Source organism: Macaca fascicularis, chromosome 4 (genome assembly GCF_037993035.2).
Source record: "Macaca fascicularis isolate 582-1 chromosome 4, T2T-MFA8v1.1".
NCBI lineage: Eukaryota > Metazoa > Chordata > Mammalia > Primates > Cercopithecidae > Macaca > Macaca fascicularis.
Window position 1 is genome coordinate 80,873,624 of NC_088378.1, and position 72,089 is coordinate 80,945,712.

The following is a 72,089-nucleotide window of genomic DNA, read 5'->3' on the forward strand; positions in this document are numbered from 1 at the left end:
ACAGAGGAAAGGATAATCTCTTCAATATGTGCTGCTGGGAAAATTGGATATCCACATGCAGAAGAAAAAATGCTAGGCTCCTACCTCTCCCCATATACAGATATCAACTCAAAATATATTGAAGACTTAAATGTAAAAGTTGAAACTGTGAAACTAGCAGAAGAAAACGTAGGGGAGATGCTTCATGACATTGAGCTCAGCAAGAATTTTCTAAATAAGATCTCAAAAACATAGGGAACGAAAACAAAAATAGAGAAATGGGATGATATCAAACTAAAAAGGTTTTGCACAGCAAAGGAAAGCAAAGAGTAAAGAGTCAACCTACAGAATGGGATAAAATATTTGAAAGCTGACAAGAAGTTATTATCTAGAATTTATAAGGAAATTAAATAACTGAACAGGAAAAATAAAACAACCTGAATAAAAGGTGAGCCAAATATTTTAATAGATATTACTCGAAGAAAACATACAAACGGTTGAGAAGTATGTGAAAAAAAAATGTTCAGCATCACTAGTCATTAGAGAAATGCAAATCAAAACCACAAAGAGATACCACCTCACTCCAGCTGGAATGTCTATTATCAAAAAAGCAAAAGAAAATAAGTGTGGGTGAAATGTAGAGAAAAGGGAACCTTTACACACTGTTTATGGGAATGTAAATTAGTGCAGCCTTCATATAAAACATTATAGAGGTTCCTCAAAAAACTGAAAATAGAACTACCATATGATCCAGCAATCTCACTACTGGGTATATGTCCAAAGGAAATAAAATGAGTACATTGAAGAGATATCTACACTCGCATGTTTATTACAGCACTATTCACATTAGCCCAGATGTGGGATCAATCAAAGCATTCCTCAATGGATTAATAGATTTCTTAAAAATTGTCTTATATACACAATGGCATGGATGAACCTTAAGACATTATGTTAAGTGAAATAAGCCTGGCATAAAAAGATAAATACTGCTTGATCTCATTTATATATGAAATCCAAAAAAAAAAGTTGATATCAGAAGTAGAGAGTAGAACAGTGGCTACCAGAGACTGGGGAGGAACTAAGAGAGGGTAGCCTGGGGAGAAGTTGGTCAAAGGGTGCAAAGCTACAATTAGCTGGAAGGAATAACCTCTCGTGTTCTGTTGCACAGTAGGGTATCTATGGTTAACAGTAAGGTATGGTATTTCATGTATTACAAAATAACTAGAAGATTTTTTTAAATGCTTTTACCACAAAATGATAAACACATGTGGTAATAGGCTACACTGATTTGATGATACAACATACTCATGTATGGAAACATCAAATTGTACCCAATAAATGTATATAAATATAATGTATCAATTTTTTAAAGTATGGTAACTAAAAATCCTTACTCGACTTTTATCAGATTTCTAGGGCTATATCTGTCAGTCTTTATACCCTGTAACATGTGCCCCACAAATAGCATTTATCTAAGATATTTAACCATAAACTGCATTCCCGTTCCTTATCATCCATATCTGATGCTATTCCTTTTTGCATTTCACCAGACCCTGCTAAATTACTGTTCTTGGCCTCTAATTTACCCTGAAGACAAGAATTTATAAACAAATTAAGTATTATAAGTGAGAAATGTAGAGTATTGTGTAAAGTCAATGTTCTCTATGCCAAAGATGATACAAGAAAATGACTTGTATCGGCCTAGCATCCTAGGAGGTATGTTCCTGGTGGATAGTGAGAGAGAACGAGAGAGAGAGATTATCTTTATATCTCACGCCAGCCATTTTTCATAACTAAGTAAAGATCAGCTAAATTGAATTGAATAAATAATCTAAACTTCAATCAGTTATTTTTAACTGTTTCTCTTTTTTTCATATTGCACTGCTTTTTCTCCTTGCAAAAAATACAACTCATATATTACTAAAATATTATTATTACGTTGATGTTCAGAAATACAAAGGATGGTAAGTAAATGCCAAAGGAAATATCTGCCTGCATATCATGTAAATGACAAAAAACTAAAAATGGTAAGAAAATGTCAAAAGTATAGCAAGTGAAGTTTAATTGAGCTCAGCTCAGAATTGTCTCAACTATTTATTTGAAAACCAAAAGACTATGTTCCAAATTGGTGCAAAAAAAGGAGTCCAAACTAGATATGTGGAAAGACATTTCTTTTTCAGTTCAACTCTTTCGTTGCAATTTATGTGATTTATGCACTGTTTTTCTCATGAGAAAATAAGGAACTTGAAACAAGTCTCATAGAACGAGAATGTCCATAAAATATGCCTGTTATTTAGATGGGGTGTTTAGTAAAGAAAGCTAACAGAAAATCAAGTTTGAAAAAGAAACTTTTAAAAGTATCTTTCAGTATAAGTGTTTGCTTTCACTAATGAAAACATTTGTAAATGAGGTCACTTTGTGTCTTTCTATTGAGCATTTAAATATTTCTAGTAAACTTAACATTTCATAGGTTTGTTATCTCTGGTAAGGCAAAGCAAGCTTAGGATCTGTGAAATAAGCAGGCAGATGCCTCATTAAAACGCCACCCTTCTACCAGATACCTGGGCTGGCTAAGCTACATTTGAAAGTACTGTGAAAAGCATTAATTACTCTTGATCTTTCACCATCCTTGATTATTTAATTTATTTACTCATCTGATAGTTTGCTACACCCTCAGGGTATTTCATTCCCATCTTAATTCTATATCATTTTATTTTTAAAAATTAGACAACAACTACACTATCATCATTATGGAAACAATAAATAAAGGAATGTTAACTTTACTCATCACTTACTTTTAATAATTTTTCAGATTATTTGTTTTTATATTTGTATAAAATACCTTTTTTGACATTATAAAACAAGGATGTTCGGCTTGGCCTCTTAGACAATGTAGATAGCACCATGTTCTAAAATTTTAAGTTTTTTTCCCTCTTAATAAACTATGATTTGTGATATATACATATATCACAAATTCTATATATTTGCATATATGTATAAAACTTGCCTGCTATTTAGATAGACATACTGTTTTTAAATAACATGTTTGTGTGTGTGTGTGTGTATATGTATACACACAGATATATATATATCATATATATAGGGTGTATAATGAAGCAAGCTAACAGAAAATCAAGTTTGAAAAGAAACTTTTAAAAGTGTCTTTTAGTAAGAGTATTTCCTTTTACTAATGAAAACATTTGTGAATGAGGTCACTTTGTAAATATATGTATATTCACTAATTGCCTTAGGAAGTATTTTCTATGCTAGGTCCTTTGTTTGGAAATTGCATCGGCTACCACTTGCAGGATTACATCCAGTACATCTTAGCCAATGGCACAGCTTGCTTCTAAGCAAGCAATGAAAAGCAACTGTTAACACGCAGGGCACTATAATTTGTACAACATGAACGCCACCCAGTCTACAATTTATTTCATCAGGAACTAAAGAGTGATGCCTCAAATTAGACTGGATAGTGGCTCATAAAATACGAAGCATGAGAGCAGTGGCTAACAAATTCATAGCATCTCATTATTAACTCATTGGCTAATTATTAGCAGATCTTATTTTGGTCCTAGTCCTCATGCAAGGAATATAGTTTCAAACTGTAGAAAAAACAGGAAATGCATAATAGTGAAAGAAGTAATGCATAGAACAACAACAAAAAAAATGTAATGAATAGTACTAGAATAAGGAGGAGGAATCCTACAAAAGAAAGAATGAATGACCAATTCATTAGAGCACACTCCTATCGGGAGGTTATCTGTGTCTCTGCCAACATTATTATCTTTTTTTCTCCCTCAGTGTATCCATTCATTAAGTATTCATTAACAGAGTTAATCTAAACATGCCTCTCTTTTAACAATTTACAAAAGGCTCAATAACAGGCATAGGAAAGATGACAGGCAAAGAATTTAAAAGAAGCCATATCTATAGAAATCAATTTTATATATTTTTAAAAATTTCTATGGTTACATGTTATTTATTGTTCATAAAAAATAAAAGAACAGCATAGAAATTGTCACTGAACATTTACAGTTCAATATATGTGATATAATGATTGTATATGTTAGCTTGGCTAAGCCAAGATATCCAGATCAAACACCAGTCTAAATGTTTCTGTGACAATTTTTTTTTTTTTTTGGCATTAACTTACTATTGAAATAAGTAGGCTTTGAGTAAACATATTACCCTCCATAAGGTGGATGGGCCTCATATACTCAGTTGAGGATGTTAGGAGAAAATCACTTAAGTCCTCTAAAAAAAAGAGAATTCTTCCCGCAGATGTTTTCAGACTCAAGCTACAGCATCAACTCTTCCCTGGATCTCTGGTCTGCTCTAACCTAGAGATTTTAGACTTGTCAGCCTCCACAATCATATGAGCCAATTTCTTAAAATAAATCTCAGCCAGACTGGTGGATCACAAGGTCAGGAGATCGAGACCATCCTGGCTAACACGGTGAAACCCCCGTCTCTACTAAAAATACAAAAAATTAGCCGGGCATGGTGGCGGGTGCCTGTAGTCCCAGCTACTCAGGAGGCTGAGGCAGGAGAATGGCATGAACCCGGGAGGCAGAGCTGGCAGTGAGCCCAGATCGTGCCACCGCATTCCAGACTGGGCAACAGAGTGAGACTCTGTCTCAAAAAAAAAAAATAAATAAATAAATAAAATAAGTAAAATAAATAAATAAATCTCATATGTATAGAGATATAGACATACATAAAATCTCTCTCTATTTACATGTGTGTGTGTATTATTGATTCTCTTTCTCTGAAAGATCCCTAATACAATATATTATATGTTTATCAATAATTTTTATTGGTATCTATAATTGGTATTACATTAGCATTTAATAATCCACAGAGTGTCAATCATAAACATGTTTGGGAAATATCAAGGTATGGGATAGCTATATTTGATTTAATCCCCCATGTAATTAACTGAGGGACATTGTCGTTGCCTCTGGGTGGCTCCAGGGTTTCCCATCAGGAACACAACAAATTCCCCATTATTCAGGCTAAGCAGGAGAACTTTCATGTTCCTCGCAGTAAGGAAACCTGGGTACAATAAAAATCAATATCAACCACAATATAATTAGTGACAAGTCCCAGTATTCACATTTGCTATTAGTTTCAGAGAGTTACATACTGAAAACCAAGCTTGACATGTATATGGACTCCATCTCTCTGAGGTTACATTTTGATAATCATGGTCACATTGAAAAATGAGGTGCAGAATTTTTAAGTTCTGAAGAATATCTTCTCTTCAACTTGAGTGAATCCCTCCCTCCCTATTACAGAGATTGCCTTTTGTTGCTCTAATTCTCACTATCCTAAAACTCACAGCACTGTCTTCAACAGAGCCCTCATTTCTTCAGAGGAAATAAAGCGTTTAGTCTTCAAGAAACAAGGAAAGAAAAGATCCAAAATGGATAGCATCAAAAATTATTTCACATGCTAGAATGAGATTACCTTTCCCCAATGAAATCTTAGAAGGAGTTGCTAAAAAAAAGTCTTCTATCTCCTGTGTTAATACACAGAGTGTAGGTTATACTGTTATGATAAATCCCAAAATAAATCTTAATGGCATTTTAACAACAAAGGATTCTTTCTTGTTTATGCTGTGTGTCCATCACAGAATGCACTGGGAACTCTGCTCCAGATCTCCTAGTTCCAAGTCTCAGGCTGAGAAAGTATGCAAAGAGAACATTCCATCAGGATTGAAGGGAGACAGGAAGATGGTGAATCCTTCACTAGCTTTTGCAGCATTTGTCTGGAAAAGACACACATATTTCCAGTCACATTTCATTGGCCAAAGCATTGGCCACAACTAACTTCAAAGGATTGAAGAGGTCCAGTCTCACCATGTGCCTAAAAATGTATTAATCAGAGATATTTGACAAACAACTTCAGTGATGACCACACTTTCCCTGCAGAGATGTACAGTTCAAGAAAGTGACTGTAAGCATTGTATTTGGAGAACATTGCTGAGGGGGACCTAGACCAGTGTTCCCCAAAGTCTATGGCAGCAGGGACTGGTTTTGTGGAAGAAAGTTTTTCCACAGACCTTCGAGGAGAAGGGGATGGTTTGAGAGTGAAACTTTTCCACCTCAGATCACCAGACATTAATTAGATTCTCACATTAATTAGATTCTCCATTGCCTGTGACCCACCTCCTGCTGTGGAGCCCATTTCCTAACAGGACAAAGACCTGTTACCCATCTTCTGCCCAGCGGTTGGAGACCCCATATCTAGACTACAGGATCATTAATCAGTCAATACAAATGAAGCATCTACTAGGCAATAAGCAACATATTAAGTTGCTAACACACATTTTCTCCTTTATTTTTCAAATTGTCCTATAAAGTATTATTATTTTTACAATTTTGTGGAATGAAAGCTACCACTTTAATACTTAAGTTATTTGATCAGAATCATACTTTAAGTGAGTTATAGAGCCAGAATTCTAACTCAAGATTGTCTGATTCCAGAGCCAAAGTACTTAAATCCATCTGCTATTCTTTAACACTGTCAGTGTTCATAGTGAGAGCTTGAGGATTAGAGATGTCAAGAAAAACTACAACCAAAGAGTCAGGGAAGATAAATGAGGAATAATCAAAATGTAAAAGCACATGGAGACCTAGATAAATGGGATAAAGTGGGAGCAATTTTAATTGATCTGTGTGTAACTTGAGCTCAGTGTAGCTTGAACTACATTGAGGACCATCCAAATAGTACCAATAAGAGTAAAATGTAGGCTGGGTGCAGTACCTTATGCCAGCACTTTGGGAGGGCCACGTGGGCAGATCACCTAAAATCAGCAGTCGAGACCTGACTGACCAACATGGTAAAACCCTGTCTCTACTAAAAATACAAAATTAGCCAGGCATGGTGGAACATGCCTGTAATCCTAGCTACTTGGGAGGCTAAGGCAGAAGAATCACTTGAACCCAGGAGGTGGAGGTTGCAGTGAGCCAAGATTGCACCATTGCACTCCAGCCTGGGCAACAAGAGTAAAACTCCATCAAAAAAATAAGTAAATAAAAAATAAAGTGCTGATTATATATGGGAATTATTACTAATTGAGTATCTCTAACATGTCACTTAATCTCTTTGTTTCTCAGTTTTCCTGTATCTCAATTGCAGCAATAATAATATCTAACTTAAAGATTAGTAAATGGCCTAAATTAGGTAAAGAGCTTCAAAACAGTTAAAGCACAACATTTTCAATATATGTCAGGTATTTTTATTTTATATATATCAGACTCTAATTTTATTTCATACCCGTAAGAACCTATGAGTTAAGTACTATTATTATTGCCATGTTACAGTTGGGTAAACATGGGCTAAAAAAGGTAACATAATGGTAGAACCACAAGTTAAATCTAGTTCTCTAACATGAGGACCTATAATCTATACCTCAAAAGACATTTTCTATAAGAACAGAGAAAGACAGATCTCCATTAGAGGTAGTTAATTACTTTCTTTATGTTTATGATATAAACCATTAATTTATACTGTTTTCTACAGCATCACATGAGTACACATGTGTGGCCAACTTGTGGGAATAGCTGGATTTTAAACACTGGTCACTGAAGTGAGTACGCTCAACTGTATTTGAAGTCAGTGCACTCAGCTGTATTATAAGCCAATGCTTACTTTTGAAGAAAAACAACACATAAAGATAGCATGAGTTGAATATTTCCCATCTCTTTCTACCACCTTCGAGAGGCATGCACATTTTCTTTCTGTCTCTGGTTGAGAACAGCTGGTTTTTAAAGATTGACTACTTAAGCTATACTACATGGCATGGTAACTATTTCATGAGAATTTTCTTACCACCCATATTATCCTTTAATCATTTGTTTGTGTTAATATCATGATGCATTCATTCAACAAATACATATGGACTGCCTACTCTCTCACTTACCCTGTTATTAGTACTGAGGGAATAGCAGTTAACAAGATGTCTCATGGACCCTACATTCTGAAGGGGCAAGGACACATGTGAAATTAATTATTCACCTAACTTATATGTACAAAAAATCATTTGAGCTTATTTTCAAATGAAAAGGAAGAAACTTCCTGTAAAATGTGGGGGGAAAAGTTATAGACAGAAGCACAGTTAGTGCAAAGACCCTTAGGTGGAAGCACAATTGGTGCATTTAAAGAAAGAAACTGGGGCAAGTTCTCATGATATGTTGCTGGTAAGAGGAGAGTGACAGAGGGAGCAAACCAGGAGCCAAATCATTATGGTTTGAAAGAAAAGAAATTTACATTTTCTTTCATTTGTGGGATAAGTTATATTGACAAAATATACTGGAATTTACAGGTGCATGCTGAGAATAGGATGGCAGTTTGCTTGCCAAATCCATGTCACTTTGCTCTGGCTCTACCCTTTGGAATTACTGTCTAGTTGGCCTTTTCACAGCAGGCATGTGCTTTTGTCAGGGTATGGAGATTTGGGGTCCTTGTTTTTTATGCCCTTTCATTCTCCATTTTCTGAATAAAGTGGGGCTACTCCAGACAGATTTTTACTTAGCACCTCAATATATTTTCATTAGGATAACAATTTATCGTTCTTTCAATATACTCATCAGTTACTTTAAAATACTCTCACATGCAACATTATTTTTCTTTGGTAGAAGATTAAGATGAATGATCTGAATAAATATGCTTACACTTATGGGAATTTCTTGAGGGAACATGAACTAGTTCGTATATACAAAAGACCACTATAAAATTAACACTTAATCACATATTGCTTATCGAAGCCATCTACTGCCTTAAAAATTTTTATTTAAAAATCATAAAGAAGCTTTCAGTCACCAAAGAAGTCACAGAATTTTCTCCTGTGACTCAAGGTACCTTTTAGTGATGAAACAAACATAGCCTGTGCTTTCTCCCCCTCCTAAGAAAGGCAGCTACAGCTCCTTCTCTTTGATCTGACATATTTTTCAAGCTTGGAAAAAATCAGGTGAGACGGAAAAAAATGTATTCAGGCAAGTAAAATATTGTTTATCATACAAATACATTTAACATCTTAGAAGAAAATAGACATTGTTAGAATATGATAGCAATTCTGAAGATGGGTTATGTTCTGAAAAGACTTCAATGGAAAATGTTGATGGTGTTTATTAAAAGTTATTTATTGATTTTTTCATTGAAAATTCTACTATTATAATGAATTTCCTGTGCATGAACTAAGCCTGATCTGTCTGCCGTATATCAGAAGCCAGCGAATGCTACTGAGGGATTTTAAGGGATTACTTAACACACCCTGGCAACAATCCAAAGTTAACCTGTTCCTGTAAAGAAATATCACATTTAGGGAAGTAAATAGATGCTACTATGTAAAGAGAAGAAAGGTGAAAGAAAATATAATAAATATAACTTCTACAAACACCAGAATTTAAGGGATCAGCTTGGAAAATAAAAGTTTTTTAAAATTTGGTAAATTGGCCAGGCGCGGTGGCTCAAGCCTGTAATCCCAGCACCTTGGCAGGCCGAGACTGGAGGATCACAAGGTCAGGAGATCGAGACCATCCTGGCTAACATGGTGAAACCCCATCTCTACTAAAAATACAAAAACTTAGCCAGGCATGGTGGCAGGTGCCTGTAGTCCCAGCTACTGGGGAGGTTGAGGCAGGAGAATGGCGTGAACCCAGGAGGTGGAGGTTGCAGTGAGCTGAGATGGACCACTGAACTCCAGCCTGGGTAACAGAGTGACACTCCATCTCAAAAAAAAAAAAAAAAAAAAAAAAAAGAAAAGAAAAAGAAAAAAGAAAAAGTAAATCATGTAACCCATAATAACATTTCAGTATTTTAATTCAGCATACTTTAGTTGATATTGTATGGGTTTCAACTAACAGGCACCAATTTGGGATAGTTCAACTGTCAGAGGCGTTTGAGCTAGAGTAGCTCCATCTTGAATAGGGACTGGGTAAAATAAGGCTGAGACCTACTGGGCTGCATGCCCAAAGTGTTAGGCGTTTTTAGTCACAGGATGAGAGAGGAGGTCAGCATAAGATACAGGTCATAAAGACCTTCTTGATAAAACAGCATGTGACAAAGAAGTCAGCCAAATCCCACCAAAACCAAGATAGCGATCAAAGTGACCTCTGGTCATCCTCAGCGCTCATTATACACTAATTATAAAGCATTAGCATGCTAAAAGACACTCCCACCAGCACCATGCCAATTTACAAATTCCATAGCAGTGTCAGGAAGTTACCCTATATGGTCTGAAAAGGGGAGGAACCCTCAGTTCTGGGAATTGCTCACCCCTTTCCCAGAAAACTCGTAATAACCCATCCTTTGTTTAGCATATAATCAACAAGTAACTATAAGCATAATCAGTTGAGCCACAGATGTTACTGCTCTGCCTATGTAGTAGCCATTATTTTGTTTCTTCGCTTTCTTAATAAACTTGCTTTCACTTTATGGACTCTACCCAAATTATTTCTTGCAGAAGGTCAAAGAACCCTTTCTTGGGGTCTGGATCAGAACCGCTTTCTACACAACCAGTAAAGGAATTTGATAGAAGGATGCTGGGGCAATCAAAGCTAAGAGCAAAGGATAGTCTTGGTGAATAAGAACTAGGAACTGGAAAATCAACAAGGACTAGAGAGTAATTTCTATTGATCCTACATGACTCTGCTTTGCACCTCTGATTCATTCTTTCTTCTGAAGATTAACTTTACTTTCTCTACATCTTCATGCAAATCTATATTATTATATTTATAGCATTATCATGAAATCTAAACACCAATCCCAAAGTCTTTTGAGAGAGCAGCTGTTTGCCTAGACGAGATCATTTATAGATCTCTATTTCAATAATTTATCGCTAAGAGTTTATAATTACATCATACAAACATTGGCAGAACACTAATATCTGTAGTGAAAAGTATTTTCTCATTGATAAAGAAATTGTAAAATCAACCTTACTGTCCTATATGCAGAACAAGATATTATGTGCTCAAATCTATTATTAGAGTTCATATGTATCTATCACAATCAGGCAGTAATAACCTCTTTGAAGTAGGTTTATTGCAAACAAATCAAGATGAGAATGTATGCCCTTCAAAAAAAAACTATTCTCAAGTGTTTTATATTTTAATAAAAAATCCTGAGCTAATAAAAATTTGGACATGCTGATTTGTCTCCTTTCTCAGTTTTGCTGTCATGCCTCAACCAGTACCAGGCCCCCTGTCCCCATGGCCTGATCTGCTTGAAAGCGGGAAGCTGCACTCTGCCTTGTTACCTCAGAGGACAGCTTGAGCATTGATAATTCTCATTATTGGTTAAGAGCCCATCACTTTCTTTTGTTCTTCATTTTCTGAGACCCTTTTGAACAGACAGGTAAGCCTGTGGTGTTAACATTTCCAGACCTATGCGTGAATGTGTATTATGATGCTAATTGCCCAGGTATTTCAATATTTGGAGGATAGCCACTAAAGAAATTTAGAATTACAAAGGCCACTTTATACTTTTTAATAAGCAAGTGTGCTCATTTGAGAGAAATGTTTGAACAAAAAGGAAAGGAATCATCATGAGGAGATTGTCTTTTCTGTCTTTAAAATAAAGAGATCACTTAAGAAGGAGGTTACTTTACTAAATAAAATGTAACAAATCTTTGTGTGTGTGTGTATTGTATGTGTGTGTGCCTGTGTGCATATATGTGAAAATAGATTTCCTGCATCTAACCATCCTATTAAGAAGGGGTAACATTTTAGAAGAATTAATCTGAAGCTGGCTCCTCTTACTTCTTTGCCCACTTGTTTCTATTTCCTTCCCTACCTCTTTTTCCATTCTCTTAAAAAGTTTTGCACAGCAGTCTAACAAAAATATTTTTGTGAGCAGACAGAAGAGAAGCCTCCAGCAATCATATCCCCAACAGGAACACCAATTAAACAACTATCCACACAAGGAAATATCTCCATAAGAACCAAAAATCAGGTGGGCAATCAGATTCCTGGTTTAGAGGCACTGAAGAGGGTAGGAAAGACTGTCTTGAATTGCTGGCGTCACCCTTGCTGCATCCCCAGGCAGCAGCAGCCTCATGGCACAAAGTGCGAATCATTTTACTTAGGGGAAGGAAAGTGCAGTGATTGTGGGACTTTGCTCTGGAACTCCATGCTGCCAGTCATAATGGAAAGTAACATGGGGCAGAATTCAACCAGTGCCCACAGAGGGAGCATTTAGATCGGCCCTAGCCAGAGGTAAATTGTCCAATTCGGCGGTCAGAACTTGAGTTCCGGCTAGCCATGTCACTGCAGGCCAAAGCACTCTAGGATCCTAAATAAATTTAAAAGGCGGTCTAGGCCACAAGGACTGCAATTCTTGGGCAAGTCCTGGTGCTGTACTGGGCTCGGAGCCAGTGGAGTTGGGATTCACATGACCTAGTAAGACGCCAGCTTGGGGCAGCCAAAGGAGTGCTTGTATCAACCCTCCTCCATTCCAGGCAGCACAGTTCTCAGTCTTGGGAGAGACTGATTCCTTCCGCTTAAGAAGAGGAGAAGGGAGAGTAAAGAGGACTTTGTCTTGCACCTTGAATACCAGCTCAGTCACAGTAGGACAGGGTACTAGACAGAGTTGTGGGGGCCCATCCCAGGGCCTAAACCCTGGATGACATTTCTGGACACATCCTGGGCCATAAGGGAACCTACTGCCTTGAAAGGAAGTACCTAGTTCTGACAGGATTTATCACCTGCTGACAAAAGAGCCCTTGGGCCTTGAATAAACCAGACAGTACTTTCTGTGGGCCTTGCCTGAGATCCAGTGCAGTGCTGGCTTCAGATGTGACCCAACACATTCCCAGCTATAATGGACGTGCGGAAAGACTCTTGCTTGAGAAAACGAGAGGGAAGGATAAAGGGGACGTTGCCTTATAGCTTGGGTACCAGCTCTGCTGCACTTAAGATAAGAGCACCAAGGGGCCTCTTGAGGTTTCTAATTCCAGGCCTTGGTCTGGGATGGTGACATTTCTGGATTCTGTGGGTCAGAGGAGAACCCACTGCCCTGAAGGGAGAGACCCAGGCCTAGTGGCATGTAGCACAAACTGATTGAAGAGCCCTTAGGCCTTGAATGAACAGTTACAGTAAGGCAGTGCTCACCACAGGCCTGGGGCAGTGGTGACCATGGGGAGAAACTCCTTCTTGAGGAAAGGAGAGAGAAAAGTGGGAGGAACTTTGCCTTGAGGCTTGAGTGTCAACTCAGCTGCAGTGGAATAGAGCAACAAGTAGATTTCTAAGGTTCCTGACTCCAGGCCCAGGGCTCACAGTTGTTTCTGGACCCGCTCTGGAGCAGGAGAAAGGGGAGCTCGCCGTCCTGAAAGGAAGAACAAGCCTGGCTGAATTCACAATCTCATGAGTGAAGAAAAAAAATGCAAAAGATCAACAAAACAAAAAGCTGGCTTTTGACAAACTTTTAGCCAGACTAAGAAAAAATGAGAGAAAACCTGAAGAAATAAATTCAGAGATGAAAAAGGAGATATTACAACTGATAGCACAAAAATTCAAAGGTTCATTAGGGACTACTATGAGCAACTCTATGGCAATACACTGGAAAACCCATAAAAAATGGATAAATTCCTAGACACGTAAAACCTACCAAGATTGAACCATAAAGAATCCAAAACCTGAACTGATCCAAAACAACTAATGAGGTTGAAGTCACAATAAAAAGTTTTCCAGCAAAGAAAAGTCTGGAACCCAATGACTTCACTGCAGAGTTCTGCCAAACATTTAAGAAGAATTAATACCTTTACTATGCAAACTATTCAGTAAAATAGAGAAGGAGGGAATACTTTTAACTTCATTCTATGAGGCTGGTGTTATCTTGATACCAAAATCAGACAATGACACATCAAAAAAAGAAAACCATTGGCTAATATCTCTGAAGAACACTGAAGTAAAATTCCTCAATTCAGCAAACTGAATTCAACAACACATTAAAAAGATATTCATCATGACCAAATGGAATTTATCACAGGAATGAAAAGAAGGTTCAAAATACACAAATCAATGTGATATAAACAGAATGAAAGAGAAAAAATGGAATCATTTAAGTTGATGCTGAAAAAGCATATGTTAAAATTCAATGTCCCTTTATGAGAAAAACTCAAAAAACTTGGGATAGAAGGAACATACCTTAACATAGTTAAAGTCATATATGACAGAAAAACAGCTAGCATTATAGTGAATGGAGAAAGACTGAAAGCCTTTTCTCTAAGATCTGGAGCAAAACAAGAGTATCCACTTTTACCACTCTTAGTCAGCATAGTGCTAAATATCTTAGCTAGAGCAATCAGACAAGAGAAAAAAATAAAGGATATCCAAGTTGGGAAGGAATAAGTCAAATTATGCTTGTTTGCAGATAATATGATCTTATATTTGGAAAAAACTAAAAACTCCATCAATAAACTACTAAAACCGAAAAACAAATTTAGTAAGTTGCAGGATGCAAAACAAATATACAAAAAATCAATAGGATTTCTATATGCCAACAGCGAAAAATCTGTAAAATAAACCAATAAAGTAATCCCATTTACATTATCTACAAATGAAATTAAATACTTAGGAATAAACTTAACCAAAGAAGTGAGAAAACCCTACAATGAAAACTATAAAACACTAATGCAAGAAATTGAGAACACAAAAAAGTGAAATGATATTTCATGTTCAGGGATTGGAAAAATCAATATTGTTAAAATATGCACATGACCCCAAGTAATCTACAGATTCAGTGTAATCTCCATCAAAACACCAATAACATTCTTCCCAGGAATGTAAAAAAAATTCTAAAATGTATATGAAACCAAAAAAGACCCAGAATAGCCAAAACTATCCTGAGCAAAAAAACAAAACTGAAGGAGTCACATTACCTGACTTCAGATTATACTGCAGAGCTATAGTAAACAAAACAGCATGATATTAGGCATAAAACTAGACCCATTAGCCAATGGAACAGGATAGAGAACCTGGAAAAAGATTGATACTACAGTGAATGCATTTTTGACAAAGATGCCAAGAACGTACATTGGGGAAAGGACAGTGTCTTCAGCAAATGGTTTGAGAAGATAGATATCCATATGCAGAAGAATGAATCCAGACCCCTATCTCTCACCATATACAGAAATTAAATCAAAGTAGACTAAAGTCTTAAATCTAAAACCTCAAAATATGAAAGTACTAGAAGAAAATATTGGGGAAACTCTCCAAGACATTGCTCTGGACAACGATTTGTAAGCAATATCTCATAAGCATAGGCAACCAAAGCAAAAGTGAAACATGGGATTACATCACTTTAAAAATCTTCTGCATAGCAAAGGAAACAGTCAACAAAGTCTAGAGACATCCTACAGAAGGGGAGAAAAATATTTGCAAACTATCCATTTGACAAAGGATTAATAACAGTATGTAAAGAGCTCAAGTCAATAGGAAAAAAGCTAATAATCTGATTTTAAAATGACAAAACATCTGACTAGACATTTCCAAAATAAGACGTACAAATGGCAAACAGACATGTGAAAAGGTTCTCAATATAATTGATCACCAGATAAATGTAAATCAAAACTACAATGATATATTATCTCACTCCAGTTAAAATAGCTTTTATCTGAAATACAGGCAATAAGGAATGCTGGCAAGGATGTGTAGAAAGGAGAACCCTCATATGCTGTTGTTGGGAATGTAAATTAGTACAACCACTATGTAGAACGGTATGGATATTCCTCAATAAGCTAAAAACAGAACTACCGTATTGACCAGAGATACCACTCTAGATATAAACCTATAAGAAAGGAAGTCAGTATGTGGAAAAGATATCTACACTCCCATGTATGTTGCAGCATTATCACAATAGCTGATATTTGGAAGCAATCTAAGTGACCACCAAGAGATGAATGGACAGAAAAAATGTGGTATGTATAAACAATGGAGTACTATGTAGCCATGAAAAAGAATGGGAGCCTATCATTTGCAAAAACATAGGTCAAACTGGAGGACATTATGTTAAGCAAAGCAAGCCAGGCAGAGAAAGACAAACTTTACATGTTATCACTCATTTGTGAAAGGTAAAATTTAAAACAATTGAACTCATGGGGAGAGAGAGAAGAATTATGGTTACCAGAGGCTGAGGTGGGGAGTGAGGTCAGCAGGAATTAATGAGTACAAAATATATAGCTGGAATGAGTAAGGTCTAGTATTTGATGGAACAACAGCATGATTACAGTCAACAATAATTTATTGTACCTTTTAAAGTAACTGAAAAAGTATAATTGCAATGTTTGTAACACAAAGAAATAAGTGGTTGAGGTGATGGATTTACCCTCATTTACCCCAATGTGATGATGACACACTATATGCCTGCATCAAAATATCTCATATACCCCATAAATATTTACACCTGTTAGGTATGTATCCATAAAAATTAAAAAAATTAAAAATGTTAAAAATCCTGTCACTCTTTGTGCAATCTAGGAATATATAGTCCAGGTAAATAGTAAACTATTAAAAAAAGAAAAAAATTAAACTGCATTTCTTTCGCTTCAAAATGTTGCTTAATAATGTTAAATTTGCACTTGTGACTTAAAGAAAAGAATAAGATGATTTAAATACTTTCAAAATCTTAACATTTGGGTTACTAACAAATAAATACATTTTGTTATTAGAATTATGTTTTACACACCTGAAAAATAGACAAGTTGTCAAAATAAGCTAATATTTTCTTAAAGTCTAATCTTTTTTTAGATGTTATATAAAATTAATCTCCATATAATCTAGTTTATCTGGGACTAATACCAAACTTCACATAATTTGAAATTTATAAATTACTGTAACAGTTTCATGTGTCAAATAAGTTATCTTTTTTTCCGAATTTTGCTTAAAATGTCAAAAATATATAATTGTGTTTAAATAAAATTGTAATAGTGGATGTCTTTTTTTTTTTTTTTTTTTCCCCAGATGGAGTCTCGCTGTGTCGCCCAGGCTGGAGTACGGTGGTGTGACGCTCACAGCAAGCTCCGCCTCCCGGGTTCTCACCATTCTCCTGCCTCAGCCTCCCAGGTAGCTGGGACTATAGGTGCCCGCCACCACGCCTGGCTAATTTTTTGTATTTTTTAGTAGAGACAAGGTTTCACTGTGTTAGCCAGGATGGTCTCGATCTCCTGACCTCGTGATCCATTCACCTCGGCCTGCCAAAGTGCTGGGATTACAGGCGTGAGCCACCGCGCCAGGCCAATAATAGTGAATGTCTTTAAAAAAAAGTTTAATCTCATTTCTTATCATGTCAAATATTATAATGGCTTCATGTATAGTCGTAAATCATAATTTTTATATCCTTAGTTAAATGTAACAACTTCCACTAATATTAAATTGTATTAATTAATAAATAGTTGTTGTATAATCAAATAAATTTAAAGTAAGAAAAATATTTACAATATTAATTACTAAACTTAGTTTTAGTTTTATCCTTATTCTTATTCATTGCAGAAGAGTAAAAGATTATCAGGATCTTCAAATGCCTTTGGGTGATGTTATATCTGCATTTATGTATTTGGAAAGATAATACAAAAAAATTGCTCTTGAAGAAAAGAGGTAAGACATAAATTTCCTACTTTCTAGATTTGCCTTACTCTGAAGGAACAAATTATTGGTTATTTTGATTAAAGATGTTAGATTCTAAAAGTGCTTGAAAATACTAAGTATACAAATTACAGGCACAGGCCAGGCACGGTGGCTCATGCCTGTAATCCCAGCACTTTGGAAGGCTGAGGCGGGCAGATCACGAGGTCAGGAATTCGAGATCAGCTTGGCCAACATCGTGAAACCTCGTCTCTTCTAAAAATACAAAAATTAGCTATGCATGGTGGCATGCATCTGTAATCCCAGCTACTGGGGAGCCTGAGGCAGGAGAATCACTTGAACTCAGGAGGTGGAGGTTGCAGTGAGCTGAGATTGTGCAACTGTGCTCCAGCCTGGGCGATGGAGCAAGACTACGTCTAAAAAAAAAAAAAAAAAGAGAGAGAGAGAGAGAAAAATAAACTACAGGCACAAAAATATCCACAAGATAGAGTGCTTAATTTGTCGTTTTCTTAAGGAACCCGTCATATTTTAATAAGATTAAATAATGAATAAAAAATATACATTATTTTAGATAATATGCTGATAATGTCAATTATATTTTAAAGTTGAAGTCATTGTTTAATTTTACCATGTATCTAAATAACTATGTATTTGTATATGTCTAAACTCATGTATATAAATTTATATAGAGATTGCAATTGTGAATATGAATATAAATAATAAAAATGACTGAAAACAATAAAAGATATTAAATATTATAACAACTTTGACTCAGTGTAATAGCTTTACTAAAAAGAGAAAAGGTTTGTAGATCCCTCCCTGAAAAATATTATTAGATAAATACATAAAAGGAAAATTGGAATCTTTTTCTATGAAATTATCAAGTCATTATCTGCCATTTAGAGATGCTTCATTTTCATTACCAAAGTATTTTGTTAATTCTCAGTACTTCTATAATATTCTTGAACTGAATTATTTTACACTTCATCTTAGCCAAAAGGCTGAGAAGCAATGAATAGTACTATTTATAAGTGTTCTGATTTTGAAGAATATAAATTGGTAAAAATCATTGTTTCTTATTGATGGCCCTTATTTCTTACTTTGAATAAATATGGCTTATCTCTGTGTTTTGTCTTCCTTGTCAAGTGTTTCTTTTTATATGTTTCTCAAATTCAGTCACCAAGTTTAGAATAATAAATATCTGTAGATTTCTAGAAATGTCTACCAGATACCAAAATGATTGCTTCCTTTCTTGTATGAAAGAAAGATGATAAAAGTAATCAGGTTTGTTTGGCATTTCAATTCTTATAGTTCACCATGAATAAGCAAGATATATTAATATAAATAAATTATAATGATTGGATCATTTTTAGATCAAAAGCATATTAATGTTTAGGCACAAAGATTGGCAAAATATTTGTATGTGAATGGACTTATGTCTCTAAATTGTATATAGTAGTCATTCAGAGACAATTATCAACCCTTGTATGTCTTATGCCATAAATCAAATGGTCCTAGACAACTGTCAATATCCTCACTATATTCTTACTACTAGAGCAATCCTCTATTAACCTGTTTATAAACTAATTGTGTGTTATCCCTCAGAAGAGGTCTCCAATCTCTTTGACTTTGATAATGGTGGCTAATAATTTCTTACCAAGGACAATATCATTCTATCCCCATGGCTTAGATAAATTATCTGCAATCTTAAGCCAGCATTCATAGGGCAATTTTATTCAAAATTCCTGAGTTTGTTTCTGGCATATGTCACATCTGCCAGGCTAATAACTCAGCAAAGCAGTAAAATGAAGAACAAAGGTCTATCTGGATATTGAAAGGGAGATTTATTCATATGAAAATGTGTTACTTACCATTGTGTATTTTCTGGATGGCTTATTTTCATCTTCTAGACTTTGTATTTCTAGACTTTGTATTTCCAACATGGTGTATACCAAATTACCTATTCAGTGACTAAGGTACCCATTTTATAGGGACTGTGCTCAAAGTGTTTTGTAAGACATTGTCTATCATTAAGAAACACTGCATTCCTAATTACCTTCTTACAGGCTTTATCTCCAAGTACAGCCAAATTGGGGTTGGAGCTTCAATATAAGAATTTGGTGGAGGGCACAATTTGATTTATGAATGGTCAAATGCTTTAATGATTTAAGGCAGTATACTTATGTTTATAGCAAGTCCAAGTGGCTTTTCTCAAGGATAAACTCCTGGAACCCCTGAATGACCTTTATCCTGTAGAACTAGCTCTACCAAAATGATACCAAGATAAGACTGGTTTTAAATTTTGTTGAAATGGCCCTTAGGTACTATTAACTACAGGTGTGGTCATTAAATCACAAGGATTAGATATCTAGACTCATATTTCCAAACTCAAAATAAATCATAGCATTCCCCTAACCTACAGTCTTTATGACTCAGAGATAAATAATTGAGAATCTCTCAAGATACTACAGAGAAAAAAGCATCATGAAGAAGACAGGTTTCTCAAGAACCTTGGATATAGCAGCAAACCTCCATATATAAACAGCTTCCCCAAAAGATCCCTGGACAAAGATCCCCATATGCCAAGAATCACTGACTGTCAGACAGTTTTTTATCTCATTCTCCTTATTTTCATAGTGGTTATTTTCCCCTTCTGTTAGTTTAAGATTTTAAACTATTAATTATCAAAATGGGAAACTTAAAGATGAAATGAAGATGAAACCTTTGTTATAACAGTATGTGACTTGTGATTCAAAATTATAATAAATAATAATAATGAGAAGGAAGAGGAAGGAGAGGGAGAAGAGGAAGAGAAGAAAACATGGCCATTGTGCCACTGTCTAAATTACTTATTTCCGATAATTCAGATGGAGCTTGGGAGTAAAACCTTCTTAAAACTCCAAAAAATAGTTACATAAGAAGGATCTATTTATAATCCTACTTCGTGTGTTTCTTGGTATCCCATGCTATGCTATATCTGGCCCAAAGTTTTAAATGTTTTACACAACTGATAACTTGGATTGATGATAAAATCACCATAGAAAACCAGAAATCACATGAAAAACTAGTGATTGTGCTCAAGACTCTAATAGCTTCTAAGATTACAGAAAGCTATTGTTCTTCAGGCTCAGAAACCAAATGGTTGAAATAATCTAGATTCTGAAATTTAGTTTAAGCATATTGGCCCTGAGGCCCATGCTAGCCCAAAGAAAGAAACATGAAAGATTCTAACCGCCTAAAATAATTATTCTACTGTGACCTTATCATCTAACTGTTTCTTCCCAGACCTCTTGTTAAACCCAAATTATCTGAGCAATGGTGCTAAACTGACTCCCGTCCTGCTGCCCAACATCCTGTCCTGTAATTAATCCAACCTAAGCTGTCTTTTAGAGAAGTCTACTTCTTGGCAAATGTTTTGAACAAATAAAGTTAAAAATCGTTAATAAACAATAAAGATTTGTATTTTATAAATTATTTTTTCTGCTTTTCTGCTTTATACTTCAAGGCTAACAGCAAGACATGATTTGTTTACTTAAAACTTGCAAAAGTCTTGTTTAGAGTATCTGCACTTACTTGGGTTATTGAAACACAAGACCAAATGGAGAAGGGGATAAAAATGGTTTTTCAGATGATTACTAAAATTTTCGTGATGAGGATTTGAGACTGTAAGTATCATTTCATCTGTTACCATAAATTATATCTATACATGCTAAAGAGATAGGTCCACTGTCTTGCCTCATTCAGCTAATTTTTACTGAAGACATTGTGTAAGCAAGCGCTGACGTAAGCTCTTGGGATTCAACAGTGAACAAAGCAGGCAAACATCATTGCCCTCCTGAGACTTACAATCTATCAGAGGAAGACAGATAAAACACACGTAACAAAAAATACGTGCTGGGCAACATTATAGAGCCAGATGCCAGGAAAGTACCAATATAATGATTGCTGTCATGGAGTTTCATTCAATTTAATGGATTCATAAGAAGTTTTATTTTATTCTTTATATATTTTTATTTTTAAACTATTTTTGAAAATAATTTTAGATTTACAGGAGGTTGCAACGGTAGTACAGAGAGGATTTCTCCCGATTTACTCAGATGATTAAAATTTACAAAATTTCAGTGCAATATCAAAATCAGAAATTAGACATTGATACAATGTATGGACATGTCATTTTATCACATGTGTAGATTAGTGTAAACACCTCTGAAATCAACAGGCAACAAATTACTTCACCACATAGATCTTCCTCTGCTATCCCTTTATATTCATATACATTCCCTCCCCCTGCATGGTCCCTGAACCCTGGCAACTACAAATCTGTCTTCTATCTCTATAATTTTATTATTTCAAGAATGATATGTAAATTGAAGCATGCAGTTTTTGACTGTTTAAATTTCCTCTTTTCATTTAGCGTGATGCCCTTGATATCCATCCAAGTTGTGTTAGGTATCAGTAGCTTTTTAATTACTGCGTAATATCCAATGGTATGGATGGTCTGCATTTGGTTTACCCATTCACCCACTGAGGAAGATTTTAGTTGTTTCAAGGTCTTAGCTATTACAAATAAAGCTGCTATGAACATTCATGTAGAGACTTTTATGTGTACACAGTTTTCATATCTCCTGGATAAATACAATGCTTGAGTCCCATGGCAGTTCTATGTTAATTTTCATAAAAAATTGCCAAACTGTTTTTGACAGTGGCTGTACTATTTTACATTTCTACCAGAAAGTTTGAGAACTTCAGTTCCTCTGAATCCTCACTAGCATTTGATTCTATCACTATTTTTTTTTTCGCTGTTGTAATTTTAGCTCTTCTAATAGGTATATGGTGATATCTCCTCATGGCTTAACTTGGATTTCCCTAACTACTAATGATGGTGAACATTTTTTCATGTACTTATTTGCCAATAGTATATCCTAATTGGTGAAGTGTCTCCTCATGTCTTTTTCTCATTTCTAATTGATTTTCTTAACAGTTGAGTTTTGAGAGTTATTTATGATATATTTTATATATGAGTTGTTTGTCAAGTAGGTGGTTTGTAAATTATTTTCATCTGTAATTTGCCTTTTCATTCTCTCAAGTGGGAATTTCACATACATTTTTTAAAATTTTGATAAATTCCAATTTATCAACTTTTATGGACCCTGTGTTCAATGTCAAGTTTAAAAACTCCTCACTCGGCCCTAGGCTCTAAACATTTCTCATCTATTAGTCCTAGGAATTTTTTTTTTTTTTTGCTTTATTGGTAAATAAATTTATTGCGGATTTGTATTAGTCTCTTCTGATACTGCTATAAAGAAACACCTGAAACTGGGCAACTTGCAAAGAAAAGAGGTTTAGTTGGCCCACGGTTCTTCAGGCTTTCAGGAAGCATGACTTCCCCAGTCATGCTACAATCATGGTGGAACAACATTCAATCATGGTGGAAGGGTAAGCAGGCACATCTTACATGGTGGAAGAAGAGGTAATAGAGTGAAAGGGGGACAACCAGATCTAGTGAGAACTCACTCAGTATAATGAGAACAGCAAGAGGGAAATCTGCCCCCATAACCCAGTCTACCTCCCACCAGGCCACTCCTCCCACACTGGGGATTACAATTTGACATGAGAATTGAGTAGGGACACAAATCCAAACCAGATCAGAATTTTTTCATACACAATTATGTTATCTACAAATAACAACAGTTTTCTTTCTTTCTTTCTTTCTTTCTTTTTCTGATCCATATGGGTTTTGTCAATTTTTCTTGCCTTATTGGATAGAACTTTCAGTACTAGCTTGAATAAAAGTGATGAGGGTGGATGCCTATGCTTGTTCTTAATCTTAAGGAGAAACTATTCCTTTTTTTGTTATGCAGTTCTACAGGATTAGATATAGATTTTTTTAAGATTTCTTTTTTTTTATCAAGTTGAAGAAATTTCTTTTATTTCTAGTTTTCTGATAGGGTTATATTTACTTGTTTTTAAAATGAATAATTGTTCAATTTAGTCAAATTTCGCTTGTTTGACATGCAATTGATGTCATGTTTTTCATAATTCTGTGTGTGTGTGTGTGTGTGTGTGTGTGTGTGTGTGTTTAAATTTAGCCTATAAAAATGGTTGACAGCCCGGCATGGTGGCTCACGCCTGTAATCCCAGCACTTGGGAGGCCGAGGCTGGCGGATTGCCTGAGCTCAGGAGCTCGCAACCAGCCTGGTTAACAAAGTGAAACCCCATTTCTACTAAAATACAAAAAAAAAAAAAAAAAAATTGGCCGGGCATGGCGGCACGTGCCTGTAGTCCCAGCTGCTCGGGAGGCTGAGGCAGAAGAATTGCTTGAACCTGAGGGGCAGAGGTTGCAGTGAACCGAGATTGCTCCATTACACTCCAGCCTGGGCAACAGAGCAAGACTCCATCTCAGACAAACAAACAACAACAAAAAACAAACAAACAAAAACCCAAACCCAAAACAATGATTGACTACATTTATTGATTTTCAAATATTGCACATTCGTGGAATTTCTGAAATAAATTCCACTTGGTCATGATGTAGACTCCCTTTCATATATCACTGAATTCTATTTGCTAATATAGTCATACCTTGGATACTGAAATCTGTGGATGCTCGAGTCTCCGATATAAAATGGTGTAGAACTTGCATTTAATCTATGCATATCCTCCTGTATACTTTAAAGCATTTCTAGATAACTTATAATATCTAATATAATGTAAATGCTCTATAGCGTTGTACTGCATTGTATAGGAAATAATGACCAAATTCTGTACATGTTTAGTATAGAAGGAATTATTATTATTATTATTATTTTTTTTTTGAGACGGAGTCTTGCTCTGTTGCCCGGGCTGGAGTACAGTGGCTGGATCTCAGCTCACTGCAAGCTCCGCCTCCCGGGTTTACGCCATTCTCCTGCCTCAGCCTCCCAAGTAGTTGGGACTACAGGCACCCGTCACCTTGCCCGGCTAGTTTTTTGTATTTTTTTAGTAGAGACGGGGTTTCACCGTGTTAGCCAGGATGGTCTCGATCTCCTGACCTCGTGATCCGCCCGTCTCGGCCTCCCAAAGTGCTGGGATTACAGGCTTGAGCCACCGCACCTGGCCGGAATTATTTTTTCAATATTCTTGATCCATTATTGGTTGAATCTATAGATGCAGAAACCATTAATATAGAGAATTGCCTGATTTTTGTTAAGAATTTTGCATTTATATTCATGAGATGCATTAGTTTATAGTTTTTATTTATCTTTGTTGGTGCCAGGGTAATACAGGCTCCATAGAATAAGACAGTTAAATGTTGGCTTCACTTCTATTTTCTGGAAATTAATTCATCAAATTTATATCATTTTGTTTCTAAATGTTTAGTAGAATTGCTCAATGAATTCATCAAGGCCTTGAGTTTATTTTTTTCAGGATGTTTTAAAAAGAGGTGTTCTCCTGCACAAGCTCTCTCTCTTTGCCCTCATCCATGTAAGATGTGACTTGCTCCTCCTTGCCTTCCACCATGATTGTACGGTCTTTCCAGCCATGTGGAATTGTAATTCCATTAAACCCCTTTCTTTTGTAAACTGCCCAGTCTCAGGAATGTCTTTATCAGCAGAGTGAATATGGACCAATACAGACTATTCATATTTAATGTAATTATTGATGCTAGTTCTTAAATCTTCCACTGTATTTGTTGTGTTTTTTTCTTTGTTCTCCATGTTTTTTCTTTTATTGTCTATTTTTTTTTAACTTTTTTTTGGTGTTGCTTAAACATTTGTTAGAGTTTTATTTTGGTTTATCTTAGCGTTTTTGAGTGTTTTTCTTTATAGTTCTCTTAGTTGTTGCTCTAGGTATTAGTAAACACACACAGACACTTAAACACACACACACAACTTATGACAGTCTATTTGTGTCAACTACTTATACCAGTTCAAAAAAGTTGTAGAAGTTTTATCTTCCTTAATACCCCTCTCTGGTTCCCAATGTATAATATAATCATTTTAAATATTTTTTCTTCAAACACTTAGAAATTACACAGTATTAGAAACTTTGCTTCAGCTGGCTAGCATAATTTAGAAAACTCAAAAGTAGAAGAACATTTTATAGATATAACATTTTTGCTCTCTTGTTGTTTCTTCCTTCTTGAAACTCCAAGATTCCTGCGTTTATTATGGATTGCTCTTTAAAAAACTGTCTTTAATAATATTTTGGGGGGATGTCTGCTGATGACAAATTCTATTCATTTATCTTCATGTGAGAATGCTTTGGTTTTCCCTCATTTGTAAAGGATAGTTTTGTTAAACACACAATTCTGGACTGAAATTTCTTTTTCTTAGGGAGATCACTCCTGTTTGACTGCCTTTCCCCTGTCCCACCCATATAATGCATTGCTTCTCTCAGACTGCTTTCAAGAAGTTTTCTTTGTCTTTAGTTTTCAGAAGTTTGTCTATATGTGTTTACATGTGAATTTCTTTGGGTTTTCTTATGTGAAATTTACTCAGCTTTTACGTATTGAAAACATATGTCTTGCCAGATTTCAAACAAAAAATAGTCGTTTCTGATACATTTTTAAACCCAATTCTTTCTTCTTTTATTCTAAAATTTGATAACATAAATGTTAGATGTTTTGTTGCAGTCTCTCATGTCTTGAAGCTCTATTTACTTTTTATTATATAAAGTTTACTTTCTTTCTCTTTTTCAGATGTGATCATTTCTATTGTTCGATTCTCAGGTTCACTGATTCTTTTTCTGCCCTCTCCATTGTGTTTCTGAGCTCATCCGCTTAGATATTTATTTTGACCATATGTTTTTAATTCTATAAATTTCATTGGAATCTTCTTTAAATTTATTTGCTGTTGCTTTCTATCTTCTTTATTTGGTTCAAGTAATTGCATATTGAAGCATTTTTATATTGCCTTCTTTAAAACCTTTTTAGATAACTTTAATATTTGTACCACGTTGGTGTCTATTGATTGCCTTTTTTCCAAATGTAAATTGTTGATGAATGATTTTTTATTGAAACAGATATTTTTGGAATTATAATAATATTAAAAATACTGATATTAATGTATATTAATATAATAATGTTCTAAATATAATATCTGTAATATTGTATAATTATTTAAATTTTATGTGTTAGTAGTCTTCCTCTGGCATAGCTTTGATAGAGAAACTAGGATGTCATCCTGTTATTGCTAGGTGGGTATGGAAGTACAGGTTCTCTACGGTCATATTTCACTACGATCAACTCATACATCTTCTATGAAAAATTTCCTACCACTCATATTAGCACTTTGCCTATGACATATCTCAATACCAATCCTAATCTCCAGTATCCCACCTCAATCATAAGAAAAATGTCTGACAAAAGAGTTACTCTGATAGAGTAAATTATAGAGGTTCAAACCCTCTTATTTCTACAATTAGAGGAATTGAACCAGCCCTTGAGAATCCAAAATTATCTGTGCTACCCAATATACTACATCCTATAGTAAGGTCAGCTACATAAGCTATTGGATCCATGCTCCCAAAATATTGGTTATACCCTTACCGTACTAATTATCCCTCTAGTCCAATTTTCACCTAACCTTCTAGGTGATCCAGACAACTATACTTCAGTTAACGCTCTCAACACCCTGCCCCATATTAAACCAGAGTGGTATTTCTTATTTGCCTACGCAATCTAATGATCCATCCCTAACAAATTAAGGAGTGTATTAGCTCTTGCATCCTCCATTCTCATCCTAGCAATTATCCCTATGCTTCACATATCCAAACAGCAAAGCATAACATTCAGACCATTAAGCCAGTGCTTGTTCTGAATCTCAGTGACTAACCTGTTTACATTAACAGGAATCAGGGGCAACCAGTCAAACATTCTCTTATCATCATTGAACGAATAGCATCCATTGTGTACCTCTCTACTATCCTCACCTTTGTGCCTCAAAATACCCTGAGGCTTGACCATCTTTTGACAGCAGTAAGTATGGGAACCCGTGAAGGCCTTGTTTTTCCTGAGTTGGGGTGGAAAATCAGAATCGTCCACTAGGCCTCTGCTAATATCATCCTCACTGGGAGGGTAAGGTGGTGCCTCATTACCACTTTCAGGGGGTCACCACTGATACTATAGCGGAAAGGATGTTTTTAAAAATTTTGACTCTCTACTAGCCCCCTTTTGACAGCACCTCCAAAATGGAAAGAAAAGGCCACCTTATTACTGCTGGATGGTTCTAGAAGTTCAGATTTCCTAGTCTGCACCAGCTGGCATGGCAGATAGAGTGAAGATGTTCCTTAAGACTGGGCAGAAATGCAAGTGCTGACTTCCACATGGTCTTCTGTGACACCACCTCAGCAGAGAGATTACCTCATCACAGCCTAGGGGAGGTGAAATTCCGGGCTCCCCATTCAGCATTTTATAGCCAGGACCACAGATTGTTTCTTCCTCTTTGTTTTTCTCTGTAGTGTTTGGCTGTAGTAGAGTGGCTATTGTTTAAAAGGTTGTCCGTTTTCCAGTATTTTTGTTAAAGAGAATAAGCTTTTCTTGCTTTTTGATTGCTTGTTTTGGGATATGTTTACCTGTGTCAGTTGATGTTTCTGGGTCATCAGTCTCTTTAATAACCAGTCTGGGATATAGAAAACAAAAAGTAACCTGGGAAACTCATTACCATACCATTTGTTGTGTTCCAAGGTCCCTATCTACTGCCTTTTTTCCCTCATCTTTGAGAATTTTCCTGTGTGTTTTATGTTTTACAACGAGGAAATTTAGTTGTATTTAGAGAGGTGAATACAGAAATGTTTGGCTACTTATGTTCCTTAAACAGAAATCCCTTTTATCTTTATAAACATATTTTATTTGTTTTACATTAAAATAAAGGTGAGTTTCATAGATTGTGTACTTCTGGTTTCTGGCTTCTGCCTTCATTTGTAGTATTATGTGAGGCAAATGCACAAAGAACAAAATTTTCACTTTAACATGACTGATAATACAACTTACGTTTTTGCCCAATACTTTTCAGATGGGATGTAACTAACTCCTATCCCAACTCATTAGATGTATTTAATGCATATATCTCGAGGGTAATTTTCAATATCTACTCCCATTTATTTTACTCTATTAAGTTCCACCTTCCCTGCTACAATAGCACTATTAGTTATCATTAGAATAATGATAATTAAAATAAAAGAGGTTCATGTTCAATATTGCTATATTAGGTGCCTTCCCTATCTCTCATGACTTCAACTCTTTCTTCCCTGCCTTTTTATCCCATGTAGTACTGAAAGATAACTGTCTGTTTTTACTGGACACTTCTATTAGTTTAATTTCTTCTCTATTCAAAAACATATGTAGCCAATACTCTCTCTAGCTGAACGTATCTTCCATTTTGTCAGATTGTTTCTATCTCGCGACTGGATTGCTTGAATACACTCACATGCCAGTCACAAATTTACCTCTTCAAGATGAAGCTTCTTTTTACTTAAGGTTTTTAAATGCTAGTTTCTGATTTGTAAAATGGGGCTAATTGTAATACCTACTGAGTAAGATTTTTATGATTACTAAATGAAATTACATTTCCTTTAAAACTAAAGGTCGGGCATGGTGGTTCACGCCTGTAATCCCAGCACTTTGGGAGGCTGAGGCAGGTGGATCACCTGAGGCCAGGAGTTTGAGACCAGCCTGACCAACCTAGAAAAACCTCATCTCTACTGAAAATACAAAATTAGCTGGGTGTGGTGGCACATGCCAGTAATCCCAGCTACTCAGGAGGCTGAGGCAGGAGAATCACTTGAACGCGGGAGGCAGAGGTTGCGGTGAGCCAAGATCTTGCCATTGCACTCCAGCCTGGGCAGCAAAAGTGAAGCAAAACTCTGCCCATGCCCCCCTACCCCCACCAAAAAAAAAAAAAAAAAAAAAAGAAAAGGAAAAACTATGTCTAGCATGTAAACACTCAAAACATTAGTTATGGTTATTATTTTCAGAAACCCTTTAAATTCTTACTTATTCTTACTTACCTTACCAGGTCATGGAAGATACACTTTTGTTTAAACATAAGAACTCCTTTAGATTATTAATTGTTGCACACATGTGAAAATAGCCTTATACTTATGTTATAAGAATCACAGGAAAATAATTTTTGAAAGGCACATGATTTTAGTGTTAGCTTGTTATAATTTTATAATCAGTTTATTGAGATGTCTGTCTCAATAGGGTATAAACATGACACGTTTTGCATTTATTCTACTCATTGTTCTTCAATGGGCCATATATATGTTCTGTCACAGACACTTAAAATTGTCTCGAGTGGATTCCATAACTTTCTTATCAGTCGAATTTAGCGTTGCAATTTTATACTGGATTCAAAGCTTTTCTGTCCTCTGTTGGCATAACATGTGGCTTAGGAGAGAGAGAATGAGAGGAGGATAGTGGTCTGCTTTTCCATTACTCTTTCATCTTCAGCTTCTGGAGGTGGCCCTACAGGATGGAGGTAGGGAAGAACAATAGGGAAGTCAAAGGTTTAATTTGTAAAATTACCATACCGGGTGTGGGGCGGAACCCCTATGTGACTCTGACTTGGTCCTATTTTATCACATTTTATTGCTCTCCATTGATGGAGTGGTCTCCATCAATATGCTGTTCTTTGTGAAAGAATGAACATTTGTTTGGGGCACTACTCAACTCCACATCCATTCCATTCATTAATTAAGTCTCTTTCTGCAGAGCTGCATGTGTAGCAGTGTAGGCAGCAGTGGCAGCTGCTGTGTAGCTGTCAGGTGCGAGCCCATGGTTGGCTTCAAGTAAACAAAGTGCAGAGCAGCACCAAGCCCGTCATCTGCCTTGGAACCATTTAAACCGGTACCCAAGATCAGCTGCAAGTACCATTAAAGGGAAATTGCAAGAATTGGGATCTTATATTGATAAAAACTTCCTGATTGCATTATGGTAATGGTATCAAACAAGAAAAGACACAACCAAATGACAGACGATCTGTCCCTATTTCTAGGAAGTAATACAATTTGATTCATCGTATGGCTTCATGGTAAACTACTCCCTGTTACAACAAAACCCTCTAGTCAAAGTCCTCTGATACCAACATCTTTAATAGTAACATGCCTTCAAGCAAGATCTCCCCAAGTTTCACTTGGGGAGATGAAAGAAGGAATGAAGCTGCAGTGCTGCTCCTTGTCATTTATAGCACTAAACCTGAAAAAAAAAAAGAAAAAAAAAAGAAAAAAAAAAATCCAGAGTCTTTTAAGTTCACAAAAGTAGAAAACCACTAATGTAAGACATATTGTAAGGTTGGAGCTACAATTTGACTAATGTCAACAATGAAATCATGGAGGAAGCCAGCATCTTCTGAAGATGTGATTGATGATAAGCCAGAACCAGATAATCTCACTGAAGAAGACCTCAATTTTGTGCTGAGGAATCACTTATCTCAAAAAAATAAAATCTATAGTGACATGTACATATGGACCTTCTCACCCTTCTATTGAAATTGACTCAGCATCTTCAAGTTAAAATGCAGACAGAGGTCCATTTAAACAGGTTGTAATTTCAACAACAGCAAAACAATATTCATGCTGCCAAGAGACTTGATACATAGGACAAATACATGAAAAGGAGATGTTAGCCAGAATTGCTTAACAGCTTAGAAAAGACTTGTCCTTTCTTCAGAAACAATGCAGAAAAAAATGAGTGTTAAGGAAGAAAACTTTTAAATAAAGTAACTTCTGGTAAGTTCAGTTGTTAAAGCAAAAAGTATGTATATATAGAATAAGAGGAGAAAGGTGTTGATTATGGTTCCTGGACAAGAAGCATCTCCAACAGAGTGTGAGCTCTAGCAAAGCCTAAAGAGACCTTACCTTCCATCTTCTAAACAAGCTACCAACAATATAGTTTGAATGGCTATGTCTAAAGAATAACAATCTAGAAGCAAAAATAACTACGTTAGTCTGTTTTCATTACTATAACGTAGTGCCTGATACTGGGTTAAAAAAAAAAAAGAAAAAAAAAGGATTATTTTGGTTTATAGTTCTGCAGGCTGTACAGGACACATAATGCCAGCATCTGCTTCTGGTGAGGGCCTCAAGAAGCTTGTAATCATAATGGAAGGCGAAGGGGAAGCTGGCATATCACATAGGAAGTGAGGGGCAGGGGAAATGCCAGGCTCTTTAAACAACCAGCTCTCACATGAACTCATTACTGCAAGTAAGGCACACAACAAAAACAGGTAAGTGTTGGAGAGTTGCAAGTACTGGCCTGCTGGTAGATATGGGCATGAGTGTAATTACCATCATCCCTTTTTACCTTGGAAAGCCTTCCCTAATTGTACATTTCCTGAAAAATGCTTGTTTGTTCACCAAAATTGTAAATACGTTGCAAGGTTGAGCTCTAGCATTTTTGGGACTAAACCAGATTGTCCCTTTACTCATGTGGGGAGAATGACAGTACTGCCTCCAAAACCAGTAGCTATAATGCCAGCGCCACCTTCTAGCGGTCAGCTCTATCACTACTTCCTTGCTTCTAAGGAAACTGAATGTCATTTGTATCATCCAAAACACTGTAGATTTAACATTCAGTGTTCAAAGCCAGGCTGTGCATTCTATCACCCCATTGTTACTGTATTGCCACTGCATACCTTGGAATGAATTCTACCTCAAACCAGCCAATGACATCCAGTCTTACCTGGCAGAAGATCCTGCAGTTTGAAATTTTCCATCTACTCATGAAAGATATTCTATAGAACTTGTCAAATCTTTGAAACTTGTAATATATTGCTTTCCTAAAATGGAGTTTATTACCTAACTGAAGTGTCTAATTTTTCAAGTTTATAAGCGTATTAAGTGGTTTAACCTTGAGTGTTTGTTTTGTTTTTACCACAAAAAAGTAGCTTAGGGAAAAGTTAAATTCTATTAAAACATTTGAGACATTTTTATATACTGCTGTTCTAAATATCATCATTTATAATGTAATATCATTGTTAGTAATGGTACTATAGTTTAGGACCATGTCATTGTTATGTGTAGAGAGATACAGTGAGAGAGGCAAGTGCTACAAACTGAGTATGTTTTATCCAAATGATTGGGACCAGAAGCATTTTTAATTTTGGATTTTTTTAATCTTAAAATATTTGCATTGTATTTACGAGTTAAACATCCCTAACTTGAAAATCTGAAATCCAAAATGTTCCTTTGGGCATGCCATTTGGGAATCACATCAGTTCTCAAAAAGTGTTGGATTTTGGAACATTTCAGAGTTTGGATTTTTGGATTAGAGTTGCTTAATCCATATTATTCTAAAAGTTGAATTGTTGCTTCCAATTTTCCCAAAGATTATATAATGTTCATAATCCTCTGTGAAAACACAAGTGACCAAAAGTGCTGAGGTTGCTTAAAATTGTTATTTAATTCTGCTTTTTAAATTTTAAATGAGTTTAAGTTGAAAAGCATAATAATACCGGTCTCTTGGGTTGACTACCACTTTGGTAAAATGGCTTCCAAGTCCCTCACCTTCTGCAAAAGGTGTCCGTGTAGGATGAAAACAATTGGAATGATAATTACAAAAAATATGATCAATTTTTTAATGTTTTACTATCAAGATATGCTTTTAAAATATATTTTGGGTCAACTACATCATCACAAAATTTTACAAATTTTTTTTGAAAGTATATACATAAACTATCAGAAAACAGACTTCAAACTCACAAAATTATAAATAAACATGTCTATTCTCACATTCTAATGAATAATGTTCTCAGAAATCACTTTGCAGAAAATATACTTAGTTACTACTGAATATAATTTTTGAAATGTAAAAATTGGATTTAGAAAGTATATTTTAAAAGGCAGAATTATATAATTACAGAGATCATATGGATATACCCCAAAATAGTGTGAAACTTTTGACCTACTGTGTTTATTTCAGGGTTTTATGTGTGTGGTTTTTAAAATTGTGAAGGCAAGAAGTGTCAAAAGCTTTAAAATTAAATAACAAACTGATTATTTATTTCAAAGATATGATGTATAGTAATGTTTTCAAAAATTAAAGCTTGGAAGATGGTTAGAAAAGAGTGAGTGAGGGCCGGGCGCGGTGGCTCAAGCCTGTAATCCCAGGATTTTGGGAGGCCGAGACGGGCGGATCACAAGGTCAGGAGATCGAGACCATCCTGGCTAACACGGTGAAACCCCGTCTCTACTAAAAAATACAAAAACCTAGCCGGGCGAGGTGGCGGGCGTCTGTAGTCCCAGCTACTCGGGAGGCTGAGGCAGGAGAATGGCGTGAACCCGGGAGGCGGAGCTTGCAGTGAGCTGAGATCCGGCCACTGCACTCCAGTCTGGGCGACAAAGCGAGACTCTGTCTCAACAAAAAAAAAAAAAAAAAAAAAAAAAAAAAAGAGTGAGTGAATGTAAAAGGGATAATAAAGATGCAAACATTCTTAGGACAAAATGAAGCTAATTCTGTTAAAAAAATAAAAAAACTAAAGCCTCTCTCTAGGAGACATCTATGTCTCTCACTGGTCTCATGTCTTCAGTTCTCTCTCCTGGTGAGGCGTGACCTCAGTTAAACCAGTGGCTACCGAGACAGCTCTGTTTTCTGCTTCTTTCTCTTACCATTTTCCATTCCCTCTGAGATTTTTCTTTTGTATTTAGACTCTTTATATAATCTCTTCTCACCTGCTGGGTATATGTCACTCCAATATTCATGGCACTGGAGATTCTGCACTTTCATTAGACAGCTCCTCCTCTTACAGGCATTCTGTATCACAAGTTACTCTCTTGGAAACTTCTGATATGTCCCTTGCTCCACATTTCTTTCTTTTCTTTTTTTTTTTAAAGAAAGGAAAAATATCTTACTCTACCTATTTTTCTTCCTTTAGAATGAATGGTCTTTTATTTTTGTTTTCTCCTACTTTTCACCTTCCATTCCTGTTGCAAAAACAGAAGTAAAATGCGGCTGCGAAGGTGTCTCAGGATTGCAGGACTGGTTCTGACATCTCATAGTAAGCCCTGGGGAGAGGTTTGCAGTGTTATGCATCTTTAAAATTAGTATGCATTTAACATGGTAACATGCAAAGTCCATTTGTAGCTTGTTAGATGTAGTTTACATGTAATTCTTACCTTTTAGTTTTATATAGAGCCATATGAAATTATAGATACTATATTTGATTTTTAATTAAAAACAACTACAACTTTCTGAGAAAGGATTATTTAATGTAAACAATTTAATTTACCAAGAACTCAGCTAACCTACAGAGCCATAATATAAAGTTTATATTTTTAAAATGATAAACAAGACTTAATCCATGGAACTTGGAGGTATATTTTAGGTTAGTTGTTTAACATCGTCTGACAAGTAAAAGTTGAATATCCAGAAATCTTGTTTGTGTCAGATTGGCATGTATCAGGCAGTGTCAAGCAGTGAAGTAATGAGCATATTTCAAAGCAATATATAAATAATGCAGGTTCACTGTCACTGCAGAGGTCTGTGGTTTTTTTTTTTTTTATTTTTTATTTTATTTTTTTTTATTTCCACAATTAAGAAAAATAGGATTCTGAAGCAGAATAAAGCCCAATTAAAACAAAACATGTTAGAATTGAAGTTAATATTTTTAGAACTTGTTCTCCATTTAATTAATAAGGCCAAATAATAATTGATGGTATGTGTAGTGCTCTGGGATTAAATAAATGACTTTAGGTGTTAGATCTGAGATTTAATCCCAACTCTGTCACTTGCTATCTGATGTTTGGAGAGTCAAAGACTTTTCATTCTTCTATCTATAACAATAAGACAATGTTGTCTACCTTACAATAAGGTTGTAAGAATTACAGGTAATGTGAGTAAGAAACTTAGGTCAGAAAAGCAATTTCTAGCAACTCTTAGTATTGTTACAATTAAAAGGTTAGATTGGTACCACAGAAGAGAGCCACTGAGGAGAAGAGCTGGAGGGCATCTGCTAGCAACTAGAAATGATGGTATAGCCAATGATAGGATGGTATTGGCAATGATAGGATGTTATTGGCAATGATAGGATGGTATTGGCAATGATAGGATTGTAAAGAAATGATAGTATAGGCAATGATTAGGACGTTTAATCTAGTTTCACACCTTATTTGTCTTAATGATCTAGTTTGGCCAAGATGTGAAATAACTAGTGTAAATCACAATTTCATTCTAATAACTAGAGTGTGTTCTTGCTATTTCTCAATGTACAACATTTCTACTATCAGACTATCAAAACATCCATTTTTGCATACTACTTTTATATATACCACTATCATTTAATAATTTTTAAACACATTTTTGAGGCAGTGTGAATGACAGGGATTTGAAAGTGGCAGTGACTAATACATCATCTAAGAACACAGTTGTTGGTTTCATTCCACGTTACTTTGCAAACAGGTGAATTGTGGTTCTTTTCCAGACAATAGCTAATTTCAGGGCATCTTCTTGAGTGAAATCAAGGAGAATAGTCATGTTATTCAGGAATTTTATCAACCACTAGTCTCTAGCCCTCTTGGTGGGTTTAAATAAAACAAATGCCCCATAGAGTGAAATTATTTGGACAGATGTCAGAGTAAACTCAAAGAAAAAAAACCCAGCCCACTGTGAAAGACTCCTCAATTACTAAAAGAGTGCACAGGAGGTGTGCAGACAAATCCTATTACTGGGTAATGGGATTTATTCGCGTGTCCAGACACCAGTTTGAAAATGTGATTCTGCTCAAGACATAAGCAGAAGAGTTCTTATATGGGACAAAATTCTGTCTTCGGGAAAGATAGAATATATTTCACTAAAGTCAATCTGATTCTCCCTTTAATAAATTGCTTGAAGGAAAAGAAAGTCTTTGCTGACACAGAAAATGCTGAAGCCTCCTGAGCTTAGTTCTTTGAAGTACAGTCTACAGCAGGGAGTAGGCAAGAGAATAACAGAATTTTGTCAGAGGTAGGCTCCGAAACACTAAGGATTTCTAGCTAAGTGGCATTCCTTATTCTTCCTGAGCAAGGCCTAAAATGTGAATAGTTGAGTATTTTAAAGTGCTACATATTTTGTACCACATAGATAGTAAAATATTTACAAGATGCAAGGGCAAAATCTCTCTACCCCAGGAAAAAAAATACTACAGAATTGAGTATTAACATATTTTTTTCATTGCTCAATTGTTTATCAACAGTTGTTTATCTAAAAATGTCATTAGCTAGAATTATGCTGTATTAAACCAGGGATTGGCAAAGATTTTCTGTGAAGAGCCAGATAGTAAATATTTTAGACCTTGTTGGCATATGGTCTCTATCACTACTGTTTTTCTCTGCTGTGGTAGTGTAAAAGTAGCTGAAAACAGTTCATGAATGAAGGGCTGTGGCTGGATTTGGCCAAAGGGTTGTAGTTTGCTGATTCCTGACACTGGCAAATCAGCATCTTTAACAATTATCACCCATATCTATTATAGTTCCTGGCACATGGTATAGATTAATAAATATGAAAAAACAATATATTTTTTAGTAGTTCATCCTTTCTGTAAAGTAGTCTTTTCTACGCTACCTCTCCTTTTATATGATTCTAGTTGATTAATTCTAAAATAACCTGGACATTCCAAAAAGTTAGCCTCAAAATATGTATTAGACTTAATTTTGTTACATGACTCCTAAAAATAATCATAACCTGAATCTAATTATGAAAGAATATTAGAATAACTCAAAAGGTGAAATCTTCTACAAAAATATCAAGGTCAAGAAAGACAAAGGAAGGCTGAGATAATGTTATAAAATAAAGCTAATGTGACAAATATTATTACCCACTCTGGAGTAGAACTTTGATCAGGAAAAGCAAAAAATTATAGAGGACATTTATTTAAAAAGTAACAAAAATGAAAAAAAAAGATGTAGTTTAAAAATAGCAATGAATTATGAAATTTCCTGAATGAAGTTATGAAAAGGAATGATCTTGTTCCCAAGTAATACATCTTAAAGTATTTTTGATGGAGGTTGGAGAGCAATGTCTCCATGTTACTCTCAGTGGTTCAGATGAAATAATATACATGCATATAAATTGATAGAGAGAACATGATAAAGTAAATAGGGCAAATCAGGCTAAACAACATACAAGTTTTCTTTATTGAAAAGTTATTTGAAAGTACTGTTGTCTGCTCTCTCTTTCTGCCTAGATTAGATACACATAAATAGGAAACATTGATATTTTCACATATGTTCTAGCTCTTACTAATATCTTCCACTTTGAATAGATAGATGAATGGCTAAAATGGTAACTAACCACTTGATAAAGCAAATGAATAGATTCAATATTTGTATAGGGATTTTAAAATATTACCTGTTTTCCAGTTTTTCTGCTAAGCAAATAATCCTTAAGGAAAAAACAATAACTGAAATTATTGTAACTTTTAAGCCTTGAAATGTTCAACCAAAGAAATTCTTAGTAATTCGTGAATTACCCAATCAGCAGGAAATACTGAAAATACTTCCTTCAGCTATTTATGTAATTAGATTATATTTTGCCTGTAAACTAGATTAACAAGAACAAGAACATACAGTGTTTGTGCAGAATGCTGATCAAGGGCACAACATAGTAATTTAGTTAACCTAGAAAGCAAGTTTTCAAATTGAGACTGAAAGGGAAGAGTTTAAGTAGGTGGAGCCTGAAAGAATGTTAACAAATAATGGACCATTCAAAATTCCGGAATGGTCCAGGTAGAAGTTGGTTGGAGAGACAAATTTTTTTTTTGTTTTGTTTTTTTTCTGGATGGATAACTTGCTGGTTAGAAAGAATATCTCTTCTCTGTGCAATTTTAGAAGCACTTTGGGTTCATTCTAAAAGAGCTTTGCTTTTAGGCTGGTTTACTTTTCCTGTTTCTATTTAGTGTTTTTAAATTATTACAGAACAGGGGAGGAAAATGAATAGCCTTTAAAGTTATTCATGCTGGTTTACATGAAATTCTTTTAATTTAGAATATCCAGTGAATAAAGAAAGTCTTGAATTATTTTAAGCTACCTCTGTTTTTAAGAATAAATATGAATCTGGACCAATCACCGAAACTGTGTGTATCACATCTAACTGTTTGTAAAACAAGAAAAATAGAATGAATCTTCATGGACATCAACAGGCTTAATTGAAAAATATCTATGTGGTTGCCTAAAATAATTAATTTGTAAAAAATATTAAAACCTACTCACTATTATTACATATATTTTTAAAATTATGAGCTAACCTGAAGCTTAAGTTTCATTATATGACGTCCTTTCAGCAAACCTGGCAAATACCTCTGGTTATATTTTTATGGAGTCAATACATTTAATTGCTATGAACGTACTGAAATCAACAAATGGCAAAGTTATAAGATTAGTTTTATAGATGAAATAATTATAAAGCAACTGGCGAAACAATTCCCTGAAAATTAAAGTATCCTCAAATTTTGCTTTTTCAGAAATTGTGTTGATATGTTTACTGCTTTGCAGTAATATCAACTATTTCTATCTGAAATTGGCCAACTGACTTCCATAAATTGCCATTTATCTTACTCCAGACCTTGCAACATTTCTTCCTCTACAAACTCTTTTCAAATTATAGATATTGTTATCACAGTGGAAGGTCATTTTAAATCTGTTTGTTGGTTCAAATAATGCTTAAAATCAATAGTATTTCCTGCATATCTCCACACTTGATTCAATGGGTAAAGTTGCTGCAGTCTACAGCGCATAGAATCTTTACTGCTGAAAGTCACCTTTATCAAAAGAAATAGCATTAAAGCCTTATTATTTTTTTTTGTTTTGAAGCTTTACTTTGATTAACTTATAGCATACCAATACCTACTTCTGATTGATGTTGTTTGGGTGTAAAATAAACTGATATAATTATGGATTATAATCTGGTATAAAGAATGTTTTACAGATCTTATTGGATTTTTGATGTATCTTCTTTTTAACCAAGTCAAGTAGCTTGGGGAAATGGAAAACAGTCATCTATTAAATGTCAATCATAGGTAGATTTTTACACACACATACACGTATACTCAAATTACGTATAATTGTTTGTAGGGAACCCTGTTTTCAATTATTCTTGCTTTTTTTCTTCAGCTCCAAAGGCATTTTGATCCCGCCTCTGTAAAACATGGTATTTATAGCACCTGTGGTTTAAATCTGATTTGTCCTTGCTCACCAGTAGCAGCAAGTAGAGAATTACAATGGATATTCTACCTTAATATACTATACCATAATATTTGTTTAAATTTCACATATGTTTTGTCTTGGATCAAAAGGAAAAATAGATATAGAGTGACGTTTTATTATTATAATTGTTTCTATAAATTTATACTCAAGACTCAATGTGTTTGTGTACATATATAGACATTTATACACACATCTATATCTATATTCATATATATGAATTCACATATGTGTGTGTGCGTGTGTATATAATATGTATATATACACATATATATGAATTCAAGAAGTACAGTGCAATTTGTCACCTGGCTACATGGCATAATAGTAAAGTCTAGACTTTTTGGTGTGTATATACTTTAGCTTTTTGGATATAATCACAGCTACTTCTTGTCTCAAAATTCTGAATGATTTTAACAGTTATATTAATTTGATTTTGACTTTTTTTTTAATCTTGGTGCTTTAATAAAAAAAGATCGGCCGGGCGCGGTGGCTCACGCCTGTAATCCCAGCACTTTGGGAGGCCGAGGCGGGCGGATCACAAGGTCAGGAGATCGAGACCACGGTGAAACCCCGTCTCTACTAAAAATACAAAAAATTAGCCGGGCGCGGTTGTGGGCGCCTGTAGTCCCAGCTACTCGGGAGGCTGAGGCAGGAGAATGGCGGGAACCCGGGAGGCGGAGCTTGCAGTGAGCCGAGATCGCGCCACTGCACTCCAGCCTGGGCGACAGAGCGAGACTCCGTTTCAAAAAAAAAAAAAAAAAAAAAAAAAAGATCACCTGATTTTGTAATTATTTGTTTCAAAGTACAACATTTTATTTTTGTGTAATAAAAACAAACATGAGTGATCATGTCTCTCACTACAACCTCACACTCCAGGGCTCAAGTCATCCTCCCACCTCAGCCTCCTGAGTAGCTGGGACCACAGACACATGCCATCACGACCAGCTACTTTTGTGTATTTTGTAGAGACAGGGTTTTTCCATGTTGCCCAGACTGGTCTCAAACTTCTTGGCTCAAGCAATCTACTCACCTCATCCTCTCAAAGTGCTGGGATTACAGGTATGTCACTTCTGTTATTGATATTAGTCATCCAAAAAAGCAGTCAATAAGTAAACCTTATATATATATACACACACACACACACACACATATATATATATAAATATAAGATTTGACATAAAAGCATCTCTAAAATATATAATTAGGTTCAATTTCTACATTTACTCATGACCATTTATGAACAAAAAATTTAAGAGGAAGAATATTTTTTCCATGGCACTAAAATTCTGTGGTGTTGTGCACTACTTAGGTCCCATTATGAAATCTAAGTTTAAGTGTGTTCTTCACACAGCAGACTATGGTTAGTATGTGGAAATTAAGTTATTATGAAGTTCTGTTAAAGTGCATAAGGACTTGCACATTTGTACATAAATTTGATGCAAACAAAGTGTATAATTATGCATAATTACCACTGACTTTTTAAAAATGATATCAATGGTTGATAGGTTTCATTAACACTTTTTATAAAAATTGCATTATTAGAAGTCAGAATATTGCATCTTTGTTTATGTTCCAGCTATTATCAAAGATTCATCTCAAATGATAGTAAATTAACATGATTTAAACCAAATTGAATAAATGATACTAACATTAAGGATAAATGCTAATTAATACAGCAGTACATATATATAAGTTCCCTATAGTGCCTTACATATAAAATAAATTGGGGCTTTGCCTCTAACCTAAATTGTTATAAGTGTTAATTTTAAAATAATTAATTATATCATTTTATGTATCATATTGATAACAAATAAGAAATATATAAATGTCAGTACATTTTGGAAAAAATACAAAATGTTAGACATTTGCTGTAAATATAATGAGGTTTTTTTTTTTCAATTTTTTAAAAATTATATTTTAATTTCTGGGATACATGTGCAGAACATGCAGGATTATTCCTTAGGTATACACATGCCATGGTGGCTTGCTGCACCCTTTAACCTGTCATCTACATTAGGTATTTCTCCTGATGCTATCCGTCCCCTAGCTCCCTACTGGTCAACAGGCCCCCGTGTGTGATGTTCCCTTTCCTGTGTCCATGTGTCCTCATTGTCCAACTCCCACTTATGAGTGATAACATGCGGTGTTTGGTTACCTCTTCCTGTGTTAGTTTGCTGAGAATGATGGTTTCCAGATTCATCCATGTCCCTGCAAAGGACATGAACTCTTCCTTTTTCATGGATGCATAGTATTGCATGGTGTATGTGTGCCACATTTTCTTTATCCAGTCTATCGATGGGCATTTGGGTTAGTTCCAAGTCTTTGCTATTGTGAGCAGTACTGCAGTAAACATACCTATGCATGTGTCTTTATAGTAGAATGATTTATAATGCTTTAGGTATATACCCAGTAATGGGATTGATGGTCAAATGGTATTTCTGGTTCTAGATCTGTGAGGAATCACCACACTGTCTTCCACAATGGTTGAACTAATTTACACTCTCACCAACTATGTAAAAGCATTCCTATTTCTCCACATCCTCTCCAGCATCTGTTGTTTTTTTACTTTTTAATGATCACCATTCTAACTGGCATGAGATGATATCTCATTGTGGTTTTGATTTGCATTTTTCTAATGACCAGCGATAATGAGCTTTTTTTTTTTTCATATGTTTGTTGGCTGCATAAATATCTTCTTTTGAGAAGTATCTGTTCATATTCTTTGTCCACTTTTTAATAGGGTTGTTTGTATTTTTCTTGTAAATTTGTTTAAGTTCCTTGTAGATTCTGGATATTAGACCTTTTCCAGATGGATAAACTGCAAAAATTTTCTCCCATTCTGTAGGTTGCCTGTTCACTCTGATGACAGTGTCTTTCACTGTGCAGAAGCTCTTTAGTTTAGTTAGATACCATTTGTCAATTTTGGCTTTTGTTGCCATTGCTTTTGGTTTTTTAGTCATGAAGTCTTTGCCCATGCCTATGTCCTGAATGGTATGGCCTAGGTTTTCTTCTAGGGTTCTTATGGTTTTATGTCTTATGTTTAAGTCTTTAATCCATCTTGAGTTAATTTTTGTATAAAGTGTAAGGAAGGGGTCCAGTTTCAGTTTTCTGCATATGGCTGACAGTTTTCCCAATACCATTTATTAAATAGGGAATCCTTTCCCCATTGCTTGTTTTTGTTAGGTTTGTCAAAGATCAGATGGTTGTAGATGTGTGGCATTATTTCTGAGACCTCTGTTTTGTTTCATTGGAGGACACATACAAATGGAAAAACATTCCATGCTCATGGATAGGAAGAATCAATATTGTCAAAATAGCCATACTGCCCAAAGTAATTTATAGATTCAATGCTATCTCCATCAAGCTACCATTGACTTTCTTCACAAAATTAGAGAAAACTACTTTAAATTTCATATGGAACCAAAAAAGAGCCCGTATAGCCAACACAATCCTAAGCCAAAAGAACAAAGCTGGAGACATCATGCTACCCGATTTCAAACTATACTACAAGGCTACAATAACCAAAACAGCATTGTACTGGGGTTGTTATTTTCTGAACTTACACCCTCATATGAGATTAATTTCAATCCAAAAAACAAATGTTAGGTTTGTTAAAAACACATATTTCTTTTAAGAAAATTGTTTTCTGCTTTATTATAAGTAAAATTAAATGTATTTAAAACAAGATACATTAAAGATCTTAATGGACCATAAATCATGTTCAAATGATTGCCTTCATCCTCTAAATTTAACTTTCAAATCCACTTATTATTTCATGCCATGTGTAGAACTATGAAAGTTTTATTCAACTGCTTTTCTGAATCTTTTTAAACATCTGTGTTTCTTTTTGTTGATATTGAGTACATTAACTAAAGATAAAAATATACATCGGAAACTTATCTTGCCTAGTTTTAAAATTTGTCAAAAAAATTTCAGGAAAAAATCACACAACTACTGTTGGTCATTTAAGCTTCTGAATGTATAACACATATTTTCCATTAGCATAACAAGGGCAAGGCAACATAGGAGTTTTCCTTTTAAGTTATTTATATGAATTTAAATCAGATCACCCGTGAGGTATCTCTCAGCATTACCAGTAAACTATTTATGGACACAGAACACAAATGGGAACTGAGTCCTTTTTCTTTGCTCGTAGTCTCATTAAAATCAGCACAGATAATGTCATGACAGTAACAAACTTCAAGTAGCCAATTAAGTACTACAGATGTTATTTAGTTTTTATTTTCTATCAGAAATATTTAAAAGTATTTAACTGGTTAGAAATATTTATTGAATTATAAGCAGAAATCACTTGCTTTGGGGAAAATTATTGTAAGACAGACAAAATATCTCCTTATAAGTTGTCAGTCAGTGAAGGAGGTAATATTTACTTGCCCACATGAAAATACTGCATGTTCTTTTAAAGCAGTCATATCCTATGACGTATGAATACAATTAACATACAATGACTATTTGACTACTTTTAATGTAATAAATTGTTAAATGAGAACTAGCTAAGTCTAATGAACAAAGAATAATGAAACTTGCTAGAGAAAAAGCAGGAGTATTTCTGAAGAGTGGGATTTTTGCTTGTTTCTTTGTTTCTGGTCCTGTAGGGAGATGGCATCTTGGGAGAGGTGTCATCCCATAGGACAAATCAATCTTCAACATCAAAGACAGAAATCTGAAAAAAATTACGTTAAGCAAAAATGTTGCATATTGAATAATTTTCAGAGAAGAGGCCTTAAGAATGTGGCCTAGTGTTTTGTCAAGAATATAGAAATATTGACCTGATTACTTGTTTAAACTAATTGTAGTTGTGTTTATGTGAGTGATTTGTGTTCTTGCTGACTGGCTTCTTTTAATGAAGCATGGAGATATTCATTCATGTATTTAATAAACATTTACTGATTGTATCAAGCACATTTTTTTCTAGATTTAAAAAGTATTAAAAACAATGAAAGAGATAATCCCTGTTTTCAAATATCTTAAAGTATCACAGAGAGTAACATTTGTCTCCTGAGCCACCTCTCATGAATAACTTGCAAACATATTTATAGGCTACTTTTAAAAGACACAAACAAATAAACAAACTATGTAACCAGGCAGCAAAAGAGATACACTTAACAAACCAGAAAATATTTAAGATTCAGGGAGGTGACATCAGCAACACAGCAGAATGGAAACCTCTTGATTCTCATTCTATCCAGGGACCCACCCAATAAACATGTATTCACAGATCTGTTTTCTCTGAAAGAAAGTCAGAGACCAGTTGAGAGACTCCAACCCACTGGGCAACTAAGCAAACATCAAAGGGTACAAAAAGCTAAGGCACAGTTGAGTATGGATCCCAATCCAGTCAGTGCTCCATAAAATTGCGAAAGGAATCTCTAACCTCTACCTTCTCCTTGTCGAGAAGAGGACTTAGACCTCAAATATTCCACCTTACCTCTAAGATCCATCTAACTCTAAGGTTATTAATTCATCAGCTCTGTGAATGAAGTGGGTTTGACATATGTGAGTCTTTCTAAACCACAGGAAAAAACACAGTGGTTTTCTAATGGCGCACATGTACTTCTAGGGGATTCATTCCCCAGGAGTAGTCCAGAGAAAGGACTTTAAAAAAGCAGCTTCCTGTTTCTCCCTATGAAACTTTTATGATACACTGTTCCAGGGGATACTTAGCAGCCTGGCTTTAAATGAACTTGCATTGCAGAGCTAACAGTGTAAACTAACAGTAGCTCTCTGGCAGCATAAGCCAGAGATTGACACTTCACAAGCATTTCCTCTGGTTTAACCAGGATTTAAGTGACAAATCCTGGTCTACCCATTCTTCCTGCAAGGAGTTTGGCCATGCAGTGAATGTCACAACTTTTGTAGCTCCTACCCAAGGGAGTGTCTTCTTAAGCATGTAGCTCTGAGAGTTGATGGGGCTTTGTATTCCTGAGAGGCCACAGTCTACAGAAAAATAATGGAACATATAATCAACCCACGTCCAACAGCTATCATCTCAGGATCAGAGGGTGTAGCCTAAATATGAGTACAAGTATTTGCCACAGATTCTCTCCACAGCTTAGTGCAGACACTGTGAGACATACATTCCTACGTTCAGCTTGATTGTGAAGATAGAGGAAACTGGAACACACATCAAATACTCCAACCTTTCCAGCTACATCTACAGAATATGGCTTCTACTTTATTCATCTTGAGGTACTGACAGGATGTGGCACATCATGTACTCCAGGGAGCCAACAAAAACAGAAACAGTAGTCTGGTCAAACACAAAGATTTGAGAGGTGCCTTAAAATCTCAGTCTGAATGGATTGGTGAGATTCTTCTCCTACATGAGGCCAGTCTGACAAGACTGAGGGAGATAGTCGCCTTACCTTATGTGAATAAATCAACACATAGAGTCAAGTAAAATAAACTGAGAACTATATTCCAAGTAAAAAGAGAAGATAAAGCTCCAGAAAGTGACTTGAGCAAAGTGGAGATGTGTGATCTACTCAAGAGGGAATTCAAAATACTGGTCAAAAAGATGCTCACTGAAATCAGGAAAGCATTGTAAAAACAAACAATTTCAAAAGGATAGAAACTACAGTTGGTCCCCGTATTCATGAGTTCTGCATCTGTGAATTTAACCAAATAGGGATTAAAAGTGTTTTTAAAAGGCAAAACAATAGAACATAACATTACAACCGTGAAAAAAATACAGTATAATAAATATTTAACAGTATTTGCATTCTCTTAGGTATTATAAATAATCTAAAGGTGATTTAGCATATACTGAAAGATGTGTGTTGGTTATATGCAAATATTAAACCATTTTATAGAAGAGACATAGGCATCTGTGGATTTTGGTTTCTGTTCACTACTTGAACCAATCCCTTGTGGATACTGAGGAACAACTGTATAAAAAAGCACAAAGCAGAAGTCACAGAGATGAATAATATTTTAAGTGAACTGAAAATTTCAATGGGAGTGGTTAAAATTAGACTAGATTAGGCCAAAGAAATGACCAGTAAACTCAAAGACAGGTCAATAAGAAGTATACAGGCCTAGCACTTTGGGAGGTCGAGGCAGGTGGATCATGAGGTCAGGATTTCAAGACCAACCTGGCCAGTCTTGAATGGTGAAACACCGTCTCTATTAAAAATATAAAAATTAGCTGGACGTGGTGGCAGGTGCCTGTAATCCCAGCTATTCGGGAGGCTGAGGCAGGAGAATCACTTGAATTCTGGTGACAGAGGTTACAGTGAGCTGAGATCGCACCATTGCACTCCAGCCTGGGCGACAGAGAGAGACTCTGTCAGAAGGAAGGAAGGAAGGAAGGAAGGAAGGAAGGAAGGAAGGAAGGAAGGAAGGAAGGAAGGAAGGAGAGGGAGAGAGAGAGAAGGAAGGAAGGAAGGAAGGAAGGAAGGAAGGAAGGAAGGAAGGAAGGAAGGAAGGAAGGAAGGAAGGAAGGAAGGAAGGAAAGAAAACATCAATCTGAGAAACAAAAAGAAGGAAGAATGAAAAAGAGTGAGGATAGTTTAAGAGACTTATAGAACACCATCAAACATAACAACAACTGTATTATCTGTGTAACAGAAGGAGAAGAAAGAGATAAATAGAAAATGTATACCAAAAAAAAAAACAGAAAAATTCCCAAGCCTGAAGAAAAATATAGAAATTCAGATCTATGAAACCCAAATATTATCAAATGATATGACTCCAAAGAGACTCACACCGAAACACATCAGAATCAGATTGTCAAAATATAAAAAGAACTTTGAAAATAGCAAAGGAAAAGCAAATTGTTACATAAAAGGGAACCTCCATAAGATTATCAACAGATATTTTAGCAGAAATCTTACAGGGCAGAAGGGAGCTGGATGATAAATTCAAAATACTGAAAGGAAAACATATGTTAACCAAGAACACTGTAAATACTAATTATGTCTTTCAGTCCTGCAATCCCGTCTTTTAAAACTTACAGTGTGATAGGGGAAGTAGGCAGAGCAAGATGGTCAAATAGAACACTCCAGTGATTGCCACCATCACCCCACTTTGCAGGAACACCAAACTGAACAGCTATCCACACAAAAAAGAACCTCTGTAAGAACCAAAAATCAGGTGAGCGATCATAGTGTACCTGGTTTTCACATCATACAAAGGAAAGAGGTACTGAAGAGAATAGGAAAGGCAGTCTTGAATTGCCTACATTATTTCTTCCCCATGCCCCAGCAGCAGCCATGTTGCACAAAGAGAATCTGTGGGGAAGGGAAAACAAAGTGATTGTGAGACTTGGAGTTGAAATTTAGTGCTGTTCTGTCAGAGTGGAAAGAAAAATGGGGCAGAATTTGACTCATTCTCGTGGAGGAAATATTTAGATCAGACTCAGCCAAGGGGGAATTGTTTGCCCCAGCAGTTGGAACATGAGTTCTGGGTAGTACCACCAATATAGGCTAAAGTGTTCTGGGATCTAAATAAATTTGAAAGATAGAACTGCAATTTCTGGGCAAGTTCTTGTGCTGTGTTAGGATCAGAGCCAATGGATTTGGGGTACGTGTGACTAAATGAGACACTAGCTAGGATGGCAAATGAGGTACTTGCATAATCTGTTCCCCAACTCCAGGCAGTGAAGCTTGCAGCTTGGGAAGGAGAGAGAAGAATAAAGAGGATATTGTCTTGCAGCTTGGATACTAGCTCAGGCACAGTAAAACAAAGCACCAAGAAGAGTCCTAACACCCCCACCCCCCGCATTCCAGGCCATAGCTCCCATATGACATTTCTGGACCCACTCTGGGCCAAAAAGGAACCTACTGTTCTGAAGGGAAGGACTCAGTTCTGGCAAAATTCTCCACCTTCTGAAAAAAGAGTCTTGGACCTTGAATAAACATCAGTGGTAGCAAGGAAATAGCTGCTACAGCCCTTGGGTGAGACCCAGTATTGTGCTGGCCTTAGATGTGAACCAGTACAGTCCCAGTGGTGATAGTTCCAGGAGTACTTGCATCACCACTCCCCAACTCCAAGTAGCACAGCATGGAGAAAGAGGCTCCATTTGCTTATGGGGGAAGTTAGGAAAGAGAACAAAAGACTCCACTTGGCAATCAAGGATATTCTCATGGATCATTCAGATAGAAAATCAATAAACATCAGACTTAGTCTGCACTATAGACCAAATGTACCTAATTGATATTTACAGAACATTTAATCTAATGGCTACAGAATACACATTCTTCTCCTCAGCACATGGGTCATTCTCAAGGATAGACCCACATGCCAGGCAACGAAACAAGTATTTTAAAAATTCAAAGAAGTAAAGAAGTGAAATCATATTAAATATCTTATCTGACCACAATAGAATAACAGTAGAGAAAAAAAAAAAAAAACCTGTTAGATCTGGTCAACAAATTCAGTAAAGTTGCAGAATACAAAACAAACACACAAAAATCAGTAGCATTTTTATATGTCAACAATGACCTATCAGATAAGATACCTAGGACTAAACTGAAGCAGAGTAGTGAGAGATGTCTACAATGAAAACTATAAAACTTTGATGCCAGAAAATTAAAGAGCACACACACACAAAAGGAAAGATATTTTATGTTCATAGATTAGAAAAATCAGTATTGTTAAAATGCCCATAATACCCAAAGCAATCTACAGATTCCGTTCAATCTCCAACAAATTACCAATGACATTCTTCCCAAAAGCAGAAAAAAAATTAAAATTTATATGGAACCACAAAAAATCCAGAATAGCGAGAGCCATCCTAAGCAAAAAGAACAAAACAAGAGCAATCACTTTCCCTAACTTCAAATTATACTGCAGAGGTATAGTAACCAAAACAGCATGGTATTGGCATAAAAACAAACACATGGATCTGTGGAACAGAATAAGGAACCCAGAAATAAATAAATGCATCTACAGTGAATGCATTTTTAACAAAGGCATCATGAACATACAATGGGGAAAGGAAAGTTTCTTCAACAAATTGCTGGGAGGGATGGGAAAGGTGGGAAATGGTGACAGTTAATGGGTACAAAAATATTTAGAATAATTAAAATCTAGTATTTGGTAACAGAAAAGAGTGACTACTATTGGTAATAATTTGTTGTACATTTTATAATAATTGAGGGCATATAATTGGGAGGTTCATTATATGAAGAAATTATAATTGCTTGAGGTTATAGATACTCCATTTGCCCTGGAGTATATGTGCCAGTATCAGAATATCTTGTGTACCCCATAAAGGTATGACTCTACTATGCACTCATAAAAATTAAAAATTTAAAAATGTAAAACAAAATTGAAGGATGATACAGAGTTTTACAGACTAACAAAAACCAATTGAGTTAATCACCACTGTACCTTCCTTACAAGATATGTTAAAGTGAGTCATTTAAGTTAAAGGAAAGGATGCTAATTAGTAATATGAAAATATATGAAAGTATAAAAATCACTGGTAGAGATAAGTACAAAACACTCTAAAACTGTAATGATATTAGGTAGGTTATTTATATCTCTAGTATGAAGGATAACAGACAAAACAATTAAAAACAACTAAATCCATAATGATTTGTTAAGGAATACTAATTATTTTGAAATATAATTGCAACATCAAAAATATAAAACATGGTTGCAGTGAACTGAGATTGCACAACTGCACTCCAGCCTGGGCGACAAAGCAAGATTCTGTCTCACTAAATAAATAAATAAATAAATCATGGAAGGAGCAGGAGAAAAAGTATGGAATGTGTGTATACAATCAAATTTACATTATTTTTAGCTTAAAATAGTCAGCTGTTACTACATGATGTTTTATGTTAGCTTCAGGGTAACCACAAAGCAAAATTCTCTAATAAATACAGAACAGTTAAAAAGAAAAAAAGCCAAAGCATACCACTTACAGAAAGCCATCAAATTACACACTCACAGGCACCAAAAGAAAGCAATAGGGGAAGAAAGAAACAAAAAGTCTACTAAACAACCTGAAAATAAGAAACAAAATGGCACTAGTAAGTCCGTATCTATCAGTAATTACTTTAAGTGTAAATGGATTACATTTTCTAATAAAAAATGTAGAGTAATTGAATGGATGAAAAACAGAACTCACATCTATGCTGCCTAAAAAAGACTCACTTCACCTTAACAGACTCTGAGAGACTGAAAGTAAAGGGAAATATACTCCATGCAAATGGAAATTAAAAAATACCAGGGGTAGCTATACTTATTTCAAACTAAATAGACTTTAAATCAAAAACTGTAAAAAGAGACAAAGAATGTCATTATATAGTGATAGAGGTGTCAATTCATTTAGAGGATAAAACAATTATAAATATAAGTGTACCCAGTATCAGAGCACTGAAATATTTAAAGAAAGCAATAAGACACCTGAAGGGAGACAGATGGCAATACAATAATTACAGGAGCTTTCAATACCCCACTTTCAACCATACACAGATGATCTAAATAGAAAATCGATAAACATTAGCCTTGAAATACACATTAGACCAAACGAATCTAACAAACATATATATATAACATTTTGCCCAATGGCAACAGAATACACATTCTTTTCAAATGTAGACAGAACATTCCCCAAGATACATTATATGTTAGGCCACAAAACATGTCTTACAAATGTAAAAAGATCAAAATCATATCAAATATTATTTTCTGACCACAATGAAATCAGTAACAGGAAGAATCATAAAAAAATTAACAAAAATGTGAAAATTAAGTAATATGCTCCTGAACAACTATTGGATCAAAGAAGAAATAAAAGGAAAAATTGGAAAATATCTTGAGACAAATAAAAATGCAAATGCAATATGCCAAACCTTACAGAATGTGACAAGAGCAGTTCTAACAGGGAAGTTTATTGCAATAAATGCCTCCAACAACAAAAAACCGCAAATGAAATTTAAAAAGTTAACATTATTTATCAAGTTGCTAGAAAAATAATAGCAGACTAATCCTGTTAGTGGAAGGAATGAAATAACAAAGATCAGAATAAAAATAAATGAAAAAGAGACAAGAAAAACAATAAAGAAGATCAACGAAACAAAGACTTTTTGTAAATTTAAACAAAATTGACAAAACGTTAGCTAGACTAAATAAGACAAAATAGAAGAGACTCAAAATAAAAATAAAAGAGGAGACATCACAACTGATAACAGAAATACAAAAGATCATAGGAGATCATCATGAACAATTGCATGCCAACAAATCAGACAACATAGAAGAAATTCATAATTCCTAAGAAGATATAGTATATATGACCAAATTATTTTAAAAAATGGAAATATGAACAGACCAATAACCAATAATAGACCAATAACGACTAGCAAGGTTCAATCAGTAATTAAAAATCTCTTACTAAAATAAAGTCCAGGAGTATTCACTGCTGAATTCTACCAAATGTTTAAAGAACATCAATACTTCTCAAATTCTTCCACAAAATTGAAGAGTAAGGAATATTTTCAAATTCATCTCATGAGGCCAGCATTACTCTGATAACAAAAGTCAGACAAAGACACTACAACAACAACAATAACAACAAAAGCTATAGGACAATATCACTGATGAACACAGATGCAAAAATTCTCAACACAATGCTAGCAAATCATATTTAGCCATACATTAAAAGGATCATTCATCATGACCAAGTGAGAATTATCCCGGAGATGCAAAGTAGTTTCAAAATATGCAAATTAGTTAATGTGATTCACCATATTTATTGACAAAATAAAGGACAAAAAAAGTCCATCTCAATAGGTGCAGAAAAAGCATTTGACAAAATTGAATATCATTTTTTAATAACAACTCAACAAGTTAGGTATAGAAGGAATATTCCTCAATACAATAAAGGCTATAAATGACAAGCCCACAGTTGTCATCATACACAATGGTTAAAAAGTAAACAATGGAAGACATTTTCTCTAAGATTAGGAACAACATAAGAATGTCCATTCATACCACTCAGGTTCAATGTAGTACTGGGAGTCCTAGTCCTATAATTTAGTACTTCAGCTTGGCAAGAAAAGAGAATAAAAGACATCAAAACAGGAAAAGAAGAAATGGAACTGCCTGTTTGCTGATTACATAATCTTATATAAGGAAATACTAAAGAATCCACCAAAAAAAAAAAAAAAAAAAAAAAACTGTTGAAATCCATAAATGAATTTAGTAAAAATGTAGAATATAAACTCAACATACAAAAATCAGTGGTATTTCTAGAGACTAACAATAAGCTATCTGAAAAAGAAATTAATTAAACAGTCTTATTGACAACAATGTCATCAAATAAATTCCTAGGGAATAAATTTAACCAGGGAAGTAAAAGATTTTTATACAAAAATTATAAAACATTGATGAGACTATTAACGATCACACAAATAAATGGAAAGACCTATCAGTTTATGAATTGAAAATTTTAATATTTAAAAAATGTCCATGCTACCCAAAGCGATCAACAGATTCAATGTAATTGCTATCTTAACTTTATCATTATTCACAGAAATTAAAAAAAATTCTAAAATTCAAGTGGAACCGCAAAACATCCTGAATAGCTAAAGCAATCTTTACCAAAAATAATAAAGCTGAAGGTATCACACTACAATATTTTAGAATTTATTACAAATCTATAGTAATTAAAATAGCATGATACTGGAATAAAAACAGAAATATTAGGTATTTCTCCTAATACCATCCCTCCCCCAGACCTCACCCCCAACAGGCCATGGTGTGTGATATTCCCCGCCCTGTGTCCAAATGTTCTCATTGTTCAGTTCCCACCTATGAGAGAGAAAATGCAGTGTTTGGTGTTCTGTCCTTTGCTGAGAATGATGGTTTCCAGCTTCATCCATGTACATAATGTAAATGACGAGCTGTTGATGGGTGCAGCAAACCAACATGGCACATGTATACATATGTAACAAACCTGCACGTTGTGCATATGTACCCTAGAACTTAAAGTATAATAAAATAAATAAATAGAAATATTGACTAATGAAATAAGACAGAGAGTCCAGAAATAAATGCACATGTCTTCTATGGCTAATTGATTTTCAACAAAGGTGCTAAGAACACGAAATGATGAAAGGACAATCTTTTCAGTAAACAGTGGCGGGAAAACTAGAAATGTACATATAGAAGAACAAAAACTGACCCTTAACTCACCCCTTATAAAAGAATGAACACAAATTGGATTAAACACTTAAACATAAGACCTGCAGCTATAAAACTGTTAGTGTGAAACATAAGGGAAAAGCTCCATGACATTGGTTTGGGCAGTAATTTCTTACATATAACACCAATAATGCAGGCCATGAAGCAAACGTAGACAAATAGTATTGCTTCACATGAAACAGCTTCCACACAGAAAAGGAAATAATTAATAGACTGAAGAGGGAATCCACAGACTGGGAGAAAATAATTGCAAATCATACACTGAATAAGGGCTTAATATTCAAAATATGCAAGGGACTTTAAGCTACTCAACAACAAGAAAACAAATAACCCTATTTAAAAATGGGTAAAGGATTTGAATAAGGATTTCTCAAAAAAGACATATAAATGACCAATAGATAACAAGAAAAAATGTTCAACACCTGTAATCATCAGAAATATGCAAATTAATACCATCGTGAGACATCACCTTCTACCTGCTAGATTACCTATCATTGAAAAAGGAAAAGAAAAGATTATAAGTGTTGTAGAGGATGTGGAGAAAAGGGAATCATTATACACTATCGGTTGTATTGTAAGTTAGTAATTTCATTGTTGAAAACAGAATGGTTTCCCCCAAAAAAACTAAAAACAGAATTACCATATGATCCAGCAGTCTTACTTCTTAGCATATACTGAAAAATAACTGACATCAGTATGTCAAAGAGATAGCTGCACTCTCATGTTCGTTGCAACACTGTTCACAATAGCCAAGCTATGGAAACAACGTTAAGTGTCCATTAACTGATGAGTATATTTTTAAAGGTGATGTATATACATAATAGAATACTATCCAGGCTTTAAAAATCCAGGAAATTCTATCATTTGCAACAGCAAAGATGACCTGGAGGACATTATGGTAAGTGGAATAAGCCAGGCACACAAAGACAACTACTGTATAATCTCATATGTGAAATCTAAAAAACTCAAATTCATAGCAGTAAAGTAGAATGCTAATTACAAGAGGCTGGGAAGTGGAGGGTGGATGGAAAAAGGAGAGACATTGGTCAACATGTACAATGTTTCAGTTAGGATAAATAAGTTCTGGCGTTCTATTGCACAGTGTTTTAAATGTTTTCATCAAAAATAATTATTTTAAATGTTTTCATCACAAAATAATGATAAATATTTGGGGTGATAGATACAGGAACACACCTGCTTTGATCATTCCACAATGTATATCTGTAATGAAACATCATTTCGATCTGGAAATTCTCTCTTTGAGAAACAATTAAGCATAAGGAAGCTATGCCCGATTCACAAGTTTTTGTGAAAGAAAATATAGTCATTATTCCCTAACACCACTTCCTGCCAGCTGCAAGTATATCAAAACTAAAATCTGACAACTGATAAGTTTGAAACTTTGGAGATGATTATATATGTGTATTTGAAAATGTCTATTCCATTTGTTGGAGAAGAGTAATACTTAATTGGGATTATAATATTTTCATCCCACATCAGCTTCACACACACACAAACTCAAGAATATAAACCACATACACATAATTATATGCGTGTAATGTATGTATATATAATAAAAATACACATAATGCATACATGAACAGGTACATTTTGTACTATTAATTATATACAACCTTTATATGTAATTTTAAAACATCCACATGTACATAGAAAGAGATGTGTTATTTCACAGTTACTATGTATGAATAATCCTGCTATTTATGTTGCATGGGTTAGCTCATGTAATACTCATATTGACACTTTGAGTGAGATAATAATGTTGTCCTTATTTTATAGGTGATGTTTGCTAATGGAAATGAAGGACAGAGAAGTTAAATCATTTGTCCGTAAGTACATAGTTAAAAAAGTTTGAGTCTGGATTATTTGCCATTACAGCTTGATCTCTTAGCCATTAATACATTGAAATCTTGATTCAATTATTTTCTTCTTCTGACTCTGTTTAGTTAGTACTGGTAAATTACTTTTTCATTGTTGAAATATTTTCCCCTTGTTATTAACTGGCGTGTACTTCAAGGTTTCTCCTCCGTCATTCGGTTTCTGTCCTTCACCAGTTCATATCTTGAACATCTGTCCTTTTTCTTTATTTGCTGCTTTGGAAAGCTTATCACTTCCCTTCAATCTCCTCTGTGTCAATATGATCTCAAACACCTTTAAATTCACCTGCCTATAGATGACAGCTATATTTATTTATTTGTCATCTCTAACAAATCAAACTGTCTAAAAGAAAATTTATCTTGCCTTATGGTGGAATACTCTTTCTAGTCAGGATATTTTTATTTATCACTAGTACTAGAACCTTCTTGGTCCCCAAATCTCTTAAATATTGGGGTTAATTCTTTTTGTTCAAAAAGTTTATCCTTCATAAAAGTCTACCATTTCTTTTAGTTTTTCAGCCACTCTTCCCATACATCACACAAACTTGTTCATAGTCTTCTACTCTGTCTGCTTCACTCACAACTACTTTGCTTCTTGCACGTTATTGCTGATCTTGCACTTTCCTAATGGACTGATGTTTCCAAGAGATTTTAACATAATGTTTTATAGGAAATTCACTTTGAGGCTTTATTATTCCTCTGGGGAAAAAAAATTGATTTTGTTTTCGTATAAAATTTGGGCATTCCATAGTACCATCTTAATTTTACTAACTTTCTTTATTCATGTCCTCTATTTGAATCAAGCCATCTTCAGTCCTGTATTTCTTTGTTAATTTCCTCATCAGAAATGCTATAATGTCTGTTTCAAGTTGTATCCCATAATTTCATCAATACACAGTCAAAGCCCACTCTAGTTTATGATACTCCATGGTCATCTTTTCCTGTTTTCAATTCTTTGTCATTTGTATAACTGTACATGTTTTCTTCAACATATAGCATTGGGATTAACTCCAAATGTTTTTTGTGACATACAGGACTTGAATGTACACGTAGACTAATTTTCCTTAGGACTCTAGCTGCTTTTCTCATTTCTGTTGAAAACTTATCAGTATTTGCTGGAGATCTAGGTCACAGCAGATACTAATAAATTCAGTATAATATAATTCTTGCTGATAAGAGCCTTCAATTTACTTTTTGATTCTATGAAGGCCATTTTTCTTTTAAATTAAAGTCACTATTTTGTATTTCCTTCTGCTTTTTGTTTGTTTGATTCTGCTTTTAATTAATTGTTGGCTTATAATTAAAACACATGGATAAGAGAAAAGGTTGTAAATCTCAACTCCAAATATAACGTACTTATTGATATTTCCAAAGGTAATATTCTGAGACCCAACAGTGCCTTGTTAAAATAACTGGTCAATAATGTTCATAAAATTACTTGAAATAAAATTAGTTCTAATAGTTCAGAGTACATGTTTAATGCCTACTAGATTTTTCACGCAAACTGTTAGACTGAACTAAAATTTTAAATATTTTGCAGATTTATTTACTCTATGTTTTCCTTATATCATTTATGTCTTGATGACAACAAGTACATAATTATAGGGTCTTCCCTCAGGGGAAAGTGCTATTTTTTCTTGCCAGAACTGAGAAGATTCACCTTTTACTTGTCATTTACTAATATTGGAGAAAGAGATAATTTCCTAGCACACCTCCGAATCTCTTGAGATGTTATCACTAATGAAAATAAATTACACAAATAGAAATCGACATATCATAATTATATTTATTTATTTCTGTGATATTATTCAGGAACAGGAGAAAAATAAATAATAAATATATTTATATGTCACATATATGAAATTATATGAGGATCTTTGTAAGTGCTCTTAAATAAGGGATGAGAACAGTGCAAGTCAAATAATGTGCATTCATTTTCTGGTCTTGCCTCCTACAGTTGTGAAGTTTAACTCATTGGTGTCTCTGTTTGCTCATCTATAAACAGGACTTATGTGGTGTGGAGAAATAGGAACACTTTTACACTGTTGGTGGGATTGTAAACTAGTTCAACCATTATGGAAAACAGTATGGCGATTCCTCAAGGATCTAGAACTAGAAGTACCATATGACCCAGCCATCCCATTACTGGGTATACACCCAAAGGATTATAAATCATGCTGCTATAAAGACACATGCACTTGTATGTTTATTGCGGCACTATTCACAATAACAAAGACTTGGAATCAACCCAAATGTCCATCAGTGACAGACTGGATTAAGAAAATGTGGCACATATACACCATGGAATTCTATGCAGCCATAAAAAAGGATGAGTTTGTGTCCTTTGTAGGGACACGGATGCAGCTGGAAACCATCATTCTCAGCAAACTATTGCAAGAACAGAAAACCAAACACTGCATGTTCTCACTCATAGGTGGGAACTGAACAATGAGATCACTTGGACTCAGGAAGGGGAACATCACACACCGGGGCCTATCACGGGGAGGGGGGAGGGGGCAGGGATTGCATTGGGAGTTATACCTGATGTAAATGACGAGTTGATGGGTGCTGACGAGTTGATGGGTGCAGCACACCAACATGGCACAAGTATACATATGTAACAAATCTGCACTTTATGCACATGTACCCTAGAACTTAAAGTATAATAAAAAAATAAATTAATTAAAAAAAGAATATTATGTAATATGATCCTTGAAAATAGTTTAGTACAGGAATGAGCACATATAACTATAGTTGGTGTTATATTGTCATTATTCCAATTATAATTAACTTTCTAGAAGATTGATGCAGGATGCAAAAATGATTAATATTTTCTTAACTCTTTCCAATTCATTCATGGGATTTTTTAAAGTTATGAGGTCGAGAAAATTGTACATAAGTAATTATGGTTAGCTCTATTCTATCAAGAAAGCAGAACAGAGCTGGTGCTGTCACTGTGAAAACACATTTCTCAAATGTACTCCCCTATTTCTTTGCTGCGTTATCTATAAGCCTTGCTTCTGTTTTCACATCCTCTCAGTCTCATATAAGTATGTGCAACTAAAGTGATGCACACACAGCATACATTTATACACAGATGTTCCAGCTGTGTTGATGGTAGTACCCATATGTTGCCCATTTCATGAGGGATGTACTGGCCCATTTTGCTTTATGCAGTGGGAATAATTGGGTTCAGTGGGAGGCATAGCTTACTGAGATGATGCACCTTTTCAGGTGAAAATGCAAATAAGCTATAGGTAAAAAAAATTCACTTTGATGGCAGAGACATTAGAGGGAGAGAATGCACACTAATTGTAGTTAGATTGTGTGACAAAATACAATTAGAAATAAGCAAGGCAAAAAGAAGGAGTAAGGACACGTGGGGAAGACTAAAGAAAACAAATTGCTTTTAAAATTAAACATGGCATCTTTGGAAAGCTTTATGAAATCGTGCCCACTGATGTACCTGAAAATTCGAGTTTGGCACAAGGGGCCATTGGAATATCTGAATATAGTGAGTAATACTCAAATTACTGATCCATATATAGGAATTATAAAAGTCAAAAATTAAGGAAGTATATGCAGGAAACTCTTAACAGGGGTATTGTTAAGGCAGAACTATGAACAGACAGATAACTACTGATATCCAGTAACTTCCTTGAAGGCAGCTGAATATTATCAAGGGAAATCCTTACCAAGACTCAGCAGTGCCATAATTATGCAACACACTACCCATTACTTAGTTATTCAGAGGTATCTCTAAGAAATTGGATTTCTGAATGTAGATGTAGCACATTAATTCTGAGATTTATTTGGTATGTGCTTCTAAAATAAGTGACCAGATTTATAATGTAGATAGAAAATTATTTAAATTCTCTGAAGCTATGGCTAGTCACCACACCTGTGCATCATCCATGACTGAGCATTAGTTAAGGATATTTATAAGGCAAAATACATCACCCTTAAATCTGAAAGAAAGTTGCTGGCTTCTTTTTTTTTTTTTTTTCTAAAGAGTACTTTATAAATTTTCTATGTTTTAGTTGAGTGATAGCAAGCAAATAAATAATTTTCCAAAAACTATCCATGTTTGGTGGAAGTCCATGACATGCAAGTATGAATATGCAAGAGAGTACATTTGCTTTATTTTATATTATGATGATGTCATCTTGCTTTAAGATGAATACATTATCGTATTTCTCAACTGCCATTGACAGTAAAGGTACCAATAATGCTGCAAAACAAGTTTGCTGCCTATTTTTGTGTGCCTGAAAGCTAACAAGAGTTTTTACATTTTTAATTGAAAAAAAATCAAAAGAATAATTATTTTGTGACAGGTAAAAATTATACAAAATTCACATTTGTGCTCACAAATAAAGTTTTATTTGAACATAGCCACACACCTTCATTTAGGTCTGTCTACTGCTGCTTTCCCACTACAATGATGAGATTAATTGGTTGTGACAAAAAACATACGTCTTCTACAGAAAATGCCTTTGACCCCTATTTTAAGGCAAACGATGCCAGTAGATTGTTCTTTTCTTATCAGGCTTAGTGGCCCAAGAGCTGACTCTGGTGTGAGGATTAGACTGGAGCAGCTGGGTGATTTGAATTGTTAGGAAAAGCCCCAGGCTTAAGAGAAAGGGGTTCATGGGACCAGCATTCAGGGTCTTCTCTTCCTGCCTTTGTTTACATCCCAGCAGCCAGAAATTTCTACATTTCACTTTTAGTCCTCTGGGGCATCTCTTGATTTTATTTTTTCTCATTCTAACTTCATGAAAATTAAGTCAAAAGGTAAATCTATGTATTTTCTAGCAGAATATTTGTGTTTGTTTAAGAGTAGGAAAATAAGAGTGTGTCAACCCCTCTGATGAGCAGTGGTCATCCGTCACACTCCTGTTACAGTAAAAGTCCATTAGTGCTGGGGTAAGGATGCAGGGCAAGACTGCATCATCTTCTAGGTGCCTTCAGTCATTTACCCCTGACCTGTGGAAAAGTTGCTTTGAGGAAAGGGTGGAAGTTCATGGAGAAAGGTTATATTTACTTGCCCCAGTTGCGCAATTAGTAGGGCACAATTCTGAGATTAAGGAAGAATTATAAGAAATAGACAGACTTCCGTAGTATGTCTAAGACCCCCCCCCCCCAAAAAAAAAGCAATGATGGAGTAACTGATCACAAAAGTCATAAGAAAGAGAAATGTCAAAAGATCATAACATGCATACAGCAGCAACTTTAAGAGAACTCAGAGAATGGGAGATACAATCTTTTGGATATAGGGTTAAGATTTATTTAAGACAAGGTTCACGGGATTTATTTTGTTGTTGTTGTTGTTGTTTGAGTGTTTTTAATTTTGAAACATGAGTTGTTTCCCAGTTCTTTATGCTGTTCATTCACAAAGATACGAAATGAAAGAGGGGGAAGGAAATGTGTTGCACAGCATGCATTCTTGAGTGGTAAAGTGCTCATAATAGGGCTTATTCGTAAGTATGTCTAGTGGCAATCATTGTGGTCTGATATGGATCCTCTTGTAATCTGTTCAATGGCAAGAGCTCATATGGATTCTTTTCTAAAAATCTAAGAGGTTCTTAAAAAGTGACAATGAATATCGTATGACCGATCAAGTATTCACTAACTGTTCAGTCACTTGAGTTATTTTGTTGCTATTGAATAAAATACTTCACTTTTTTATGCTCTACCCATTGGTCAGTTATAAGTATTTAAAGACCTTGTCACAATTTATAGACTTTCTTTAAAGTTTCTTGATATGCAGTAGAAGAAAAATGATTCAGCTCTCAACTATCCAGCATTTTACTTGATTTTGTCATATTGACAGCAAAGGGCTCACTCTGAAGCAAACGTAAACTGAAAACTGTCTTGTTACATATATCTAAAACTTAAAAGAAGTGCTCACAATGGATTTTCTTTGAATGGGCTACATCTGCTGTTTTACTAACAGTATGGTTATATTTACCCTCGTTAATAGTTTAGTGAGGCATGAGGCATTACAGACTTTTAGCCAACGGAACTAAAAATTGATAAAAATTAAAAGGTGAGTATTCAAAATACCCAAGACAAAGCCTTTTAAATTAGTATGTACTTGTCATCTATTTCACAGCTTGTGTCTTCATTCCGTGAAGGATAAGCTTACTTCATAAGCATAAATAAAAGTAGAGAATTTCTTGTGTGAAAATAGGTAAAGGAAATTTCTAATATTTTAAGGATGGACACATTTATAAAAATAAACATAAATATATTCCCTTATTTTACATTTAACTTGATATTTAAGACATTTATGTAACATGTATACATGTTATTAATAATAATAATATAGTGAATTCCCAAGAACTTTTTGCCAAGCCCCTCCCCGCAAAAAATTACCAAGTAATTGTCTTCTACCTGTATATTCTTCCCATATCACTCTTTACCTCTGCCACAGGATGATAAGCTGATATCATCCCAAATTATGTATTTATTATACCTGTATTTCTTGTAAGTTTATAATATGTAAGTGCATACCTAATAGTATAATATTATTTCACTTCTGATCTCTATTAAAATATATCTTACCATAGGTAGTCTTCTAGCAATTGCTTTGATCAGTCAATGCTAGTTTAAGATTTATTCACATTGTTTCAAGTAGTTTTAGTTTATTTGTAGTTTTCATGTCTGTAAAATTGCCTATTGTTTGTTTATACCACACTATTACTTTTTCAGTCCTTGTCAATGTTAATTTTGGTTGTTTCTAGATTTTTGCTATCACAAAAATTGCTGCTATTTTTTTTTTTTTTTTTTTTTTTTTTTTGTTGAGACAGAGTCTCGCTTTGTCGCCCAGACTGGAGTGCAGTGGCCGGATCTCAGCTCACTGCAAGCTCCGCCTCCCGGGTTCACGCCATTCTCCTGCCTCAGCCTCCCGAGTAGCTGGGACTACAGACGCCGGCCACCTCGCCCGGCTAGGTTTTCGTATTTTTTAGTAGAGACGGGGTTTCACCGTGTTAGCCAGGATGGTCTCGATCTCCTGACCTTGTGATCCGCCCGTCTCGGCCTCCCAAAGTGCTGGGATTACAGGCTTGAGCCACCGCGCCCGGCCAAAAATTGCTGCTGTTGACATTGGTTTCTACATATCCTGGAACAAATGTGAAAGTTTCTTTATGGCATATACTTGATGATAAAAATGCTTAATCTACGAATATGTAAATATTAATTTAATAGTAACTATTTCTACACTCCCACCAGATTCTTTAATTCACACTTTCTACACTATTGGATATTATCAGGCTTCTTATAGTTGAAAATCTAGGGTAAATAAAATTATATCCACTGCACTTTAAATTTACAATTCTCTTATGAATAATTAATTATGTTGATATTATTTACATATGTTTACTTTAAAATCACGGTTTTTCTTCCATGTATCACCTAGTCCTGTGATTTCCCCCCCACTCCATTTTACAGTGCATTGTGTTCTTGCAATCTTTTCCTATCTTTGTTTCTTAAAGCATATGTCCTTCCAGGATCTATTTATATTGCAGCAGGAAGGTTTCTCAAAGTACCATGCCAGATGCAGTAGCAATAGTTTTGAATGTGTGTAAAGGACAACAAATATATCATGTAAACACAGGATGAGAAGGATTTTTCTATCTTAACACCCAAATGTTGCGTATAATAAATGTCAAACCCCAAGGAAGAATAAAATAGATGAGAGCTGGTTGTACCGGTAGGGGCTAGTTAGTTGGGATGCATGTGAGCTAGTATTTGCCTTGATAGTTTATCATCGCAGGAAGCAGAAGACACTAAAACCAGAAAATCAAGCTAAATCAAAAGCCGAAAGGTAAGACCAAATCTCAGAAATCAAAAAGGCTTCCAAAGAATTACCAAGTGGGAGGCCACAAAACAAACATCAAAGTCAAAATATAGACTTCATTGACAAGGACCAGAACAAAGGCACACGTCCAAATGTGAACCAGTCTAGAGTGAGTGAAAAGATACAGAGGAAAACTGCCTAGAAACCGATGTTCTTCTCAGAGAGTTACTCATGTTATTTCCAGAATAAGATAATACATTTGATAGCTAAAGTAAAAGGGCCCAGGGAATGGTGGGCATTATATAACATTATATCATGGTCTCCATAAACTTTCATGGCTTGTTCAGAGCCGAGTCTTCTGGAGTCAAACAAACTCATGTACTTTTTTTGTTTGTTTGTTTGTTTGTTTGTTTTGTTTTGTTTTGTTTTTAGAGATGGGATGTTACTGTGTTGCTCAGGGCCATGATTGTAGCTCACTGCAGCCTCTAACTCCTTGGCTAAAGCAATCCTTCTATCCCAGCCTCCCAAATAGCTTAATTAGAGGCATGAGCCCAGCATGCCTGTCATAGCAACTCTTTATTAGTCTAGCATTCTTTGTTTGGACTGCAGGAAAGCAAAATGTAGATTCTTAGAAAACTGGGCCACTTTCCAGAGGTTTCACATAATGCTTAAGTCTAGGGGTAAACTGGAGAGGTAGATGGAGATTTGAGAACTCTTAAAAGACGCACAGATAGCACTGACACCCTAAGTGAGAATTTGGGGTACTGAGGACAGAGACTGGAATGTTCATGGAGAGAATATCGTGACAAAGGAAGTAACAGTTAGGTAGTTGCCAGTGGTTAGCTGTCTCAGTTAAGAAATATGACTTACAAATCTAACTCTGGCCCCTGTGACCAAAATTGGGAATTAAAAAAGGAATAAAAAAGTGTTACTCATCTTGAATAATCTGTAATTTTAAATCCCATCATCCAAAGATAAGAAGAAATTCCCAGGTCTCTATCTTTATCAAACTATATTCGCCCTGTAAAATACCTTAGCAAATAAATTTAAGGTGCTCCTTTTGTACTTAGTAGGTATGAAACAGAAAGTACAAATCTATATAATTGGGCAGTCATGCTTTATCTAAATCTGACCATGTCATGCTGTGGCTCTTTCTTTTAAACTATCATCATATATATTATTAAAAGTATTTATTAGTCTTAATCTTTATGGTCCCTACACAGACAAACAAAATCACAATACACTTCATTTTTACTTGTAAGTATTGCCAAGGAAACAACAGAAGCATTTGGTCTCTTGATTTTTATACTGCCAAACCATGCTTATTGGCATGAAGCTACTAAATTAGGAGAAGAAGCGGAGTTTATTTATGTTTTTAATGTATAATAATTAAAATGTTTTCAATAATGTTTTAAAGGCCCAGTTAAAATTATGTATTTTTTTCTCATTTCACTAACCAGAGAACATAGGAGATGAGCTGAAAATATAATATTAATTTTAAAATTAATTTTAATAGTAAACATAACAAGAATGAATGAGAGATTTAGAGAAAAAAATGGTACGTATTATTGGCTTCCTAATAGTATATTTGTGTTCAAGTTTCTAATGCAGTAAATGTGCTCTTTGAAGTATCTCTCTTTCTAAGGTTTTCTTCATAATTTCACACCAGGTAATCATTCAAAATACAAAGATGTTTTTCTCTGGATCATAATTGATAATAGAACTTGTTTCTGAAACTTGAATGTATGTATAACATAGTCTTTTCTTGAGCCAAAATATCATTTTAACCTTGCTAAGAGAGTCTTGTTTGTTTCCTTGCATGTTTTTTCATTTTCTCTCTTTTTTTTTAACTTTTATTTTAGAGTCAGGGGGTGCCTGTGCAGGTTTGTTACACGAGTAAATTGCACATAACTGAGGTTTAGTACATGAATGATACCATCACCCAGGTAGTACCTGATAGTTTTTCAATCCCCTTTTGCCTTTCATTTTCCCTCCTAGTAGTCCCACTGTCTACTTTTCTAATCTTTCTTTCCTTGTATACTCAACGTTTAGCTCTCACGTATAAGAGAGAACATGGTATTTGTTTTTCTGTTCTTGGATTAATTTGCTTAGGATGATGACCTGCAGCTGCATCAATGTTGCTGCGAAGAACACGATTTTGCTCATTTTTATGGCTGTGACATATTCCATGATGTGTATGTACCATGTTTTCTTTATCCAGTCCACTTTTGATGAGCATCTAGGTTGATTCTAAGTCATTGCTATTATAAATAGCGCTGTGATGAACATATATATGCATGTGTCCTTTTGGTAGAATGATTTAGTTTTCTTTGAGTATACATCCAGTAATGGGAATTTTGGGCCAAATAATAGGTAGTTAAATTCTTAGTTCTTTAAGAAATCTCCACACTGTTTTCCACAGAGGCCAAACTAATGTATATGCCCCCCAGCAGTGTATAAATGTTCCCTTTTCTTTGCAATCTTACCAATGTCTGCTATTTTTTTTTTTTTGACTTTTTAATAATGGCCACGCTGACTGGTGTGAGATGGTGTCTCATTGTGGTTTCAATTTGCATTTCTCTAATAATTAATAATGTTGAGCACTTTAAAAAATATATTCCCTGGACACATGTATGTCTTTCTTTAAGAAGTTTCTGTTTATGTCCTTTGCCCATTTTTTAATGGGTTGTTTGTTTCTTGTTAAGTTCCTTATGGATTCTGGATATTAAACCTTTGTGGGATGTATAGTTCGCAAATATTTTCTCCCATTCTGTAGGTTGTCTTTTTACTCTGCTGATAGCTTTTTGTTTGTTTGCTTGCTTTGCTCTGCAGAAGCTCTTTAGTTTAATTACGTTCCACTTGTTAATTTTTGTTTTGGTTGCAATTGCTTCTGGGGACTTAGTCATAAATTCTTTGCTAAAGCGATGTCCAGAATGGTTTCCTGGGTATTGTTTTAGGATTTTTATAGTTTCATGTCTTACATTTAAGTCTTTAATCCATCTTAAATTACTCTTTTATATATGGTGAATGGTAGGGGTCCAGTTTTATTCTCTGCATATGGTTAGCCAGTTATACCAGCATCATTTATTGAGCAGGGAGTCCTTTCCTCATTGCTTGTTATTGTGGACTTTGTTGAAGATCAGATGGTTGTAGGAGATAGGGCTGGTCGCCACGGCACATGCCTGAAATCCAAACACGTTGAGAGGCTGAGGCTGGCGGATCACCTGAGATCAGAGAGTGGAGACCAGCCTGGCCAACACTGTGAAACCCCATCTAGTAAAAATACAAAAAAAAAATAGCCAGGCGTGCTTGTAATCCCCGTTACTGTGAGTGAGACAGGAGAATCTCTTGAACCTGGGAGCTGGAGGTTGCTGTGAGCTAAGATCGTGCCACTGCACTGCAGCCTGAGCAACAGAGCGAGACTCCATCTCAAAATAAATAAGTAGCTAGCTAGATAGATAGATAGAGAGATAGACAGACAGATAGACAGACAGACAGACAAACATTGTTGCAGGAGCCTGTAGAAGCTATTCAGAAGGCTGAGGTAGAAGCATGGCCTGAACCCAAGAGTTTGAGGCTGCAGTGAGCTAAGATCCTGGCATGTTACTTATTCATCTTACTATTTTGAATTAAAAACAGAACAGATCGCTGTGCAAAGCCTTGGAAAGCCTGTTTATGTGAGCAAAAGCACTTATTTCTTCGTTTTTGTTCTTTAGCATCCCATTAAAATTCTAATAAAGTTGCTGTATTTCCTCAGATATTCTCGGCCTCCACTACTTTTCTGATTGTATGTTCAGAACTGCAATTTGTTTGTTTCTCTCTTTTTGAGAACAAAAAAGAAAAGCAATCAAAATACTAGTATTTCTCAAAAAGAACTATTATCTTCCTGGGAACAGACAAAACTGCATTTACTACTATAAGACCTGAACATATATTTGTGTTTTCTTAAATGTTTATGAACATTTTAATCTTTCCATTCAAAAAAATTTTCTTAATTACAAAATGTTCTTGCAATGTACTTAAACATTTTTAAGCAATTTAAAAGAATTGTATTTCAAAATATAGTTGATTGATATAATCAATTCATACCACACTATCAAAAATATAAATAATTCAGTTATATCAAAGACTAATTTTGGTTTTTAAAGTATCTTAAATAAGGCCATGATTATATTTAAGGAAGGACATTATTCTATACAAAATGATGTATATACATAACTATCTCATTTTAAAACGTCTATATGTTCACTTCTATAAAATTACTTTAAGGGACCAAATATTTAGTCTCTTATAAAAATAATCTATCCCCTGAAAATACCAGCCTCAGAAGAAAGCTTTACCAAATTTATCATTATAAAATATAGAAAACACTTTTAAAATCTCTCAACATTACTGATAATTTAAGTATCAGGAATTATAAAATAAAATATAAATTAAAAGCTATAATCTGAGTGATTGCAGAATAAAAATATAAATCCTAAAAGTAAGGTTAACAGGTTACACTCTGGGTAAAACTGATAACAAATAATTTCATTAATGTTGAATTTGCAGTATTCTTATTTTGCATCAACTTTGTAGTTTGTTAGAGATTGTGCCAAGTTGATTTTCAAAGAATAACATGTTCTTTAAGATTTTTCTCAGTAACTTTTAGTTGGTCTTTAAAAATAAGGGTTCAGTACTTTTCTCTTTTAGGGTCAAAGCTCTTTATTAACCGAAGACTTTGTTTGCCTTTACAGATAGTGGAGATACTCATAAAGAATTTTAAGTAAATTTTATTAAAACATTTTTAGAATAGTTTGGTAACTTCTGTAGGAATAGTAATTTAATGTTTTTTTTTTGTGGCTGCATATTTTTAATTTTTACAAAATTTTTCATGAAGTGATAAAAATTATATTAGTATTAATTTTATATTATCAGTTAAATAAATTACTATAAAGTTATACTATACTTATATTACTAAAAAGTTATTATATAAAGTTCATATTACTGATGCAGTTCAAGGAGGGTGATTAATATTCTAATCATGTATTGAGATTAATATTCTAACAAACAAAGCTCACTGAAATGTATGGGAACCTGCATGTAGAATGGTAAAATAGTAATTAATATGGATCATATTACATAGGAATGAATCACAGGTTAGGAGATTACTCTAAACATTGAGTCTGCTTTTTACCAGATATGCATATTATTCTCAAATCTGAGACTACATTCCCTGGAGAAAATATTTTATGATCCAACTAACATTTGAAAATTTGATAATGCAACTCTGTTATCTAGATAAATTGAATATTTACTAAATCTAATTGATATTAAATCTGGCAATCATGTCACTGACTCTTTTCTGTAGCCAAAATTATTCTCAATATACTGTTTGCATATCTTTAGTAGAACATTTTTTTATTCCACCAGCAAACATCAAGTTAGAAATGTTTTATTATCTACCATAGAATGAAATATTATATTAATAGTATGAAAAATTGCATAATATCTGATTAGTGGTCAGTTTTATGTCTTCATAAAAATGTTATAGACATAGTATCAACTTTTAGTCAAGTAGTTCACGACTGGGGATGTATATTGGACCCTTAATTTTCTGAATGTATTTTCTATATTCATTAAATTAATCAAAACAAAAACAAACAGAAAATTTCTTACCATTTCTACTTATCTGTGAAATTTTTAAAAATAAAAATAAGCTAAAGTTATTTCTTGAAGTAGTCACTTCTTTTTCTAACTATGCGTTGTATATCTCCCCTTAAAAGTCCCTTAGTCATTATACAATGAATTTGTTTTTTAAATGAGGCCATGGTTATATTTGAAGAAGGGCATCTTTCCACAAAAAGCATATATACATAAGTGTTTCTCTCATTTTAAAGTGTCCATGTGCACTTCTGTAAAATTTTAAATCACCACCTGTATGCTACAAACTGCTTTCCATCTTTATTTCTCTATCCAGGCACACACACACACACACGCACAAACTCAGAATTGAACCCAGGCTCTTGTCTCTCTGCACCCCTTCCATCTTTTAAGCAGTTCCCACCATTTTCTCATACTCATATCCTTAAACAGCGCTTCTCTACTGTCCCACTAAAAATGCCTTGTTTTCATACCTCGTTCTTTCTTCTCCCTGTTTGTCTTCAATCTATTCTGCACACTTTTTACTTATTGATCTTTCTAACAGATATTTTTACATCAAGCACATTATATAGATTTTGTGATGACTCCCTGTAGCTTTGGAATAAACCCACTCTTTAGTATGACATACAAGGATGGCGCCTACGTTCTCAGCTTCTGTGCCACTCTTCTGCGTTACACATACCACCACCATGTTCTTCATGCTTTATTTTTCTTTCTGTTGCCACAAATGCCCATCTCATTCTTTACTGAGGAATTTCTAAATTAATTCTATTAGATATTCAGCTTTACGATCATCTCTCCCAAAACTCCTTCTCTGGCCCTCAAGTCATACTAGATGGACTTCTACTGTGGCATTAATCTCAGCTATGAGAACAATCTATATGCTCCATCCCACTGTCCCACATTTGACTGAGGATTTTAAAGGCTAGTACTGTGTCTTCACCCAATGACTAGTATAATTTTTATTTAATGAATATTTGTTTAATAAATAATTAAATGAATGAATTATAATCACTTGTCAATAAGTATGCTATGAGTCCAGTCAATAGGCCCAAGTTTCTTTGACAGATTTCTAAAGCTAGTATTCATCAAAGCATAAATAATCATTGTGATACATTTAGATTCCAATCATATATTGAGTTCATGAAATAAAATCACTTTAGAATAACTTATTTGAAATAGCAGTGTATATAGATACAGAGTTTATCATGTTACTGTCTACAGTCATGAATTGTTTATGGACAGGGATACTTTCTGAGGAATACATCTAAGGCAATTTCATTGCTGTGAAAACATTGTAGTGTACTTACACAAACCTGGATGGTATACCTACTACACACCTAGGCTACATGGTATAGCCTATTGCCCCTAGGTTGCAAACTTGTACAGCATGTTACTGTAGTAAATACTGTAGGCAATCACAACATAATGATATTTGTGTATCTAATCATACCTAAACATAGAAAAGGCACAATAAAAATATGATATAAAAAGTAAAAAATGTTATGCCTGTATAGGTCACTTACCACAACTGGATCTCACAGGATCGATAATTGCCCTGGGTGAGTCAGTGAGTGAGTGGGGAGGGAATGAGAAAGCCTAGGACATTAATGGACACTGCAGTAGACTTTGCAAGCATTATACACTCAGGCTGCAATATGTGTATTAAAAATATTTGTTTCTTTCTTAGCTTACTTTAACTTTCTTCCTTTTTAAACTATTTTTTTAACTTTTTGACTCTTTTGTAATAATGCTTAGCTTAAAACACAAACACATGTACCGTTGTACAAAAATATATTTTTCTTTCTATCATTCTATAAGCTTTATTTATTTTTAAAGATGATCTATTTATTTTTACTTTTAAAACTTTTTGTTAAAAACTAAGAAAGAAGCACACACATTAGCCTAAGTCTACACGGGGTCACGGTCACCAATATCACTGTCTCCTATCTTGTCCCACTGGAAGGACTGCAGGGACAGTGACACACATGGAACTGTCATCTTCTATGATAACAACATTTTCTTTTGGAATACCTCCTGAAGGACCTGCCTGAGGCTGCTTTAAGTTAATATGTGCTTTTTTGTTTTTTAATAAATGGAAGGAGTACACTGTAAAGATATAAAGCATAGTATAATGATGTACATAAATCAGTAACGTTGCTATTGATTATCATTAGCAAGTAATATGTAGTATACATAATTGTATGAGCTGTACTTTCATATGACTAGCAGCACAGTTGGTTTGTTTATACCAGCATCACCACACACACATGAGTAATGCATTGCGTTATTACATTATGATGGCTATGATGTCACTAGGCAGCAATAAATTTTTGTTTTATGATAATCTTATGAGACCATTGTTTCATATATGGTTGTTCTTTGATTGAAAAGTTGTTATACAGCACAAGACTATATTTAGAAATAGTTGCCGAGAACTAGATTTAATTTATTATGTCAAAGAAACTTTTACATTAACATATTTGATTATTATTTCAAAAATTTGGACAACTAGTTGGAAGTCTCGTGAAATTTTCTTTGAATTGCTTAAAAGCTTAATTTAATACTTTGGTTGTCAGGTTTTCAAGCAAATCTGAACATCGACATAAAAGATAGCATTAATCCCAAGTACTGCAGGAAATAACGGTGAAAAATTACACACACACAAAAAAAAAATGAGAAAGCTTCTAAATAGTACTTGGGGTGCTAGGGCAAACCACCCATCAACCTGAACTGTAAACTCAAGGTATTTTAAAGAATGGAAAAAAATGCCTAATTTTTAGCCCTCTGCTCCTCTACCACACTACACACACACTACATATATATATGTGTGTGTATATATGTATATATTTTAAGCCA